A 68,420-nucleotide genomic window follows, 5' to 3' on the forward strand; every position below is an offset into this window, starting at 1 on the left:
GTTATTTGCTGACTTGCTTTGCTTTATACTTCACTGCCCCTAGCATGTTGTCTCTCTCTCTCTGAAACACTCTCTTTAAAAACTTGTTTTCTTTGCTTCTTCTTAGTCCTTTACATTTTCACTAAAATACTCTTTTACCCCAGAACACTTCCCTTTGAACCATCTCCATATTTTGCACCAGTCTTTTTTTCTTCATCTAAATCCAACTTTTTGAGAGTCTGAGTTGGGATTGAACACATTTCCTGAGTCACCTCCCTAGAAGTACACTTTCCCTTTGAGTTCTTGGAATGCCTTCTGCTCCTCTCATGGTATTTAACACATTTCCCCTTAAAGTTGTGTGTGAGCCTTTTTGTGCCTGTTGGAAAAGTAACTCATAATCCTGTTAGTTCTTGGTCTGATAGATATCTTGAGGTGCGAAGGGACTCAGCTATCTAATTCACTTGAGAATCTGTCATATTTGGGAGAATATTAGTTTAAGATAGCAGCGTGTAATGAGATAAAAAGGCAAAGTGACAGCGATCTGTAAAAGAAGATCTGGGGAGAGCGGAGGTATGTAGGTCATTTCTAAGAATTATTTAGTTCAAGTTTTAGGCAGATCCATCACTATCCCTTTTTAACTTTCTGGAGTTCATTGTTAATATTAATTCAACAGGGTATGTATCTGAACCCTGGCATAGCACTCTGATCCTCCAGTTACAGGTGCACAATATGTATCATTTGGAATGGGAAATTGTAAGTGCTAAATTGGTCTGAGAAATTTTGCAGTGAGTTTCCCAAGAGTTGATACAGATGATGTCAGTGCACACCTGCCCGCCCTGCCCCCTGGCAGCTGAGTCCTTGGCGAGGCTGCTCACATCTGTGTGTTCTTCCCTAGGCCTGTTACTTGCCCTGGGTCATCCTCGGGTTCAACTATATCATCGGAGGCTCGTGAGTAGTATTTATCTTACTGAATTGAAAACTTGCCCTTGGAAAATGTCTATTACTCTCTGTTCTTTCTCCAGCCTTTATGAACTTAAAAGCTTCTCAGCATTGAGGCATTGGAACCTCATGCTTAGGAAATGATGTCACGTTGACAGGAGTGATTGCAATACAGGGCTTTGAGCACACTTAGCAGCGTGTGGTGCTTACTCTGTTAGTTGACTGCTGGACATGGTGTCCTTCCATAGAGGTATTTTTAAATTATTGTTTATGAATCTGGGTCCAGATGAAGCAAACGTAGGCCTAATTCTTGCTTGTGCTGACTCCCAATAACTCTACCTAAAATATATTACTGTAGTATATACCTTATCCATGTATCAAGAAAACGAATATTCTCACCACTGGGCCAGTTGGCAGCGTCATGATAGATGGTGAAGAGACTGAGATTGTTAACAGCTTTAGTTTGCTTGGTTCCACAGTCAACACTCGTGGTACCAGCAGCCAGGAAATTAAAAGATGAATTGTGGTGGGAAAAGCTGCTTCAGAGACCCCTCCAAAGTACTGAAGATCAACAGTGTCAGTCTGGAGACTAAGGTGGACCTGATTCAGTGACTAGGGTAATAGGGATAGGTGTGTCGGAGACAGTGAGATTGTTATATAATAGAGCAGGGTTTAGGGCTGTTGTACATAGGGCCACTATGAGTCGTAGGTGACTCGATGGCACATAACTACAACAACAACATATGCCTTATTATTCAAACATTTTTACAACGCCTGATAAACTATTCACCAGTCACAGAATTGTGGTATGACAGGTTATATGATGGTATAAAACTGTTTTGGCCCAGAATTCGGAAATCTTTTAATGCATCCAGTCAGAATTTTAAGAATGCAGAGATGCAACTGTTTGAGGAGCTCCTTTTCTTTTTCTAAAGTGTTTTGAACAGAACGGACGGTTAACATGTTTGATTTTGCTCTGGATGGTCCTGACTGCTGCTGTGTTTCAGTGGGGAGAAGTAAATGAATTGTACACACGGGCTGTTTGGAGTGAGTCAGGCCCTGAGCTTGGTAAAACTGCTCTCCTGCCCAAAAGGTCAGAGTCTAGGACGGGTTGTAGATGCTGACTCATCCCTAACAAGACTCACACTGTAGCTTAAGACAAAGAAGAATGCATAGTAATGACAGTGGGTGTCTAAGGCCTTAAAGTGGTGGGTTTGTTAGCCATGGGGACTCAAAGCCAGTCTGTATTTACCTTAGGATTACAGGTGGTGTATGTCAGCTCTTTGAAGAGGCCAGGGAATAAGAGGCAGGATTTGTGTCTCCAGGGCCAGGAGATGTGGTGTTTCTTGCCCTGCTTCCTAAGTTCCTTTCTGTGAAACCTATACTTGAACCAGGAGGCAGTTGTCAGAACAGAACAAGGAAACACTGCGTGGTTAAAAATTGGGAAGGGTGTATGCCAGGGATGTGTCCTGTCTTCATACCTTTTCAGTCTATATGCAGAACAGATTATCTGGGAGTCTGGGCTATATGAGGAGAAATGTGGCATCAGGATTGGAAGATTCATCAACAATCTGTTATGCAGATAACACACCTTGCTTGCTGAAACTTAGGAGAACCTGAAGCACTTGCTGCAGAAGGTCAAGGACTGTAGCCTTTAATATGGATTGAAGCTCAACATTAAGAAAACAGAATATTCTCACCACAGGGACGATTGGCAATATCATGATAGATGTGCTTAGCTCCACAATCAACACTCTTGACACCAGCAGCCAGGAAATTACAAGATGTATTGCTATGGGCTAGTCCTCTCTTAGAGACCTCTCCAAAGTACTGAAGAGCAATGATGTCACCCTGGAGACTAAGATGCACCTGATACAGGCCATAGTCTTTGCAGTCATTTGCTATGCGTCAGAGAGCTGGACAGTGGCTAGGGAGGCTAGAAAGAGAATTGATGCCTTTGAGCTGTGGTGCTGGAGAAGAGTATTGAATATACCATGGACTATTAAGAAAAGAAACAGGTTTGACCTAGAGAGGGTTAAACCAGGCTGCTTCTTGGAGGCAAGGATTCTGAAGCTTCGTCTGACATACTTTGGACATGTTGCAAGGAGGGACCAGTCCTTGGAGAGGGATGTCATGCTTGGGAGGGTGGAAGGACAGGGTAGGAGAGGAAAGCCTTCTATAAGGTGGATTGATTAGTGGCTGGGGTTATGGGGGTAGGTGTGTCAGAGGCAGTGAGATTGGCACAGGACAGAGCAGGGTTTAGGGCTGTTGTACATAGATAGGGTCATTATGAGTCTCAGGCGACTTGATGGCACATAAGAACAACAACAACCTGCTTCTCATATTTGCTTTATTTTCTAAATCGGTAATGGTTACTGAGCATTCATGAGCCAGATTTCCTCAACTCTTGAGGCAGGAAATGGAAAAAAAAATTTGGTCACAAGCCTGAAAGATGCTGAGGAAACTGGTTTCCTGCTCACTGTCACACCCCACAGGGCTCCTAGTGCAGCAGCCCCAGAATCCCAGCCTGTCCTTGGCCACAGTGGGGGTCGGGGTCAGGGGTGTCTTCACTGTGAGAACTTGTTGTGTCTCAAGGTATCACATGAATGTCATTAACTGATGAGGCTTTCTGTTTGCAGGGTAATCAATGAGCTGATCGGAAATCTAGTTGGACATCTTTATTTCTTCTTGATGTTCAGATACCCAATGGATTTGGGAGGAAGGAATTTTCTCTCCACACCTCAGTTTTTGTAAGCATTTATTTTTTCTTTCATTTAAAGAGAAGTTTACCATTGCATGTGTTCTGATGTGTGTTCATAGGAGCTCCAGTAATCCAGGGGTAACATTTATGCATTTTCTCACTTTTTACAAGTTCAACTTCACACTGCTTCCTTTTAGCAAGAAACCTCACATTAGTAGCTGTGTTTGGTGGTTGGATGAAATCCAGAGAGAACTTTTGTTTTCATGAGAAAAGGTGGAGCGCTAGCCCATCGTCCAGTGTTTGCTTTGCAGCAGGCCATGAAAGAAGCAGTCCTTCCGGCCACAGCTTCGAAAGGGACGTGTCTGGGACCTGTCCACAGAGCCACACCCTGCTTCCCTGTGTCAGCCTGCCACAGCTCTGAGACATGTCTGTGAGCACAGTGATAGAGCTGGTGTGACTTCATAGGTTATTTTTATCTCTTAAGGTGCTCGAAAAATTTTTCCATAGAAATGAATGGTGATTACTTTTGTACATTTCAGCGTGTGAAAGGATCTCTAGAAATGCTTTACTTTTGGCTCGTGGGGGAACCTGTATCTCCTCATCTAATGGAGAAGTGAGGGCTGGAAAAGAACTTGCTCTGATCCCACAGTCACAGAAGCAGAATCCGAAGTTCAAGTCTTCCTTCTGGAGCTCTGTGAACTCTTTGTGGGTGTCAGACCCCTGCCCACTCGGCTCCCTGCACACAGAGTGGCTGGGAACCGGGATCCATCGTCCTGGAGCTGATGCTAACTGGGAAGTGTGGGTTAGCGAATTGGCTGACAGTCTTAAACACTTATTTTAAATGTTCTAGAACATTATATAGGAATATTTAAAGTCATAATGAGACTGGAGGTTCGTCTAGGCTGGACCCCTGGTAGTATGCGCTCACTCTTGCTGTGGGGACTCCTGAAGGGGGAAGCTGAGGGCACAGTTTTGACTTTGAAACATACTTGAACCAGCATCCTGTTTCTCCCATTTGTTTTGATATTGAGAAAGTGGATTAATGACATCCCTGCACCGTAACTTGTGAATCAGGGGCGTAGGGACACCTGGCTGACGGGGCAGCGTGAGGTTCATAAACTGTTTGGGGAAACAGATGTTACAGCCATGTTCCTGCATGGGACTGGAGTGGCATTGTGACAGGCATACCCACCGGCTCATCCCATCAGCATTGAGAGCCTGCTGCAGGGTCCACTGACAACGCCATCTGGGTGTTTTAGGCTATGGCCATTCCTACCGTTTCCTGTCACCACACCATCACAGCTTGTATTCAGACACTTGAGACACAAAACAGTTCACGTCTTGCTCTCTTGGTCCTCCTCCAAAGGCCTCTTTGGGGCCAGTGAAACCCAGCTGACTCCCTGGCTTCCTTCCCCTTCTTACAAGTTAGGGGGCTTCTGAGAGACTTCTACCATCACAGAAATAACAACACCTAAACAGAGCAGAATTGCACATTTATTTCTTTAAGTGTCAGCAAGAAACTTGTTTCTCTTCTGAGCCTGGGGTTGCCTTCAGGCTAGAAAAACAAATGGCCACTCTGCTTTCTAATTATCAGAGGATACAGTAACAGCAGGTTTGGAATTCTGATCAAGGTTTATCAGGTCCAATGGCCGATGCATCAATTAAAAAAAAAAAGCATAGTGCTTTGGGGAGCAGCCAGCAGTCTCTTTATTTTCAGTGGCTGGGTTCTGACTAATGGCTTGGAGACTTCTCGATTGGGTACAAGGGTCTCGTGGCAGAATCAGCACCCTGCAGCCTCTCTTCAGTTGAGCTTCCCCTGGCGCTGGAAGCCCTTCTGTTAAATTTTGCATAAAGATCAGCTGACAAAATGTAGCTCCTCGCAAAAGCAGGAACGGCTTTGAAATTACCATAAATTTTTGTTGATTATGTGTAATTGGGTGCCTTCTTCTTCTAATTGCTTGCATTTAATTTCATGATCTGCTGAAGAAACGGAGATGGTTTCCATATTGTCTTATAGTAAATAGCAAAGCAAGGCAGCCTGGGTGCTGCCTTTTGAGGACGTTCCGTTTCATTCTGTATTTTGTTAGAACCAGCCATGGTCAAGGCTTACCAGTGCCTTGTGAATGAATGACCCGTGCAGTCATTTAAAAGGGAGATGTGAGGTGTAGAATTCTAAGGTGTGTCAGTATTCCACGGTCCACCTAGAGAGGTAGAGAAAGATCCGTGGTCTTTTTCTTCTGCGCACAGTTATTTTTGTTTAGAGGAGGTTCACTGTATGTTTTTCAGAAGGTACGGAGACTAGGGTAAGTGAATGAGGATTCTGGGCAGTGACTGTGTGCAGGGCTCCACTCAGTGTACACAGGGCCTACATGGCACGGTGGACGCTGGAGATTTACCAGCTTTCCGCACACTCAGCCTGGGCTTCACTGACTCTGCTACCTTAGAACTGCTCTGTGGGCCTGTCCTGGCTGTAATCATCATAGAAACAGATTGCCGGGCTTGCCTTCCACAGGACCCCTGGGTAAGTTTTGAGAATAGCCATTGGGCAGTTCAGAATACAGATCTGAGGTTAAGTTCTTTCTTAGCACGTCGGTGCCTCTTAAGCGGCTGCTTTGTAAGGTGACAAACCATTTCTCATCATCCACGTGCAGAAAGAATGCAGCTTGAGGGCAGATCGTGAATACACCTGTGAAACGTGCTGTCCACTCTGAGATCCAGAGCCTTTTCCTCTGTCTCCTCGGTGACCGCTCGAACTGGGCAGGGAGCGTCCAGGGACACCGTGTGCAAGGTGTACATGGACAGGCTGTGACCTTGTCCCCTGAAAGGGAGGTTGTTCCTTTGATCCAGTTTGATCCATATTTAAGTAAACCACGTTGCTGTAAGTGGTTCATTGAGCTGTAGGACTTGTTAGTGTAGTATTTTGGTTTTTATCCTTTTCTGCATGAGTTTTGTAGTCAAAAAAAATGTCTCACTGTGAATTAGTTGGAAGTGTAATGAATTTAAGACATGTGGACAGCAAGACCCTTGTGTGGTCATGGCATTGTGCTTAGTGCCAGAGAGGCCGAGTTAAGTGAGCCGTGGTTGAGTGTCCCTGGTCCGGCTGGTCACAGACTGATGTAATTGGTGTGACATATGCCATGGGAACCCCAGGGAAGGGACACATGCTCTGTGGGGGGATGACGTGAGGATGGCTCTGCTCTCTCTTGATTTGTCTCCTCCTCTGTCTCCCCAGGTACCGCTGGCTGCCCAGCAGGAGAGGAGGGGTCTCGGGATTTGGCGTGCCCCCTGCCAGCATGAGACGAGCGGCTGATCAGAACGGCGGTGGTGGAAGACACAACTGGGGCCAGGGCTTCCGACTCGGAGACCAGTGAAGAGCGGCTTGGCCACCCGCTGCCCTGACCTGGCTGCTGCGTCCTCCATGCTGGGTGTGCGTAACCACCGAGCCCTGGCTGATGCCCTTGGACCTGACCCACACTGAATGTAGTCTTTCGGTACAAGACAAAGTTTTCTAAGTCCTGAAGAAAAATATATGTATTTCTCCAGTTCCGTGATTCTCAGTCAAGTCTTTACTGCTATGAAGAGCAAATATCAACTGGGCAGATTTCCAAACTGACTCTGTATTGGCGTCGTCTCTTCTCCCCTTCCAGTCTGAATAGTAGCTTGGAGCAGCCCCTCATCTGTGGCCCCAAGCCGGGCATATGAGATTGATAACCAAAACCGTGGCAGAGGGACTCACCTCTTCCCTGCACACATCTCCCTCTTCTTTTTCTCAGCACCCAGATTTGCAGCCAGCAGGGGTTTCCTGTGAAATGGCCCTGCCTTTGACACGCTCTCGTGTTGGTCGCAGAGAACCTGCTGCCCCCACAGTGTTTCTCCCCCATTGGTGGTAGACTGTGTTGATGGGGGAGAAGCCTGGAGTAGTGGACGAAGAACTCTCTCAGCTTTTGGAATTGTGGCCTGACATCAGATGCAACCATTTGCCACATCTGCAGATATTTTTTCTTAAAAAAAAAAAAACACAAACAAAAACCAAACAAATGCAGCACTAATGGGTCAGTGAGGGACACAGACTTGCATTGAAGAGATCTGGGGTCTGTTGCTAGGCCTTTTCCCCTCCTAAGTTATGTGATCAGAACTATTGTGGCTTCTACCACAAAGGTAGTTTTAAAATTGTGGTGGCCAGATACAGGCGTGGGGCATGCTGGCTTGCTGTGTCCCCCCAGTAGTCATGTTGTGCTGTGTCGTGTTGTGTCGTGAGGCTCTAAATCACATTTGCTACAAGGTCTTGTTCTCTAAGGGGAACCTGGGCGTTGATTCCGTTTCATCATCCTGGACACTGTGCAGGCGGAGAGGAGACACTCTCCTGTCCTATTTGCCTTTTTTCCTCCCCTTTTTCAAGTGCATCATTTGATTGTGATGATGGCGCAGCTTCTTTATAAGTAGATGGTTTTGAAATGAACAGAATCACAGCTAAGTGAATTTCGAGTAGTGTTGAATTGTAATGGTTTTGGAATCATTGAGAGTCTTTGTTGTTCTGAATGGTGAATGTACACACCCCAGGCACCAGACCAGGTTAAAAACTCACCACACTCCCTTTTTTTCTCCAAGGTGGCTTCTCCCATCAGAGCCAGGCTCTGCACCAGGTAAGCTTTGTGAAGGCTGCAGTATTTTTGCACAGGGTTTTTGCTTTAAAGACTTCCTTTGTAAGCGGGCTGCTCGGGCTAGGGTAGAGCAGTTGCCATACTTTTAAGAGTCATTTGAAAGCGTTGACTACTTTGATCAGTTGCTTTACAGGAAACAGTGTGCTTTAACAGTGTGACTTCCTTTTCCCATTCTCAAATGGTTTGTGTTGTGCTAGGAAGTAGGGCTTTGAAAACAGCCCTTTATTTTTTTAGTAAAGTTTGTGAGTACTTCCCCTCTGGATTGAATTAATACTGTCTAGTAGGTGGGGAGATTCTGAGAGCTGTCATATGCTCTGCCGTTGACTTGTGGCCACAATAAAGCCGACTGGTAAATTTTTAGAAGCCATTCTTCCTGTCTTGTTGTTGGTTCCCTCGGACTGTGTGGGAAGGGCAGGAGCTGGCATCTCTGGGGAGTGAGCCTCTTGGTCCCCCTGAGCAGAGAGCCGTTGTTGAACGGTTTGACGAGAGTTCATAGGCAAAGTGGTCACTGAACTCTTCCCCCACATCCTGTCTAGGGAGCGAACTGTTTGATTGACCTCGTCTCTGTTTCTCTCCTTTTGCTTTTGGAATCATGTAGCTCAGCAAAGCTTGAGCTTTGACTTGGCAAGACAAGACCTGACAGTGGAGTCTCTGTGAATTAAAAGGAAGAACAAAATCCTTATTTTGTATAGCGAACCTTCGTTTTTGTAATTAAACCTTTTTATTGGTGAAAATTGTAAATTAAAATGTACAGCTTGAAAGTTGCCTGTCTGCCGTTTCCGTGTCCTTGTCCTGTGGCCTCTCTGCCATTTCTTGAGCTTCCGCGGCCTTGTTAGCAGTTGTCATACTGTGCGCGATTCTGTGATCTTCTGGAACCGCCTTCTGGAGAGTTGGGGGGATTTAGGACGTTTTCAGTATCTTTTACAGTCAGAGTAACAGGAACAGCAACTCTTTCTGTACATATTTTCGTTCATATGCTGGAGAAATTTGTCTCAATCCCGGATTAGACTTTTCAGAACAAAGAGGCATCAGAACTTTGGGTTAACAGAGGAGGCACATCTGGTTTAGAACAGGTTCTGTGGGCTGTCTGTAGCTCTGGGCTCACTCTTCCTAGAGTTAGTTTAATATGTGGAATCCCGAGGGACATGAGAGCAGATGCTGCGACGTTCCCGAGCTGGCTTTTTGCCTGTAGTGGGGTGAGCGTCTGAGCACTCTGGCCTTGGGCAGGTCCTTTTCTGAGTCATCACAGGGAGTGGAGACCCAGCTCACATCCCTCTTCTGTTTTGGGAGGGGAGAGGGGGAAGCATGGACACAATAGAGAGGAACACGCTTGCTTTGAAGGACAGCGTGTGGCCTGAGCATTGTGTCCTGAGGTCCCTTTCGTGCATCACTGAGCTAATAATAGGAGAGGTGGCAGCTGCCAGCTGCTTCATTCATTGCCCCCTCTGTTTTGGTGACATCTCTTCCCCTTTAGAATTTGGAGTGTTAACTTGGTGCCGTTAATATCAAATCTCAGCCTTTTCAAGTAGCCGTTGCTCCCTGGGTAGGCTTCTCAGGGAGGCTGGGAGGACTGGGCCAAGGAGACAGGCATTTATGGCAGGTGACTTGTTGGCTTCCCTGAGTCACTCTGGTGATGGACTGTGTGTGCTGCCGTGCTATCCCTCGTGTGTGTAATTAAACCTGGGTGGCTTCTTCACATGCCCCACTTAGCATCACACCCACAGCTCTTGTCAGAGAGGAATCTCATCTGCAGGGTTAGGTCAGACCCTTCATGAATACTTAAGCCTCCAAGCTATGATTTCCTCTTCTGGCTAGAAAGAAGCTTCATTTGGGGTGTTTTTTTTTTTTAAATGTTTATTTCCTGCATTGTTCTTACTCTGTGTTCTTGTGCTCATAACAGACACATACGTTGTTTTGCTTTGGTAAAAGTTTATAAAACAAATTAGTTTCCCATTTGGTAGCTTGCATGTCATGTGTTCCCTGACATTGGCTGCCTTCCCTGCGCGAGTCAGCACTTTCCCCATACACGCCCTGGGCTCCCTGTTTGCTTCTCTCTGAATTGTCTTGGAATTTCAGTCTTATCTCTGTTGTCAGATAAAAGCCCTTTTGGTTTGTATACTTATTCCGAGGAACATGCTCTTAAGTAGTAGTATTTGGTATTATTTGTGTTTATTGTCTGCCATTTGACTGAAAGGTGGCATTTGGAATGGCTTCTGGGATGGCCTGAAGGATGCCTTTAGGGCAATAGTTTCGAGCTAAGTCTGGTCTTTTTTTGTGAGTTTTCTGCATGTTTTCTTCTTTGGAAGGGAATCCTAGACCGTAGACCAGGGTGTTAGGAAAGGCTGGAGATATGGGTAAGAACGGAGTTGGAATCAAATATTTCTCCAGAATCAGCACTTAGGTCTAGAAGAATCTGCTGATGAGGGTGACTACTTGGGCTGCGTTCAGTAAAAGGAACGGGGCTGAGCTCCAGGCAGGCGGAAATGCCTGCAAGATGAGTTCAAGGGGTAAATGTCACTTTCTGCAGGGAGTCCCCGTGACCTTGTGCAGAACAAAACCCGCAGCCATCAAATCCATCCACTGTAATCAACCCTCTAGGACGGAGAACTGTCCCCGAGGCTCCCAAGGTGCCTTTGCAGAAGTGCACTGCCACGTCTTGCCCTTGGAGCTGTAGTGGGTGTTCAAACTGCTGACCATTTGAATAGCTGCCACGTGCTGTAAGCACTCTGCTACTAGAACACCTGGAAAGAAGGGGAAGCCTCTGTCGTGTTTCTGGGCCCGGGGAGACCTTGGACTGTGGGCCACGGGTACAAGTGTGGAGGAAGCATTTAGCATCCTCACAGCGCCACGTGGCACTCAGAACCTGGTCCTGACCCAGGTGAACCTGGCCCCCTCGCTCGCCTCTGCAGCGTGTCTTTTCCTGAGGGCCAGCACTGATGCAGCCAGTGTCTTTGTGAGAGAAGAGCTGTCACGCTTGGCTTAAGGAGGACTTTGGACTTTGTTCCTAACTGTCATAGATTGTACAGTAGGGAACCTGGCTCTGAGTGGTAGCATGTATCCCTATGCCACACTCTCACCCCAGAGACCTCCCAGACCCCGTCTTGGAGAAGGGCCTGGGATCTCATGAGCACACACATCAGTTAGGACTCTATAGCAGAGACCCCAAAAGACTAACAACTACAGAGAGAATTCTTGGAAGAGTCTTCGATAGCTCAGAAGGAGCTCTGGTGGCTTAATGGTAAGGAATTGCACTACCAGCACAAAGGTATGCCGTTCGAGTCCACCAGCTGCTCTGCAATGGGTGTTCTCCTGTGCAGTTTACTGCCTCTGAGCACTCGCTGGAGGGTCTAGACTTGAGGGTACACCACCACCACCACACAATAGCTCAGATATCCTTCTGAGAAGGGGGACGAAGGGCGGTGTGCTAAGGGGAGGGATCGGAACAGCCACAGGCAGTGAGGCAGCAGGGACCACCCTCCAACCTGTGGGTAGACCCGCTCACTTTTCATCCCATGCTTATGTTTCTCCCTTTTGGATTCATCGTCTAGATCCCGAAGGTCTGGCTTGGACCTGCCTTTCCTGTGGTTACCAGGACGCAGGGGGAAAAGCCAAACCAGATATCTGACTGGCAGCTCCTTTGTCCTTGTGATGAGCTAAAGCTTAACGTAAATTGATTTTCATTCAACTATTTCTAGACATTTTGTTTTATGGCATCATTAAAGTACCCACCGTGTAACCACACTGCCCACTTCCTCCCTGTGATTCCTGTTTCCATTACTCCCCCTGTCCGACCCTTTCCTGCCTTCTGAGCTCTGTCCTCAGGCAGATGCTGTCCTATTGACCTTAGTGGTTGGTCACTGTAAGGAGTGGACGCCTCCCGTGTTAAGGGTTACCTTAGATGGGTATGGACTGAATTGTAATAAGAACTACAGTTGAGGTGAGGAGGGAGCCAGTTTCCAAAAAGAAATGGAGGGATGGGGCACTGCTAACCCTGAGGCCTGCAGTTTGAATCCACCCGCTGCTCTGTGCGAGAAGGGTGGGCTGTCTTCTTCCCTTGTGATTTACTGCCTCTGAAGAGCCACTGGAGGGTCAGTAGGGGTTGGTTCTGACTTGATGAACTTGCCAAAGAGAGGAAAAAGTGGGTATTGGATGCCTGGGATACCCCACTCACCGGACAGGAGCAAGCAACCTGCCCCTGCCCGGCCGCCTGGGAGAGACCTTGGGTTTGTTCTTCCTACATCCTTGGAGCAAGACCTTACTTCCTCCTGTCTCTGCTGTTAGGCTCATCTACAGCACATTCGCAAGCAGTGCCGATGTTGCTGATGACTTTAGGGGGGAGGGTGCAGAGGACTGACGGTGTACATCCAGGGGAGAGTGTCACCCGAGAGCAAGGACCATGTCTGTCTGATTCACCATCACGTCTCCAAGGCCTAGTGCAGAGCCAGGCCTCAGGGAACAGGTACATGCTGCAGGAATCATGTGTACGTCTTCTTATGTGCTGTTGAGTCGCCTGCTACTCATAGTGACCCTGTGTACAACAGCTCTGAATCCTGCCCTGTCCTGAGCCAGTCTCCCTGACTCATCCCCCCCCCTCCCATTTCCCCAGTAATGGTGTCAGTCCATCTCATCTGGCTGGGGTCTTCCTCTCCTGTGCTGTCCCTCCACTCTTCCAAGCTTGATGTCCTCCTCCGAGGACTGCCCCCTCCTGGCCACATGCCTGAGTATGTTAGGTGGCGCTTCAAAATCCTTGCCTCCAAGGAAAAACTGGGGCTTCACCCTCGCCAGGAGAGACCTATTTGTTCTCCGATATGTTCAAGACTTCTCCAGCACCATAACTCAAAGGCATTGATTTCTTCTGTCATCTTAGTCACTGTCCAGCTCTGTGATACTTAATAAGTAATTGCGAAGTCATGGCCTGGATCAGCCACATCTTGGTCTCTAGACTGACATCATTGCTCTTTACTACTTTGGAGAGGTGCCTGACAGCAGAGTTCCCCAGTGCAATTTGTCTTTTGATTTCCTGACTGTTGATTGTGGAGCTGAACAAGCTGAAATTGTTAACAACCTTAATCTCTTCTCCCATCTGTCATGCTGCTGCCAGTTGGCCCAGTGGTGAGAATCTTTGTCATCTTAATGTTGAGTTTCAATCCATATTGAAGACTATAGCTCTTGACCTTCTCGTAACTAAAGTCGGCCTCACTCTTCAAATGACTCCTCCCCACCTGGGCTGAACTCTTCCCTCATGCGGCCTTTCTAAGCCCTCGCTCACGCTTATTCAATTGAACTCTCGTTCTCAATCCTCTCTGCTCAGCAGAACCAAAGCCCTGCAGTCTGGTGGACCTGCTGCCTTGTCCCGTGTGATAGGGTAGAATTGTCCCTCTGGCTTTGCTTGGCCGTTATAATAGCAGCTTGCTGTGCCTTTTCTTTTGCAGGGTGACTGGATGGGTTTGAAGCACGAACTTCTGGTTAGTATTGGAGCATTTAATTATATCATTAGGGTACCTTAGGCCAACCAGTTATTCACGAGCTACAAAGCCAGACTTAGGGGAGCAGGGGAATTTCATGACAGTTACCTAGTGCTGCTGTAATAAAGACCACACGGGTGGATGATTTTGACAAACATTTATCTCTAGGAGGCTAATTAACAATTTCTTGCCATCTAATTGAAACTTAGACCCTCCAGTGAGTTTTCATAGCTGTAAATTGCATGGGAGGAGATGCCCATTTTTCTCCCCTAGGACAACTTGTGATCTTGAACCTTACACTTTTGGGCTGACAGAGCAACTCCTACCCAGTAGGCCACTAGAGCTCCCTTTAGGAGGCTCAGAGTCCAAATTCAGGGTGCTGGCTCTAGGGGAAGGCTTTCTCTGTTGGTTCTGGATGGTCCTCTCACCTGATGTTCCATGGAGAGCTCTGGGGCCTGGCCTTCAGTGCTGTCAGGGAGTCCAAGTGCAGGGAACTGAGTCTGAAAGATTGAACTCAGCTCCTGGAGGTTCCTTCTTGGTGGTGTGGGGAGCCTCCCTGTCTGCTTGCTTTTTTCCGCTTGATCTCTTCTGTGATAAAAGGTTTTTCAGGCCACACCCTGGGGAAACACCCCTTGCCTTCTACCTGTAATCCTGTTCAGTTTATCAGCTGGTTGAGATCATTACATAGCTTCTACATTGAAGTACTGTTGTTGTTAGGTGCCATCCTTAAGCATCACTCGCAGCAACCCTAAGAAGAACAGCTCTGACCCCTGTGCTATCCTGTACCGTCCTCATCATCTCTAGCACACTTGATTTCATTGCTGCAGTCACTATGTCAGTCCACCTGGTTGAGGGTCTTCCTCTCTTTCACTGACCCTCTGCCTGTCCAAGCACGATGTCCCTCTTCAAGGAATAGCCTCTCCTAGCAACATGCCTGAAGTGTGTGAGACGAAGCTTTATCATCTTTGCCTCCAAAGAGCATGCTGGGTGCACTTCATGGTTGTGTTGTTACATGCATTTTTGGAGGACTAGGCTCAATCTATGACTAGGAGATCTGCTGCTGCTGTTAGGGTTCACCAGCCAGGGGCAGTGGTTAAAAGGTCAAGTCCTAACTGAGAAGTTGGTGGTTTGAACCCACTCGCCACTGTTAAGTCAGCTTCTATAAAGACCGTCGGCTTGAGAACCCTATGGTGCAGCCCCGCTGCCTTGCAGGATGTCCGAGCTGGAGTTGACTGGGTAGCAGTGGATTGTCTTTGCTTTTATTTTGTGCGGATGCCCCAAGTTTCTGATGTTGTCCTCTGAGTGGGTTAATGGTGGCTCCCCACAAGACACATCTGCGTCCTTCATTCCAGAATCTGTGCATGTGACCTTATTTGGGAAAACAATGTTCTCCGCGGATGTAACTAAGTACCGAATCTTGAGATGAATACATCATGTGGGATTGTGAGAGTGTCCCTCAGTCCAGTGGTAGTTGCCCTTAAAAGAGACACACAGGGGAGATGTGAGAGGATGAAGAGGGAAAGACAGGCAGGAAGAGGCAGTGATGTGGAAATGGGGGCAGAGGCAGGGATGGAGCACTCACAGTTTGCTGAAAAGAGACTGGGAGCCAGAGGCGGCAGATGCTTCTGGTGGGTTTTGGTTATTTCACATTGTGTCTGAGAGCCAGCCTTGGTGATGCGTGAAATCATGCTTCCATTCCTGTTCCCGTGTAGGGTTCGTTTGTTTCTTTCTGTATAGTGTTCGTTGAGGCGTGAATGTCTGTCTCCATCATCAGCTGTGGTTGGACATTCGGGTAGTTTCAGTAAGTAATAAATAGTCCTGCTATGAGCATGCGAGGCCATGTCTTCTGGTGAACTTAGGGGTGTGTATCTGTTGGGTAGCCACCAGATGGTTGTACCATTTCACTCCTTTGATGTACTGGTGGCACGCTGGCTGAAGAGCTTGGTGACCAGCGGAAACGTCCCAAGTTCAAACCTGCTCCTCTGTGTGTGAAACACAAGGCCGTCGTGTCCATGAAGATGACAGCCCTTAACTATGTGTGGGGCAGTCTGTAGTGAGCTGTAGTGTTGACCCAGATGTAGTGCTTTTGCTGGTTTGAATCCACCCGTCGCTCAGTGGGAGAAAGATGGGCAGTCTCTTGTACGGTTTACAGAAATCCCGGTGGAGGGTCAGCTGTGAGTTGGTTCAGACATTGGGAGTGAGCGTAGGATTGTTGTGACTCACATTCCACTCACTAGTCGTGGGCTTAGTGGTTGATGAGGGTGTCAGCGCTTGGTGACCCCTGCCTCACCTCTGGGCCTCACAGTGTTCCTTAGAGCGCTTGCTGTTGTCTCACTTCTGCCTCATGGCCACCCCACGTGTGTCAGAGTCGAGCTGGGCCCACAGGATTCTCTGGTTGGTTTTTGGGGAATGGCTTGTCAGGCCTTTCATCCAAGGTGCCTCCAGGTGGACTCTACCTGCCAGCCTTTCAGCTAGAGAGAACACGTTTGCCACCCGGGATTCTGTTCCCTGAAGGGATTCTTAAACCGGGAGCGGAGTCCGGTGGTCAGGATGATCAGGGACGTGTGGGGCTCATCATCCTCACCAGCATGCTGGGCATGCCACTGCCCCTGGTTCTTGACCACCGCGTGGCCCTCAGCGATCCCAAGACACAGGAATGAGAGAGGCGCTTTCCCCACCCTGGGTTCCAGGTCATAGTCTGAGGCAAGAGGGAGGGCGTGAGGGGCCTTTACACCTCACTTCATCACAACATACAAAGAAATACACCTGGATTTTTCCACACTTTGATTTCCTCCAAGTCTTCCTTAACCCTATGGAACAAGAAGCTGTCACTGAAAAGGGCCCAGTATAGAGGCTAATTTCTACTCCCGCATTATAAAACTCCATTGTTGTTGTTGTTGTGTATTGTAGACTTGGAACCGACCCACAGCTCACTCTCCAGTGGGTTTTCAGAGGCAGTAAATGACATGGGAGGAGATTGTCCAGCCTTCCGCAGAACAGCTAGCTGATGGATTCGAACCATGTGCCTTTGGGATTGCAGCACAACTTTTCACACGGAAGGAGATTGCCCATCCTTCTCCTGAGGAGTGGCTGGTGGCCTCGAACCATGTGCCAAAAGGGGTTTGCAGTGCAGCTGCTTGCCATTAGGACATATAGATGTATTATTTTTTTTTTTTAAAGAACACAAACCCTTGTATTGTGCTTTGATCCATTTTCCTTCCTCACCCCTGAGGCTTGGACCCTGTGACCTCCACTTTCATTCTCTCGCTCTTTTTCTTTGGTTTTTGGTTAGTTGACTTTTGTGACCGCTCACTTCCAAGAAACTCTTTCCCGAGCCCAAGCTTTTGAATCTCTTCAGTTCCTCACCCCCCCTCCCCTTGTTTGCTTCCTCACCTCTACTTTGGTTGCTTTCAGCTGTTTCCCAACCTACATTCTCCAAATTGAGGACCTCGCTTGACCAGCAGACAGCTCTCCTCCGGAGGAAGTGGAGGCCAGGGGGAGAGTGGATAGTAATTTCCTTTAGAGGGCTGAGCACAAAGCCAGTTCTTACATTGGTGGTTGTTGTGTGCCGTTGAGGCAAAACCGACTCATAGCTGACCCTCCAGTGGTTTTTCAGAGGCAGTAAATGATGTGAGAGGAGATTGTCCAGCCTTCCGCAGAACAGCTGGTGGATTCGAACCATGTGCCTTTGGGATTGCAGCGCAGCTTTTCACAGCTATTGGTCAGTTATGGATTGGTTCCCATTTGATGGCAATAACGAAAGTAGTTTTTAGTTCCTGTGAGGTGAAGGTTAAAGATGTCCCAAATGTCCAAGTTTTCAACCTTACTCATCTTCTCTAAAAGTAACACTTCTTTTCCCCACGGTACTCTGTACTCTCTCCCTGGTCTCTGGGCTCTAATCCATGGCAGTGTCTCACAGAACTCGTGAGATGAGATTGTGGAGGCTGGCAAGTCCCAAGGCCATGCATCAGATGTCTGTCAGGAGGCGTCTCCTGACTCAAGCTGTTGCCAGTCTAGTGAGGCAGTAAGTCAGTATGTTGTTGTTAGGTACCGTCGAGTTGTGAACAACACATTTGAACCCTGTCCTATCCAGTGCCATCTTCACACTTCCTGACACACTAGAGACCAGTGCAACAGTCATCCTGTCAATCCACCTGGTTGAGGGTCTTCCTTTCCTTACCAGTCCTCACCCTTCCCAGCACCATGTCTGTCTCTAAGGAACAGCCCCTCCTAGCCACATGCCCAAGTATGTGAGGTGAAGCCTCACTATCCTTGCCTCCAAAGAGCACTCTGGCTGCACCCTCTTGAAGACATATTTATTTTTCTTTTGGCCGTTCATGACACTTCATAAATGTTCACCTTCATCTTACCGCTTCAGCATAATGGACAGCTCTCTCCTGCATGGTAATCATAGCCACATGCATAAGGTGAGAATTTATAACACTTCCCACAATGGAGGATAATTACATCAGGTCACAAATGACAATTACATCATTACGTACCTGCCAAATGATGTCATTTCTCAACTGCCAAGCCACTGAAAGTCATGGCCCACCCAAGTTGACACGTAACCATCACTGGTTCCATATCTTATTTGCATTAGCAGTAAGCTGTCCAGTCCCCTTCGTGGACTATAACATACTTCATTTGTACAACACCAGCCAGTCTTTGTGAGGGCTCACAAAGACCACGGTGATTAGAAAGTCTGTATTAAGTCATTCACTGTGCTGTAAGCTCGGTGGGGAAATCTAACTTGCAAAGATAAAATTCCGTTTAGCAGGGGTGGTGGGGAGGAAGCTGGGAACATGTATTAATAATGTTTATATCTGTCAGAGAAAGGAAAGAAAAATCCTTAAAATCGTTCAATGAGATGCTGGAGGAGTAAGGGTCTTATTAATAATCAGATCTTCATGGTGGGTGCTCAGAGGAGAGAGAGTTGGGGGCTGAAGTGAGGAATCAGGCACCTTGCTCTCCCCATTGCTGGCCCCTCATGGAGGAGAGGCACGGGGCAGCAGGGTCTGTTAAGGCTGGTGCTGAGTTAAGGCAGCTTGGAACGAGAGCTGGCCCCTGTGCTCCAGGCCCTGTGCTCTGGCCAGAGGGGAATGATGGTGGCCTTGATTAATGTGCACCCTGGGAGGCTAGTGAGGGCGAGGTCGAGCCTTCCCAACTCAACCCTCTTGAGAAATGCATAATTACTAATCAGCGTTACTGCACCCCACTCAGACTAAGTGGCCTCTTGTGATTAGGGAATGGGCCCTTGAAAAGGGTCTTTTAGCATTTCAAGTGCATGCATTTGACAATGGCTTTCTTGGAGGCGGTGGGGGGTCAGGAGGGGAGGGTACTCTGTGGGCCCTTGATGTGGCTTGGGGGGTGCAGGCCAGAGGAACAAAGACATGGCTGGCAGGCCTGGGCTGGTTATGCAGCAGGCCAGTTGCATCGTCCAGGCTCTAGGGTGTCCCTCTGTGGGCAGGACCTGGAGCCTCCCGGAGTGAGAGGACATCTGGAAACTGGATTCCTTCTGAGTTATATGTTCAAGACACAGCCCAAATACCAGTATTATTAGGAAATCGATTGGCCGTCCTTGACTGGGAAGGAGAGCCTCCCCCACCACAGGGCAGGTATGAGGGTCCGACCAGCCTCCAGGGATGCTGAGTTGATTCCAGGTCTGGCAACTTCATATGCTGTCAAGTACAACTACTTTCAGTCAGGTGTGTTCAGTGGCTGTGACCTTTAGGAAAGAGCCTTGATGGTGCAGTGGTTACATGCTTGGCTGCTAGCCCAAAGGTCAGTGGTTCAGACCCACCAGTCAGTCACTTCTTGGAGAAACCAGAACAGTGCACTTCCAGAAAACATAACATTCTGTTTATCTGCTCGTTTGCTGATGGACATCATAGCATCATCAATGGCCGATTGGTTTGGAAGTAGATCACCAGACCTTTCTGAGGTGCCACTCAGTGGACTCAAACCTTCAGCCTCCTGGTGAGCAGATGAGTGAGGGTGCTGTTAGTCCCAGCCAAGGGACTCCTCCTTGCAATAGAAGGAAGCAGAAGGGATATTCTGAGCCCCTAAAAAAGTGCCCTTCTCCTGTGGACCAGCGTTGGCCTTCTCCGCCTCCTGGTTGGAGGCAGTCACTCTTGGGCTCCTATGAGATGCCAGCATTCTGTAATTCATTTAGGTGCCTGTGACAGCTAATGTGCTGGGGACTTTCTTGTTAGGTACCATCAAGACAATCTCAAGCTACAGTGACACGATGTGTAACAGAATGAAGCACGGCCCGGCCCTGCACCAGCCTCATAGCACAGACAGATACGCCGGGCCTCCTGGTGCAGCCCCTGCATCCAGCTCATGGTTCTGCCTTTGCTTTACTGTCTAACGGGGGACTGACCCCACCCGATAGCACGTCTAAGGTAAGCGAGGCTTCATCCTCACTTCTGAGTTCTGTCCGAACTTCCGAGGCAGGTGCATTCATGATTCAGGCAGGCCGTTGTATATTCTGTACTCAGCACCAACATCACAATTCAAAGAAATCAGTTCTTCAGTCTTTCTTTTTCACTGAACGGCTTTTGCATGCATATGAGGTTGAAAATGTTATGTGTTGGGTCAGGCTTAAGTGATATCTTTGCTTTATAAGGGGATTTGTTGTCGAGTTGAGCATAACTTACAGTGATGCTGTGAACAGCAGATCTGAGTCCTGTGCTATCCTGTGCCAACCTCACAGTCCCTGATGCACTTGACCTCCTGGCTGCAGCCACTATGTGAATCCACCGGGCTGAGGGTCTTCCTATCCTTCACTGTCCCTCCCCCTTTCTAAGTATGATGTCCCTCTCCAAGGAAGAGCCTCTCTTCTCCTAGCAACGTGTTTAAAGTTAGCTAGATGAAGCTTCGCCGTCCTTGCTTCCAAGGAGCGCTCTGGCTGCACCTTCTGTTTATTTTTTGGCAGTTGGTGGGATATTCGGTACTCTTTTCCAACACAGCAGCTCAAAAGCATAAATTTCTTCTGTCATCCTTAATCATTGTCCAGCTCCTGGATGCATAGCAAGTGATTGAAAAGACCATGGTCTGAATGAGGTGCACCTTAGTCACCAAACTAACATCATTGCTCCTCAGTAATTTGGAGAGGTTCCTGACTGTAGACGTTCCCAGAAAGAGAAAAGGATCTATCTCTATCTATCATCTATCTATCTATCTATCTATCATCTATCTATCTATCTATCTATCTATCTATCTATCTATCTATCTATCTCTATCCATCTATCTATCATCTCTCTCTCCCCCTCCTCCCTCTCTCTTTCTCCTCTTCTATCATCTCTATCTATATCTATCTATCGATCGATATCTATCTATCTCTCCCCCTCCTCCCTCTCTCTTTCTCCTTTCTCTGTCTTCTATCATCTGTATCTATCTGTCTATCTACCTACCTACCTACCTACCTATATCATCTATCTAAATGGCATTGCTGCTACCCTCAGGGAGCTCTAGTGGGACACCTGATAGCCCAGTGGGACACCCTGATAGCCCAGTGGGGTCTGTGTCCTGATAGAGAAGTGTGAGATGCAGTGAGAATTCACAGGAGAGGCAGCTTCACTGGACTTGGAGGTTGAATCATGGAATCTTCTAGAAGTCCGTTTCTAAGCTGAGACCTGAAGAGAAGTCGCTACCAACTGATAAAGGAATAGGGCTGGGCTGTGTCCCAGGTAGAGGAACAGGAGCAGGGGAGCCCTGGGGTGACTGGAGGTGAGGGCACGGTGGGGAGTTGGGAGGAGGGTGTAGACCGAGGTCAAGTGGGCTCAGCAGAAGTTTTGCATTTGTGCCAGGCAGTGCAAGGGCACATTCCCTGCCCTGGCTGAGGCACCGCTGGCTGAGAGCCCAGCTCTAGGCTGATTTACAGGCTCCCAGTGCCAGGGGTGGCAGTGTCACCTGTTCTGAAATCAGAGGCACATTAAGGGTCTGGGCAAGTGTGCCCTTCTTTCTACCCTCTTCTGACCTCTGGGTCCAGTTGACGTCTGATGCCCTCTCCCCTATGTGCCAAACCTGAGGGAATGCCTACTGGGTTTTCCTACCTGCCCTCCAGGCATAAGGAAGCCAGAACAGGCCTCTCATTGATGTGTTGAGGCCTTGGGGACTGGTACCATTGAAGAGGGAGAAGCAGATAGTTGTAAAGTAGAAGAGAAAGGGAGAAGGTGCTAACCGCATCAGCTCTCTTCTGTCAAATCCTGACCCACTTCTTGTCATTTCCCCCTGCCTCCGATTGTCTCAAAAGCTGGCTTAGATACCACTTCCTCCAGGAAGCTCCCCATGTCCCCTCCTTGTGCAGTTGGTGTCCCTCCTCTGTTCCTTCTGGGTCCCTGAATGTGCCCAGTTGTAGTTGTGGATTGACTTGTGTCTCCATTAGATTAAGTTGCAGTGAGAGTTCTGCATCACCCCATGTATGACGCTGTGTGAGGTCCTGGGTGTGCAAGGGTGACCTGGCCCAGGTCCTGGAGGACTCAGACTAGAGGGGTCTGTTGAGTGCTGCTACTTGTTAATTGTCATCCTCTCAATTTCAACTCGTGATGTCCCCACGTGTACAGGGTAGAACTCTGTAGTGTGTGGAAGGCAGGGACTTTCAAGCACATTGCTACATGTTTCTCCTCAGGCAGCTCCAGGTGACTTTGAACCACCAGCCTTCAGGCCAGAAGTCAAGTACATTCACATGCTTGTGCTGTCCACAAGCTACTTCTGTAGTGGTCTGTAATTGTTATGTGCTGTCAAGTAAGAACCAACTCATAACTGACCCTCCAGTGGGTTTTCAAAGGCTGTAAATCACATGGGAGGAAATTGCCCATCAGGATCCTGCGTTTATTCAGTTTTATTTCCCCACAACTACAATGTTTGACACAAAGCCACTCAGAAAGTGGATGCTGAATGAATGGTTCTGGGATACTCATCATTGCTATGGAAAGAAATGCAAGAGCATTTGGGAAGGCGGCTTAGAGGTGAAGGCTTCCTGAACCACCCTCTCCTCTCCTGTGTGCCCCTGCCCAGGATTCTCATGCTTGCCTTCCCTGCACTGGGCCCAGGTTCTGGGATGTAGGCCACTGGCACAGAGCTTCGAGCTGAAAGCTGAAAGCTGAGCAAGCAGCTTGCTGTGTTCTCAGGAGCTGGGAATGCTGAGAGCAGAGGATTGGGGTCTAAAATTGCAAGACTTCATGGGGGAAACTATATTCCTATCATTGTCATCACATTATCATTACCGTCATCGTAGTCACTGTCACTTTTTGTGACAAAGTGTTCACATATCGATTAGTAATTATAACCTTTTCGTGGTTCCTTGATTACCCAGTTGCAGGGCTGTTTTGGACTGGACAGAGCTCAGGCCACAGAGGTTAAAGGTTTGTTTATATTACTAAAAAGCACCAAGTGGTAGAATCCAGGTAGAATCAAAGTTTGTTGTTATTTTAGTATACTAAGCAAGTTATTATTATGATCTCTTACTATAGTAAGATTATATTTTATTATAGTGTGTATTATGGCACTTATCTTCAGGGAGCTCTGGTGGCCTAGTGCTAAGGAGCTGTGCTGCCAACCTGAAGGAATGCGGTTCAAATCCACCAGCTGCGAGAGAAAGATGGGCAGTCTTCTCCCATGCAGTTAGTGTCTCTCTAAATGCACTGGAGGGTCAGCTTTGAGTGGTCTGTGACTCCATGGGTACATGACAACAACAGTCTTCAGAAGTAGACACGATTATCCTAAAGTCAAAAGTAACAGGCATATTTTAAAGTCATCTACCCACCTATTTCTCTGCCAACTTCTCATCCATCGACCTACCTATCCAGGCATCTGTTCATCCATCCGTTTATCCATCTGTCTATCTGCCCATCTATCTATGTACTCATTCATTCAATAGCCATCCACCTAATTGTCCACACAGTACCCATCCGTACAAATAATCTGTTCATTTGTTCATCCATTCACTGTTCATTAACCAAGAAAACAACCATAAAGTACCTGTTATATGCCAGGCATTAGAAAAGTAGGAGGATCAGCAAAAGCGAGGAAGACCCTCAATGAGATGAATCAATACAGTGTCTATAGCAATGGACTCAGGCATGGGGGAGACAGTGAGGCTGGCACATTTTGGACAATGTCCTGACCTCTTGTTTATAACATTGCTGTGAGTCAGTCGCCCAGACAGGTCCTAACGACATGCTAGACTTTGTGTTAGGAGTCTTGCCCTTGACAGATGGAGACATGGTGCAGACTACAGCGTCTGCATTTAGGACTGTGGGGGGTCAGAGGAAGGTGTGAGCGTTTCCTGGCCATGCCCAGATGAAGCGCCTCAGCTCATTTCTGCAGGTAAGTGGTCTGAAAACACGAGCTTGTGATGTGGAAACACATCACTGGCTGCACTGAGACTAGAGAATGCTTGTTACTGAAGTAAATATGTGAGCTCTCATGGTGTGTGTGTGTGTGTGTGTGTGTGTGTTTGTGACTTACCCGAGATGACAAGGCTTGAGCCGTCTCATTCCTAGTTTGGTCTTCCCAGCCGTGTACGGGTCCTTTGTGAGGACTCTGGCCTGCACCCTTCCATCTCTACCACAGAGGCGTCCACTTTTCACATTTTTCGTTTACGGCATCTTGGGACAGGAAGGGTTAGTCTATCTTGGTTCTAGCTGGGCTGCCTAGAAAGCATCAGCGTGCTTACCTGGGGGTTGGCAGTAATGAGTGCAGGCCATTAGTTTAAACCTAGTTTGCACACAAAGGCGGATCTGCAGAAAATAGCACTTAGGGCAGTTGGCTTTAAATTGTTTGAATGACCTTTCACAGCTGGCGATGGGACCTGATAGCGAGTAGAGAGATTGGTCGTTGGCGCTTCCCTCAAGTGTGCCCAGTGCACATGTGGTGCTGCGATGCCCTACATCTGCCTCTCATTCAGGTGCAGGGCTGCAGCCTCCAAGGAGCCGCCCTGAGTTCCTGCTGCAGACCGAGGTGCTGGGAAGGGAGCACAGACATCCCCCACCATCTACACTGCAGGCTGAGATCAGGCAGCCTAATCCTTCAGGTCCAGCTTTGATCTTGCATCTTTCTCCCATTTATCCTAAGGAAATGACCAGATAAATGAGGAGTAGGAATAAAGATTGTCATAGCAAAACAGCTGGAATCAGCCTGGAATCAATCCTCTAAGGGATTGGATAAATACATACATCACAGCCTCTTCGTGGTGAAGTGGTTAAAGCATTTGACTACTCACCATGAGGTTGGGAGATCAAGCTCACCAGTCACTCCATGGAAGGAAGATGAGCCAGTCTGCTTCAGCCGAGACTTACGGCCTTGGAAACCCTGCAAGACAGGCCTTGTTGCTCCATCCACTGGCATGCTGTGTGTAGTTGGAATGGACTCGGTGGCAATGGTTTTTGCTGGTGAAAATGACTCATGGAGGAACCTGTGATTGTTCAGCTGCATTTGTTGAAATGGAAAAATGTCCATAAAAACGGTCCGGTTGTCTGGCGTCATGCTGACTCCTCACGACGCAGCTGTGTCAGAGCAGAGCTGTGCTCAGTAGGACTTCCTGTGCTCTCTCCAGATGTAGATTGCCAGGCATTGCTTTTGTGGTACCTCTAGGTGGATTTGAACCTCCAGCCTTTCAGTCACAGCCAGTCAGTCATTTGGTCCATTAGTATATGTAACATTAAACATTTATTTTTGCTTTCTTGTAATTTGAGTGAAAGTTTACAAAGCATCTTGTTTTTTCTCATCATTCATTCACATTTTGTTTCATGACATAAGTTATAATACACACAGGCTCTGTCCATTTGTTCCACATTGTCTTCCCTTCACCTAATAAGTGTGCACTGTTTATCCACTTGTTTTATGATGCCTACCTCCATTAAGGACTGCTAGGAAAACAAATAGATTTGTCCTGGAGAGGGTTAAACCGGGTGGCTCCTTGGAGGCAAGGATTCTGAGGCTCCGTCTAACTTACTTTGGACATGTAGTGAGGAGAGACCGGTCCTTGGAGAGGGACATCATGCTTGGGAGGGTGGAGGGATGGCGCAGGAGAGGAAGGCCCTTTATGAGGTGGATTGATTCAGTGACTGGGATAATTGGGATGGGAGTGTCAGAGACAGTGCGACTGGCACAGGACAGAGCGGAGTTTAGGGCTGTTGTACATAGGGTCACTATGAGTCGCAGGCGACTCGATGGCACATAACAACAACAACAACAACCTCCATTAACCATATTGGATGAATTCTCTCTCTATATAAGACTTCTCTAACTTTTTATAACTGGTATTCTACAGTTATTTGTCCTTTTTTAGCAGAATTATCTAATTCAACATTCTATGTTAATCCCCTTGATTCATCATTTTACATAGGGTTTCATGGATACATTTTTCAGGGTTGCATAGTACTCCATTGTGTAAATATAAGAGTTCCTTTACCCAGTAGTTTGTTGATGGGTTGTTTCCATTACAATAATTTCTTATGGTCGTCTAATATCCTTTCATATTCAAATATTCACTTTTGCCTCCAGAAGTCTCTACACTTGGTCTGTTCACACTGGGCACCTGTCATGGCCATGCATTGCACTAAGTTGGTATATCAGACAAATTTAGCGTTTCACTCTAAGTGGCTAGTTGATCATGGATGATATGATTGTTTACTTTCTCTTTGGGCCTTGGAGTCATGTAGGTTACATGTCAGGCTGCTAACCAAGAGGTTAGCAGTTCAAATCCACCAACTCTTCTGGGGAGAAAGGCGAGGCAGTCTGTTCCAGTCAAGATTTGAAGTCTTAGACCCTTGGAGGGTCACCACTGGGAGGTGTTAGGAGCTCTGGTGGCATCGCTTCTCCACGGGAAAGAGATGGACAGTGTCCTTCCATAAAGATACACAGCCTTGGAAGCCTGATGGAAGGCCACTCTGCATCAGAAGGGACTCCATGGCAGTGGTTTAGTTTTGCTACGATGTGTTTAGTGTTGAAGAGATAAGGTGTAAAAGGAGCAGACAGAATGTGGGGGAGGTGTAAAAGGAACAGATGGAATATGAGGGAGGCCAACTCAGACTTCTTCCTGCTTCATGAAGGGGAGCAGTCCCCATCAATAATGTCCACAGCACCATACAAATAGCTATATAGTCAGACCTCCTCCCCATGCTCCTGCCCTATTTTTACCAATCATTAGGTCCAATGATCATTGCAAGACTTAAAAGAATTTATTCACAGTTGTGGAGTTTATTAGGGAAATAGGTTAGAAAGTGAGGGCTGGGGGTGTGGGGGAACACACAGAATGTCTCACAATACAAGTCCAAGTTTAGTCCAGAAGTCCTAAGACAGATGAACAAGGCACAATTCCTCAATTCGTGAAAGTCCAGGTTCAGTTCAACAGCACAAATAGAAGAAGCTTCTGGTTTCCTCAATCTTCCAATACATTTTATCTCAGAGAAGTTACAAGTCAGCTTTTCCTTCAGTGATCCAGCAAGCAAAATCTTTAACTGTGGCCTTTATCTCCAGGATTCCTCTGGTTATATCTTGCTACAGTCTCCTCGCAACAGTGCTGTAATCTCCTCACACTTTCTGCACCACAATCTCTCAAGTGCTTTCACAGTCTCTCCAGACTGTCCCTCACATTGTGGAAAGCATTCTCTTACATTGGTCCCACAGCTGTTGATGATTTGCAAGACCATGTGTCCACAAGTTAAGGTAGCTGGAAATTGTGTTCCATGGGGACTAACGCAATAGCTAGAAAAGTCAATTATCAAGGGTTCTGACACCTCACAAGGTCAATAAGATTAGCTTAATGTGTGAAGAGCAGTTATATGAATAACAAAAACTCCAATGCTGTTGAGTCCTGGGCACCCTCCTTCAGGTGTCCAAGGCTATAAATCTTTACAAGAGGAGGCTGCCTACCCTCAGAGTGGCTGGTGGATTCAAACTGACCTTTTAATTGGCAGCCTGTCTGCCACCAGGGCTTCTTAGTCATGTGACCAGATGATGAAGATGGCGGACCACTGAGAGCCACACTGAGAGATGTTGGATCCCTCTTCTTTACAGCTTCCCTCAAATGGTGAGAGCACAAGTGTGAAAAGAGAAATCAACACAAAGAGCCGACTTTTACAGGTCATGATGTGGATTTCATGTTCTTTAGTCTCCTGGCCCTTTATTTTGAGTAAAGAGGAATAGATGGTCAAAGTCAACACCTCAACTGTTTGAAATCCATGTTTATTTCTCTTCACAGCTCCTTACAAAGGCTGCACCCAAAGCTCTTCCCCATTCCCAGTCAGCCTTCCGTGCCCACAAACATAGAAGCTGGGTCCCCATAGTGGGGGGCTGTCCCTACTACCCTTCCCCAGGCCTGGGAGCAGATGGAAGAATGCTCAGGGTTCTGGACGGTCAGCCCATTTTGACCGTAGAGTGTGAACCTTCTCCAGTGCTGAAATTGACTCAGCCCTGATCTTCCCTTGTGGAAGGGCTGTAACATTGTGGTTAAAGCATTGGCTTTGGTGTCTGAGAACCCTGGGTTCAAGTCCAGTCTCTGATGATTACTAGTTGTGTGGTCTTGGGCTGATTCCTGGGTCTGGCCCCAAAATAATAGTGCTGCAGTCCAAACTTTATTCTGATGTGGAAAATGATGCAATTTCCCCATGTAGAGGATCAAGATTTTAATTTTCCATGGATGACCTTCATTCTTGGGCTCTTGCTATTCTTTCATAACATGCTGTCTGAAGCCCTCCTCAGGAAGGCTTTAAAAATTTTTTTTGTGGGTCTTTTTCCCCTTCACATTGTTTCTTATAATCATTCCCATATATTGTGTCTTATAAAATTAATCACCATTGGTCTGTGCCCACTATTACTCTGTCTTTTCAGATCCCCACTGGGTCTTTCCTAATTCCTTCACCCCCTCCCTCCACCACCAAACTCTGAGAGTCCCCGATTTCTCCCCCTCCTCACCTTCAGAACCCCTGCCCACTCCGCTTCCCTCTTTGGATATTTGTACACATCTTCCTGCTTATCCTTCTGTTTTTACAATAATGGTCTTATGCAGTATTTGTCTTTATGAGCCTGAGTGAATTCACTCAACATAATGCTTTTCAGCCTCTCCCATGTTATAGAGTATTTTTCAAAATCATTGCTCCTAAGTGCTGCATAGTATTCCATTATGTGAATGTACCACAATTTTTTTTTAAAATTTTATTATTTTGTGTGCGTGTACCATCAAATCAGATCTGACTGGTACAGGAGGAGATTGTTCCTCCTTCCCCTGGCAGAGCATCTGGTGGATTTGAACCGTGCGCCTCTGGGATTGTAGTTGCAGCTCCTTTCCACTAGGCCACCAGAGCTCCCTGTACCACAATTTCTTAATCCAGTCATCTGCTGATGGACATTTGGGCTGTTTCCATGTTCTTGCTATTGTGAATAACAACACTACTATGGACATTGATGTACAAATCTCTGTTTATGTCTCAATTCTGTTTTCCTTGGGGTATATTCCTAGCAGTGGAATAGCTAGGTCGTACGGAATCTCTGTGTTCAGCTTTTTGAGGAAATGTCACACTACTTTCCTGAGAGGTTGTATCAGGAATAACTTCAGTTGTTGCCTGTAAGCAGCTACCAGCTCACTGACTCCACACCCAGCACAGCAAATGCTCTAGCCTTGTACCAGCCCATGATTGTGCTGGGATTGAACTGCTGTCACTCCCAGGGCCCTCAACTGGCTGGTTTTTTTGACGGAGACTTTCCTAGTCTGTTTTGGCCTGGAATTGCCACTGAAACATGATCAGTACCACAGCAATATTCAGCTGCTGCTTTCTGATGATGATGATGGCTGTACAGGAGGCGCCTGGGTGGGACTTGAACCCGTGTCATCTCTGTGGGAGTGAGAATTCCACCACTGAACCACTGATGCAACAAAATATCTTGAGTAATTCAAGGAGCGCTGGTGGTATAGTGGGTAAGTGCTTGGCCGCTAATTATAAGGTTGGGAGTTAAGCCCTCCAGCTGCTCCACAGGAGAAAGATCTGATGATGTACTTCTGTAAAGATTACAGCCAAGAAACCCCATGAAGTGCTGCATCTATTGGGCCACTATGAGTTGAAAGATTTGTTGCTCTGGGAAAATCTGCTGTCAGCTCCAAAGAGCAACGATATCAGTTTAAGGACTAAGGTACACCTGCTCCAAGTCATGGTATTTTCGGGTTCTTCCTATGCATCTGAAAGTTGGGCAGTGAGTAAGGGAGACCAGGGGAGAATCAATGAATGCCTTTGAATTGTGGTTTTGGCAAAGAGAACTGCATAGCCTATGGGCTGTCAAAAGAACAGAAAGTCTGTCTTGGAGGAAGGGCAACCAGGGTGTTCCTTAGAGGCATGGATGGTGAACCTTTGTCTCACTTACTTTGGGCTTGTTGTCAGGAGGGGCCAGGCCTTGGAAAAGGACATTGTTGTTGTTGTTATGGGCCGTCGAGTCGCTTGCAACTCATAACGACCCTATGTACAACAGCCCTAAACCCTGCTCTATCCTGTGCTAATCGCACTGCCCTTGACACTCCCATCCCGATTACCCCAGTCACTGAATCAATCCACCTCATAGAGGGCCTTCCCCTCCTGCGCCGTCCCTATACCCTCCCAAGCATGATGTCCCTCTCCAAGGACCTGTCCCTCCTTATAACATGTCCAAAGTATGTCAGACAAAGCCCCAGAATCCTTGCTTCCAAGGAGCAGCCTGGTTTAACCCTTTCAAGGATGAACCTGTTTGTTTTCTTAGCAGTCCATGGTAACCTCAATATTCTTTTCCAGCACCACAGCTCAAAGGCATCAATTCTCCTTCTATCCTCCCTCGTCATTGTCCAACGCTCTGATGCATTATGTTGGGAAAAGCAGCCGTCAGTGAAAGGATGGCTGTCAAGGGGATGGACTGATACAGTGGCTGTAACTGGGCTCGGTCACGGCAGAGGTGGTGTGGACCACGCAGAACAGGGCAAGTTCAAATCTGTTGCAGTTGCTCATCAGGTCACTGTGAGCTGCGATTGCCAAGAAGTCACCTAGCAACAGTAACATTGAACTTGAATGGCACCTAAAAACAACATGATGAGATCCATCCTGCCATGTCGGAGCAGAGCTCAGCCCCTAAAGAGGCCGGTTCCTGGGAGGCGTATGCACCTCTGAGCGGTGGAGACAGGGTCTAGGAGACTGTGTCCCAGCTCAGGGTGAGGGCCTTGCAGCTGGTTAAATGGCCTCACACAAAGGCTCTCTGTTCCTTTAACAAATGCCATTGTGACTGCAGCTTGGCTGGGCGGAGGCAGAGCCCGTGTTCTGAGTTGGGAGAGGTATTCCTGAACAGGCTTCTGCTTTGCAGTTTCTAACCCGCTGTTAGCTGCTCCTTCATTAAGCCCTGCTTATGGGCTCATAGGCTTTTTCAACGTTCCCCAGACTATGGAACTTTCCTTGGCTCCCTGCTGTCCTATAGGGACACACATGTATCTCCTACCCCCAAGCCCGAGGTTGCAAGGGGCTGCGGATGGAGCCTGGAACAGTCTATAATCATAGAAGCTCGGAATGGAAATGAACAGTAGTGGTCCTGAGGAAATTGAGGCTCAAAGAGGTGACCACGTAACACATTAGTGGTAACGTTGGGCCAGAATCCAGGACCCCTGAATCCCTGGATGGCCTCACAGGCTTTGACCATGAGGTAGGGGAAAGTTATGTGTCCTCTGCTGCCTTCACAGTGTCCTGTCCATCCCAGGCTCGGATGATTCCTTCCAGGTGGGGAGCAGTTTGAGCAAATGTGGAGATGAGTCTGGTCCATGGAAATGGGTAGTAAGACTTGTCCTGTTTCCAGAAGTCCCTGGGTAGTCCAAATGGTCATGACACGCAGCTATGTAGTGACTGAAAGATTGAAACTGTCAACAACTTCATCTTACAGTTAACACCCTCGATCTACAGTTAACACCCTCGGTACCAGGAGTCAGGAAATCGGAAGACATACTGTACTGGGGACCTCTCCAAATCATTCAAGAGTAATGATGCCAGTTTGAGGACTATGGTGTGTCTGATTCAGGCCACAGTCTTTCTGATCACTTGCTATGCATCTGAGAGCTGGACAATGAATAAAGATGACAGAAGAAGAGTTGATGCCTTTGAGCTGTGGTGTTGGACAAGAGCACTGAACATCCCATGGACTTCCAAAAGAACAAACAAATACGTCTTGGAGAGTCAAGGGAGCTCTTCACAGCCAGGGAGCTCTTTGAGGGCAAAGATGATAAAGCTTTGCCTCACATATTTTGAACATGTTGCTAGGAGGGCTTCTTCCCATGGAGAGGGACAGAATGCTTGGAAAGGAGGAAGGTTGGCAAAGGAGAGGAAGACCTTTGACCAGGTGGATTGACATGGTGACTGCTACAAGGGGCTCTGCGAGCAAGGAGGTGTCAACATGGCACAAGATTCAGATCTGTTTGTTGTTCATAGGGTCACTGTGGGTCATACTTGACTCTACAAGCACACAACAACACTCAGCTATTAACCCAGGTCTAAGTCTTCCCAGAAGCACCTTGGAAGAAAGGCCTGGTGACCTATATTGGAAAAAATAACCCTATGGAACACTGTTCTGCTCTGACACACACAAGGCCACCTTGAGTTGAAACTGACCCAGAAGCAAGTGTGTTTTTGGTGGGTTTTTTAAAATGAAAAAAAAAAAATATTCTAATAACAGGACATGTTTTCAGTTTCATTTCACATTGGCTGAAATAACTTGCTCATATAAACCTTAGTTTTTGTGACTGGTTAGAATATATGTAATGGAACATACATTGATTTAATAGTTTTACATGACATCTCAGGTAACCTTACTGAAGCCGTAGTCTACACGGTCCAGTTCTGCCTAGAATCAGAAAATGCAGTAGCATCCAAATAAGCAAAAAAGTGCTTAAAAGAGGATTTGATTTTCTCCTCGTTTCTGAAAGGAGGTTAAGCAGGCTTCCACGTACGTTGATGGCATTGCTGTTACTGTTAGGTGCTGGCCAGTCAGCTGTCTCATAGTGACCCTGTGTACAGCTGCACGCCGCCTCGCCTGGTCCTGTGCCAGCCTCACCATCTCTGTTGGTATTGACCATTGTGTGTTGACCTTAAATGCACTCTTGTCTCTTGCCCAATTTTCCTGTATTTCAGCTCTGTGGAAGCTATTCCCTGGCCAAAACTTGAAGGCATTTGCTCCTCCTCCACCAACCCCAGAGGCTTTTATTTCCTCCCTTTTCTTCCTTTGTTATGTAGCTTGATCTGACCTCAGGTTCTTCTACTCCTGCCATCTGTGGACTTGACTCACTTGTGGACTCTGTATCACAGAAGTCTAGGGACAGGCCAGGAAGGCACTCACTGCTTAGAACAATCATCCACAGCAGATCTAAAGGGCAACATCTGCTCAGCAGTACATTTCAGGAGGCAGGCAAGGGTAGGTTAGAAAGGTTAATGGAAACACGAATCACAGGGGTGAAGTGGGCAGAGTGCTGTTACATCATGGGAACTTTCATTAGTGTTATGAAAAGAAAATGTATGAATGGCCCAATGGAAAGGCAATTTGTTTTGAAACTTTGACTCCCATCACTCCTAAACCTTCATTCTAAGGGCCCTTTGATTTTCTCCATCATGATGAGTCCTGCCACCTCCCCTCCTTCCTGTGTCTGTCATGAGACTGTTAGAATCAAGAGCTTCTGGCTAAGAAACAAGCGGAATTACCCATTCCCCAATGGATTAAAAGAAAAACTGGGACTACAGTCAGATGGGACTCTTAAGAGGTGACACTGGAGATGATCCAAGCCAGGTCTTTAAGGACACGCATGCTGAATGACACATCTACTCGCCAGCCTCACTGGCGTCCCTCAGAATCACATTTAAAATGTTATCACAGGGAAGCTCTGGTGGCCTAGTGGTAAGGAGCTGCAACTACAATCCCAGAGGTGCACGGTTCGAATCCACCAGATGCTCTGCCGGGGAAGGAGGGACAATCTCCTCCTGTACCAGTCAGATCTGATTTGACGGTACACTCACACAAAAGTAATAAAATAAAAAAAAAATGTTATCACGAGCAGATCGATTGAACATGTCCTGGGAAACTTCTGACTTCTTTGTTTTCATACTTCTACATTAACTAATAACTATGTGAAACTTTGGGATAAAAAGCCCCCAAACCCAACAAAACTCCTCCGAGGAGTTTGACTACTATATTTCGCCCCTTTCTCTTCTCTTTGTACTTTGAACATGTAACTACGTAGGGAATCTTAGCAAATTGCCAGTTCAGACTCACCAGGACCAGGAGGTGGGGTGGTGGAGAGTCCGTCTTTCACGCTCCAGGGACTTTGGGGAGCACCTTTGAACAGCCAGGTCTTGGAGTTATGCCATCACACCCGGTACGCATCAGGCACATTTTCCCTTTCATTTTTATTTCATCATCTCATCCGCCATCAGCACTTGAGCTTCTGGGGTCAGACCTCTAACATGAAGGAGGTTTAGTTTAAGCCCCAAGGAGGAATGTACTAGTGTTGATGGAGATGGAGAAGTAGAGAACTGGCCTTGGCAGTGGCCAGGTCCAGGGTCCCCAAGGATGTCACCATCGCTGTTAACACCCCTGCACCCATCACCACCACGACCATCACCATCACTATGTTTCTCATCTCGCTCCCTTTTCCTGCTTTTCCCCTTTTCAGCCTCTTGGCCTTCAGAGCAGCCTCTCCTCCCAGGCAGGGACCACCCTCACCAGCAGAGTGCAAGAGGAAGCTCTTCCCCCCAAGTCTGGTGGGTCTGCCCGGGTTGCCTGCTAACCTCACCGGTTCTGTAGGGGGTGGGGTTGGTGGGCCTTGTCCCACCCGAGGGGAGGGAGGGTGTGATCGCCATTCATACTAGGCAGCCCCATAGTCAGCTGTTTGGAGGAGAGGGGTATGCATCCCAGGAGTATGTCCACTCCCGGGTACCCTGTCACCCCTCTCCTTCTGGAGTGTCTTTCATCAGCCCAGCAGAAGAGGCTCCCCACCCACGTCTGGTCTGCTGAGTGCCTTTGGGGCACAGCCCTCGCCCCTTGTGTCTGCATCCCCACACAGTCTCAGGTCTTGTGTTAGTACAGAAATGAAAATCAAGACAACTGTCCTGGCTTTCCCCTTGGGCTTCTTCCGATATTTGGTCTCACACAGTTTTGCTGGAGGAATTGATCTCAAGCATGGCAAGTGTTAGGGAGCTCTGGTGGCCTAGTGACAAGAAGCTGCACCGCAGTCAACCCCAGAGGCATGCGGTTCGAATCCACCAGATGTTCTGCTGGAGAAGGACAATCTCCTCCTGCACCAGTCAGATCAGATTGGATGGTACACACACACACACACACACACACACACACACACACACACACACACATTAATAATATAATAATAATAATAATGAAATAATAATAAAGAATGGCAAGTGTTAATCATGGAGTTGTACAATTTGATGGGTAGAGTGGGGTGGGGTAAGGAAGAATCTGGTGTGAAAAACAATGTATTTGAACTTTGTAAATTATAATAATAATAGAAGAAGAATGGTAAGTGTGACGCCAGGGGGCCAGGCAGGCGGGTGGTGGGGGCAGGAGGGAGATGTGCTGCAGGCGGGTGGGGGCTGCTGTTCCCTTAGGGGCTGGAGGCCAGGACACTGGGGGGTGTTGAGGTCTGGGGGTGCCGAGAGGGCCAGCAGGGAAAGGCAGCGTGCCAGAGCCGGAGAACGAGTCAGGCGCAGCATTTTCTTCTTTTTTAAAACAAGGAAAGCAGTTTGGATTTTGGAATTTTTTGGTTAGGGGAGAAACTGGAAGTAGAAGGGTGACGGGAGGGGCTGGTTACACACGGTGAACCTCTAAGACCAGAAGCCCGGGGGTCTGGACTGGCTCAGAGGGCTAGAATTCTCCCCTGTGCAGGAGACCCGGGCTGGCCTCTCGGTCAGCGTCCTGAGGCCCAGCCACCCCCTTCACCAGCAGAGGCCTGAGTGTTGCCCCATGCTCAGCACTTTTCGGTGGGGCTTCCGCGGTGAGCAGGTCAGGAACAAAGGCCTGGCGGTCTACTATGACCCAGTCTTTGAAAAGGGTGGATCACATCCGTCCGTTCCTGGGGGTGGTCATGAGCTGGGGTCTCCTTGACACACGGTAACTGAGAACAGACCTGGTTCCTCTCACGAGCAAGCCCCTGGGCATGCAAAGACTTGGCCTTCACAGTGCCTGAGTCAACACCACGCCCTCAGCGAGGCGCGAGAGAAGCTGTTTAATGTAGCACCTACTGTGTGCTGGGCTCTCAGCATTTGGGGCCTCATTACTCGCCACCCACCTACGACCTGGGAATGATCGTCCCCAGTGCTCACCTGAGGAATGGGGGCTCTGCAGAAAGTCAGACTCCACATGCCCAGCAGTCAGTGGGAAAGCTGGGACTCTCCAACAAGCAGAGTGTCTACCCACCACCCAGCTAAGGAGGCCAGGCGCTGTAGCCAGTTTTCTAGTGGGCTACTAACTATAGGGTTGGTGGTTCCAGGCCACCAGCCACACTCACATACGGGCATGTGCGCACAACTCCCCTGGCACTCGGGGTTCTCGTTTGCAGAAGGGGACACCTGGTCTCACAAGTGTGGAGGTAAACTAAGCAAGCTCCCAGAAAGCCCTCAGTTATGGTCCTGCTGTGTGTGGTGGTGGTGCTGTGCTCAGCTGCATTTATTATTGAAAGTTTCTCCATCCTGCCGTGCTAACAGCAGAGTTACGGCGAGCTTGAGAAGACTGCCCTGTAGTGGATCGATGGTCCCCGGTCCCAGTTTGAAGGAATGGACAGAGCTGACTAAACATATCCTTGAGCTGTGTGTCAGGGGAGCCCAGAGAAGAGGCAGGGATTCTGAGGAACGGACTTCAGAAACTCTCTAGAGAAGCCAGCCAGCTTGGCCTAAATATTTGATGTTTCAAAGTGCTTCCAATACCCTGAAAAGTGAGGAGATACAGGAAAAGTTGGAAGAATACATGTGTCCTTAGTTCAGTTAATCCTGCAATGCTCTTGTGGGGGGTTTTGTTGTTAAAACCCCCACACCACCCTAAAACATCCAACCTGTTGTCACCGATCCTGATTCACGCTGATGCTGTGTGTTACACATTAGAACTGCACTCGAAAGGATTCTCCTTACGGTAATCCTTGCGAAAACAAATCGCCAGGCCTTTCTTCCATGGTACTGCTGGCTGGATTCAAACTTCCAACCTTTGTGTTGGTAACTGAACAAACTGTTGCTTTGCAAAATGCGGTGCCTGCATCAGCCTCACTTGGGAAACTCGTGAGAAATGAACATTCCTGGGTTCGCCCTGGCTCTCCAGTCCCAAAGCTTCATGGCCCTCCATGTGCTGGTCTAGAACTATGGCACCAGAGGCCCACTGCAGCGGGAAGAGTCTGCGAACTCACCTGGACAGACGCTGGAGTGTCGCTGTCCTGTAGGTCACTTGTGTTGTGTACCGTAGAGTCAGAACCGACCCACAGCCGACCCTTCGGTGGGTTCTCAGGGGAAGTTATCACAAAGGAGGAGACTGCCATCCTTCTCCAGTGGAGCAGCTGGAGGATTCAAACCATGTACCCTTGGGATTGCACACGGGTTCTTACCACGAGGCCACCAGAGCTCCCACTCTAAGTGGGAATCAGGTTGAAGGCTGTGGGGTGGTTTGTCTTTCTTTCCTAAGGAGTTCTGGTGGCACTGCAGGGAGCTATGGGGTCTAATCTTCAGGGAGTTGTGCTGTAAATCCAAACACTGTGTCTCTGGTGGTTCGAATCCACCAGCTGCTCCTGGGGAGAGAGTTTCCTCCGGTGTGATTTACCGCCTCAGAAACCTTCTGGAGCGTCCGCTGAGTTGATTACTACTCAAAGGTGATGAAGAGGAGGACAAGGTGTAGTGCATTACATGCCGTGCTGTGAACCTAGAGGTCAGTGGTTCAACTCCACCAGCTGCACTGAGGGAGGATGATGGGCAGTTTCCCCCGTAAAGATTTATAACCTCTGACACCTGATGGAGGAGGTTCACCAAGGGGCAGAAGTGACTCGATGGTTTGGTTACAAACCCAGCCTTTGCCGTTGGGGGTTGGGAGCATTACAAGTAAGTGTACAGATGTGTTTTCCTCCATAAACTAAACCCACTGTATGTGCTCTGGGTAGAGGAGAGCTCTACAGGGTTTCCCAGGCTGTGAATCTTTACAAAATAGTGTGATATTTGAAGAAAAGTTTACATAACAAATGGATTTGTGAAGCTCTGGTATATTCACACAATGGAATACTACACTGCATTGAAAAACAAGAAACTCATGCAATATTATTCAAACTGGGTGATCCTGGACGACATTATCCTGAGTGAAATATCTCAGTCACAAAAGGACAAATATTACATAGGGCCACTGCTGTAAAACGGGACTGACATCGAGGTTAGGGGGGAGACTGAGAAAGAGGGGATAAATAATGTATAGGGTTTTGAAACAGATGAGGGAGAGAACTGTTTAAAAGGGATATGTGTTTAGGTATTACTGTCATGACAGGAGTCCAGAATGAAGGCCACACAATGGAGTGGACTTGGAGGGAGGGACTGAATAACAATGAAAGAATTTTACTTTTCAAAGAGAAGAATGAATTGTGGGGGAGGGGTAAACAGGGAAGAAAGTACAACAATGAATGAATGGAAATTCAAGTCTCTATAAACTTTCATTAAAATGAATTTTTAAAAAAGGTGATAATTCTTCACCTTTGAAAGCAAAAAAACCCAAAACCCCCAAATGGATTTTTCACTCAGCCATTTGTACACATTTTGGCTTTTAACATTATTAACAATAGGCCATGGCTGTTTTTGGTGGGCCTAGGGGCGTGAAGTCACTTTCCTGAAGGTCTTCTGAGGTCTATTTGTGAAGGCCCGAGAAGGGTGCCTACGCCCCACTCCTATGTCAAAGGTGAAGATGGCTCAGTTTGCATCCAACATATGTTGCTTCTGAGCTTTTTTTTCCTTTTAAATTTTGGAATTAAAACCCCCAAAATAGCACTCATTGTGTTCAAAGTCACCAAGGTGGAAACCAAGACATGTGCCAACAACAGACTTGGTCAGGGAGGTGGCTGGGCCGGGAACCTGAGCAGCCCTGGAAGCCGACAGCAATCAAGACGGAGGAGCAGCGGGGAAGGTTATAAAAACGTTTAGTCTTTGCTTTATTGAGTTACAACAAGTGAGCAACAAGTTAGAAAAACTGGTTTTATTCAAACTCCCTAGCAGATGATTTTGTGCAGTGCACTGAGGGCTGGGGCCGCAGACACGAGCCATATCGCAACAGTGACACGAGACAGGTTTCCTGGCTCTTCCTTGTTCAAAGTTAGGACTAACTGGGGGGGAAAGAAAAGTGCACTCGGGAACCTAAAATTGGCCCAAAACAAATACACACACACAAACAAACGGGAAGGGGGGGAAAAACCCAACTCAATTCATGATGAGGCTTCAAGCTGAAATCGTGTTGACTACCACTCCAGAAGACTGTTAAGAACAGAAACGGAAGGCCGGGCTGTTCATCAGTGTCCCATCTAGATACGAAGATCTTTTTGTTTGTTTTAATTTCATAAAAGTAGTAATAATAACTCTAACAAAGACAGGAGCCCTTTCTGCTGGTATTTAAGAAAGTGCTTAAAAAGGCCAGTCTCCCACCCAGCCGAGGTTGACCCCTGGTGACCCAAGGGTGTGGAGTAGAATTGCCCCTGGGGTTTTCAAGGTGGAGCCTTTTGGGAGGCAAATCACCAGACTTGTCTGCGGAGGAATTTCAGGGTGGGTGCGAACCTCCAAACTTGACGTTATTAGTGAAATGCTTAACCATCCACGCCACCCAGCGACTCCTCCTGCGAGATCAAGTGTGTGAGAAATCAGACCTGCCTTTTGGCAGGTCCCCAGAGCCAACTGAGGGCAGACTGGAAAAGGAATTTTCTGGAAGATCTGCTGTCCACCAACCTTCTCTAGGTTGAAACGGAGGCTCGCCCTCCCCACCAAAAAATCTCCCAAATTCCAAACCACTTTAAAAAATGGATTCTCCTCCCTCAGATCCAGAAGGTATAATGGCACTAATGCTAACCGCCAAAAACTTTAATAATAATAATAAAATAAAAATAAGGGAAAAAAGAGAAGATTGAGAAGCGTTTGTGATGAGCCCACCCTCTCTGGGAGAAATCCCCACATGGGCAGCACAAGGATAGTGGCCTGGGCTAGAAAAGGTAACAAAATCCCCTCATTGTACAGACAGGTCCCAGCAGAGCAGAAGGCGGGCGGGCTGGGGAGCCAAGTATGTACAGGGACCCCTGGAGATGCAGTAGTAGGACTTTGGCACTGTGGATGGTCCCCCACCACTGTCCGGGAGGGGCATGGGCAGCGGCCAGGCTCCCGCACCCGCCAGGCACACGGCGAAGTAGTTCCACTGGGGTCACTGGTGAAGGCGCCCTTCGGTGGGCAGCACAGGGACCTTCCCGACTTCCTTCCAGGACAGAGCGCCCATCGCCAGCACAGCAGTTCTGACGGCTGTCCCTGGAAGGAGAACACAAGAGCAGAGAGGGTCAGGGGCGACTGTCATTCCGCAGGGTGGAAGGTGTCCTTCAGTGGACACAGGTGTCCTTATGGACACAGGTATCCTTTAATGGACAGAGGTATCCTTTAATGGACACAGGTGTCCTTCAGTGGACACAGGTGTCCTTCACAGGTGTCCTTCAGTGGAGACAGGGTCCTTCAAGCCCTGGGCCCGAGTACAGTCGGATGTTCTGGGAGCTGCGTGCAGAAGCAGCTATTGAGGGACACAGCTCTGGGGTTTTGGTTCATCCCCATCATTACGAGGCCTCATCTTCGTCCCTGGAGGGGCAGCAGGTCACAGTGACTACTAACAGGCTCAAGGCTGGACGTGGGCCTTGGTTTCCCATTTTCTACCATCATCCATTTGTCAGTTTGTCACGCTGAGGTCACTTACATGTTGCCAGGATGCTTGCAGCTATGCCACCGATATTTCAAATACCAGCCGGGTCACTCTTGGGGGGTCAGGTACCAACAGAGCTGAAGCCAAACTAGGAAGAAAAGCCTGGCAATCTGCTTTTGAAAACCAGCCACTGGAAATGCTATGGATCCCAAAAGATGAGTCCCCAGTAACCCCAACAATGGACTCAAGCGTGTGGACAACAGCGGAAATGGTCCAGGACTGGGCAAGGCTTCATTCTGCTGGCCGTGGGGTGACCATGCCAATCAGTGGCAACTAACAACAAAAAGCTGTTACAAAGGGCAGTATCCCTTCAAGACAAGCTGTCCAAAGGGAATTCTTCTAGTGGGATTCTTACAGAATTCTTAGAAAATTCCAGAATAGGGTAAACAATAATAAGAGATCCTGTGGAAGCTCCCTGACAAACCATCACCTGGGAAGTACCTGCTGATAAACACTGAGCAGGCCTTTCCCTTCAGCTGTGCTCATACATGGAGACCTGACTGTGCCCGACCCTCTCCCCTGCCTGCCTTCATCTAATGGGGCTAAAGAGTGATGGGGGAAAAGGGCCTGAAACACCAGCCTTCAGAGGATGAAAACCAACTCCCTGGATAAGTCACAGGTTGGTTCAAGAAATAGTTCTTGAGATTCTATTCTGAAACAGGCACTAGGATTCAGAGATTAAAGGTGAGGTATGACCTCTGCCTGGTAGAAAACAGAAAAATAGATTTAATTATAATGCCTTTAGTCAGTCACTTACCCATCCCCCCACCATCCATCCATCCATCCCCCCACCCTCATCCAACTATTCCTCCATATATCTATATCCAGATAGCACATCTGAGCAGACCATAGGAATATTCTCCGAATCCTAAATGATAGCCAGGCTGCACCACTTAGTGGCCTTGAATATTTTAAGCAAGCTGAACTAGGGAGAACATTTTTCTGGCATTTCACAAATTATCCCTCTTCCTCACAGCCACCCCTCATCACTAGGTATTGGGAACTGTAGTCAAGAGTTGAGGAGTACACTCACACAGTGGAATAGTATGCAGCACGCAGGAGCAATAAATTTGTAAATTATTACCTAGCTTGGGAAGGACTGGAGAGCACTATGCTGAGTGAACTAACTCAGTCCCATAAGGACAAATATTGTATAAAACTGTTATTATAGAATGAGTATAAGGATCCAGGAGGGGTGGGAGAGGTTGGAAGCAGAGGGATGTGGATGTGCAGGGGGAAGGGGGAATTAATAATGGATTGTACAATTTGATGGGGGGGTGAGGAAAATTGAAAGAATTTGTTCAAGTTTGTATTCGAATTTTGTAAATAAACAAGTAGAAACAAAAAAGAATTGAGAAGTGACTGGAGCATGGGGGTAAATTCAGAAGTTGGTTGAGTGCGTGCTGGCAGGTCCTTGAGGCCTCCTGGGCCCCAGTTTTCACCATTTAACGTGAGTGGGGCCACTTGCCTGTACATGTGGGTTTTCACGGAGCCAGTGGACAGGAAAGCCACACCTCTGTCCCTGAGCTCTAGCGGCATTCGTGAGCACGGCTGGTGTCCGCACACCTTGTCCTTACCACGTGGAGTAAAGGCAGGGGTTGTGTAGGTCATGTGACTAGTCCATGCAGGCTGGCACAGTGCCCGGGACAGAGGGCATGCGAGCCCATCCGCGCCAACTGACTGAGAAAGCCATGTGCTCCTGTCCACTCTCAAGGAGAATTAGGAAATGACCGAGGCCTTCCCATGGCCTGGGCCACAGTGGAAGTGTCACCACTGGGGGAGGCTGGAGACTACAGGAAGCAAGTCATTTATTATCTCTAAACCTAGCTGGACCCCGCTGTAAAATGGGCCAAAGCCGTTTCTACCTCGTAAGGGCGGCTTGATGCCTCACTGATGGCCCAAGGTATGTATCAACAGGTGGGAGGTCTTCTCGTATCAGCAATGAGGTCACCCCTCAAGGTGCATGTCTGATAGACATCATAGTATCTTGCTCAAGTACAGAGAGTCATTCTTAAGATAACTCTCAACAACACACTGCTGTCGAGATGGAGCAAACTCATAGCTGACCTTCTAGTGGCTTTTCAGATGCTGTACATTGCTATCTATCCATCCATCCATCCATCCATCCATCCATCCATCCATCCATCCATCCATCCATCCATCTCTCTCTCTCTTTATCATCTATGCAGCTGGAGGATTTGAACTGCCTTTCTTTGGGTGGGAGCACAACTCCTTAACCACTAGGCTATCTGAGGAGGACTTCTTTATCAGTTTCTTACTGGGAAGTGTCTCTCAATGTACTCTGATTATAATTCAAGTCCAGAGGTGTAATCAAGACAATAAAACCCAAAGGCCTACACAGATTACTGGTCTTGGCGTGTAACCTCAGCAGAGGTGCCCCTGCCAGAAGTCAAGGCTTCTCCAGAGCTTTGAAAGCTTGAAGCATAGAGGTGGGCTCTACTCAGGGCTGCTTCCTTTTCCCCAGAACCAGTCCTGGAAGCAGCCCTCAGCTGTCATGTTCTTCATGCCCTCACCATGTAACAACTTTCGTGAAGTCAAAACCATGAATTATTTTTGCGATTATTATATGTGCAATGAATGAACTCAACTGGCAGGCTTCTAAATAAATATATGTTTAAACAAGGACATCACTGACTATTTATGAATTTCAAGGACTCGTGTGTTTGGTTCCTTCCTGAAAGCTGCATTTAGAGAGAGCTTTTCCTTTTAAGTTGAAATGTTCATGAAAGGCTTGGAGAACCTTGGATGTGACCACCAGGAAGGTTTTCAACAGAAGATCATCTTGCCCCTCTCTCAGTCCAGTTATTGTTGTGTGCTGTTGAGGGAATTCTGACTCGCAAAGACTCCACAGGTAAGGGAGAGCTTGCCCCAGGGGGGCTCATAGGCCACCTTTTTTTTTTTTTAATGAAGCAGTTTGCTAGGTCTTTTCTTCTACTCAGCAGTGGGCTCAGAAGTATCATTGAGGTACAGGACACTTAGCATCCTAACACTCAAATCCAGCACACAGCTGGCTCAGAAGTGTTTTGCTGCTGTGAGAAATCTTCATGTTTTCTTTGAATTTGCCTTTTATCATTTGTTGGACCCTAGACTGTCCTTTCTGCCTACATCAAGCCTCTTTGGATTCCTCGGCTGCCCGGTTCCTTCTGCTGTCACTGGACTTCCACCTGAGCTCTTCCTTCCGACTGAACCTCTCTCATCCTTACCTCCACATTCCGCCCCATCAGAGGTCTTGAGGCAAACGCTGGTTCCTCCAGGGAGCCTCCTTCGATTCCCCAGAATTAGCTGAGTGTCCTTTTGAGGTGCTTTTGAACTTGGCTGTGGCATTTCCATCACACTCATATCAGGCTGGTTAGTAAAAGAGAGTGCAAGAGTGCACTTTCTCACCTTTGGCTGTGACTTCCATGTGAAGCGGGATCTAGTTCATCACATTGTCTCTAGCACCTAGCAGCTCAACTGCCCTATAACGCCAGTCACTGTCGAGTTAACACCAACTCAAGGAGACCTGAAAAATGAGGATCTACTTAGGAACCCCAGTGACACAGTGCTTAAAGCACTAGGATGTGAACCCAAAGACCTGCAGTTTGAACACTGAAGCCATTCCACAGGAGAAGGACAGGGCAGTTTGCTTCTGTAAAGTTACCGCCGTGGACACTACGGGACAGTCCTCTTCTATCCTTTTGGGTCCTACAGGGTCCCCACAAGTCAGAAGCGACTTGATGGCAGTGGATGTGGGGATTATTTGGGTTTCTGTTGTTCACTTTGGGGAGTTCTGGGGATAGAGTTCATGGGGAGATGTGCTGTGGCCCGAAATGGGGCTCCTCTCTGGAGGTAGGCAATCTCCTGTGCCATTTACAACCTCAGAAGACCCATGGGAGGGAGAGAGGGTCAGCTGTGAGCTAGCTGGCTCTGACTTGGCACCAGTGAGTTAAGTTTGTCTCAACTCTGGTGGCAGAGAGGGTTAAATGTTGGACTGCTCTTTGAAAGGTGGGAAGATCAAGCCTTCCAACCACCCACTGGGAGAAAGAAAAGGCCGAGCTGTCATGTCCTGCCCCTTATGGAGATTTCCAGTCTTGGAATCAAGGGTGGCAGGTTTTGGTACTGCTTACTCTGAGCTGGGAGTAAAAGACCCAGCCATTCAGATTTAGATCCTCAATCAAAAACCACCAGAGTAGAAGAAAGGACAGTCTAGAGGTTTTTGATAACAGATCTGAGAAGCAAATGAGTTCCTCATTTTGACATGGGAGATGTGACTAGATTAGAGGCAGCTGGGAGAGTGGTCAGAGGCAGGAAATGACCGAGGTGGCCACGGAGGTGGGCAGCTGGTGCCTTTGGTGACGTGGGGCCACTCTGAGACCCCCTCAGGCTCCACATGTTCCTGGGCAGTGTCTTGACTACATCCTGGGAAAGTGAAAGGAGAAGAAGCCAGGATGGCACCGAAAGGCCCATGACACTTCTTCCAACAGGGTTCTGGAGGTTTCTCTCCTCCTATGTGCCGTGCTGTATCACTAAGGGAATGAGCGAATAAATGAATGAATGAATGAATGAATGAGCAGCCTGGCAGCCAAGGTGGCCTGTGTTCACTCAGAGGTCGGACACTTCCCTGGGCTGCTTTGGGACCTTCTGAATCATTCTTGCGATTTTAACCTTTCTCCTATTATTCTGAAAGAGGATGTGGGAGACCGAGTAAGCGACCCCTGGAGAAATCAACCCAGGCAAATGCAGATCTTTTCCTCCTGCCTCCTTCCAGGATCCTGCACCCCCTCCTAGAGTCACCCCCAAACAAGCTGCTGTGTTTGGGTCCTGACTTTGGATTTGCAAGCCCTCTCCTGAAGCACAGACACAGACTTCAGTGGCAGGTCCCATTATGGGGATGACATGGCCATTAGTAACCATGGCAACCTCCTTTCCTGTGGCTTCCCTGGCTCCACAGGCCTAATTCACACCAGTCTCTTCTAGAGCAAGAGGGTTCTGCGTAGCCACCCCAGCGGCCTGCTGGCAAAGCTACTTAATGAGGCACAGCGCACCTTCCCTTAGCCGCGTCAGGGGACAGACCAAGGACTCCGAAAGTCCTTCCAGTTAGAAGCAGCAGCTCCAGATTTCTAACCATCAGCCTGGTTGCTTACTCTTAAAAAAAGGTCCAAAAGAAAATAAAGGAGGATGCACCGTTTCCATGTTTGCGTCTAAAGGGAGCCGCCACAAAACGGGGGTAGCATGGGCTTGTTCCTGTAACTGCACCTCGATTCTGGACAGAACAGGCCTGTAAGCCTGTGTGCCCCAGGCTGCAGGGGGCTCGGCTTCCAGCCCCTCAGTGTCTTCCTTTTGACAACGTCGCTATGATTGTTATCTGAGTTGACTACAATACGCAGCAACCTGATGAACAATAGATCTGAACCTTGCTCTGTCCTGTGCCATCCTCACCATCTCCCACGAGCTCAAACGCACTGGCACAGTCACTGTGTCAATCTACCCCACTGAGAGTCTTCCTCACCCTCCACTTGCCCAAGCACAATGTCTGTTTTCAAGGACCAGCCCCTGTTATGGACCCTGGAACAAATGTTACAACCTCAAGCAGGTATAAACTGCTGAATAGAAAACCAATTTGCTCTGTAAACTATCATCCAAACTACAGTTAAAGAAAACAAACTAAAAAAGTCCAGCGCTCTTTGCTAATCTGAAGGTTGTGGTGGTGGTTATGTTTTTTTAAATTTATTATTAATTTCAATGCAAATTTACAGAGACTTTGGATTTCCATTCATTCATTGTTGCACTTTTCTCCCCTCCCAACCCTCCCCCCTAGTACACTACCCTCTTGGAAAAGTAAAAGAAAAATTCTTTCATCATTTTATAATCCCTCCCCCCAGGTCCACTCCACTATACAGCCTTCGCACTGGACTCCTGTCATGACAAGGTTGATTTTTTTTTAAAAAAAGAATAAATGTATGTCATCATCAAAGTCAACATCATACCTCTGTACAATCCACACCTACTTTGAGAATGAAGAGAAATAAAACCATGATTTCCGAGGTGGTGTAAACAGTTAGGTGTTCAACTATTATGCAAAAGGTTGTTGGTTCAAACCCACTCAGGGTCTCCTCAGAAGACAAGCCTGGCAGTCTGTACCCAAAAGCCTGCATTCTGTCTGCATTGAAGAGGGTCTTCTGTTATGAGCTGGGACTGACTAAGGGGGAAGGAATGTTGCTGGTGTTGCTACGAGCTGCTGAGTTAGAACTGACCCTCAGCAGACCCTCGGGCTTATCTAGCTCCCAGGGATCACCTGGGGGACTCCACCTGTGTTCCTTCATGTGATCTGACAGCAACAACAAAGAGTGAGATTAGCACACACACTATAAGAAGAGAAGCCAGCCTCCTCCCCACGTGGGGTGGCAGTCAGTTACCTGGCTAGGCCCGGGCGGCCTCGGCGGGCACACTGTCAGAGTCCGAGTCGGCCAGCTCTGCTGGGCCCTCGGGGGCGGCCTGACTCCAGCCATCCGAGCGCTCCGAGCCGGCGTCCTCCTCGCCGACCGTCACCTCCACCCAGTCCACGACGCCCGCCTCCTCGTGCTCGTCACTGCCCTGGCCATCCCGGCTGCTGCCCTCCGACTTGTCCGAGGCGGCCTCTGGGGCCTTGGCGGCAAGACAGTCTTTGGCTTGCTCGCCACCCATCTTCACCTTGGACCCCAGCTTCTCTAAGTCCTCGTCGCAGAGCTTTTTGTGGTCCTGGTGCTGCTGCGTGGCCTCGCTGCCACTCCTGGGGCTCTCGGCCATGGTGGGCTTGCTGGCTTTCTGGGGGACGGCCTCATAGCCGTGGTCGTCCACCGCCTGCTGGGGCTGCGGCTGCTCCATCCACTTGGGGGTGCCGGTTTTGAGCAGACATCTGTTCTCCTTGAACCAGCGCACGATCTCAGTCCGGACCAGGCCGGTCTTGGCCGCGAGCTGGTCGTACTCCTGCGGGGTGGGCCACTGGGTCCTGACAAAGGTGCCCCGCAGGAGACGCACCTGCTCCTGGCTTCTGGTGATGGCCGGGACAGGGCTCGGCACGGCGGCGGGCAGCAGGGTGCCAGCTGGCTGCTCGAGCCGGGGCAGGGTCCCGTTGGGGGCCGCTGCGTCCGGGCCCTTCCTGCCAGGCCCCATGGCATCCAGGACTGCCTGCTCCATGCTGTCGCGGAGCTTGCGCCTCTCGGAGAACCAGGCCTCAAGCTCCCTCCTGCTCAGCTTCGTCTCCACCCGCAGCCGCTCCAGTTCCGCCTGGCTTGGGAAGGAGCTTTGCAAAAAGCTGTCCTCCAGGGCTTTCACCTGGCCCTGTGTCTTCTCTTTGAACTTCTGTGGGGCAAAGTCTGGGTACGCGTGGTACGTGCGACCGTGCCGGGTGGCTGCCAGGGCCATCTGGTCTTTGGCAATGGACTCGCTGGTGATGTGCACGATGCCCCTTTGGCACCGGTACCGGTGGTCGCTGAACCACTTCTTGATCTCGCTCCGGGCCAGGCCGGTCACCTCGATGAGCCTGTAGACCTCCACGTCGTCGGGGAACTGGCTCTGGAGGAAGCTGGCCTTGAGGTGGGCGATCTGCTCCTTGGTCTTCTTGCGGTCGCTGGCCGGGGGCAGGGGCGGCTGGGCCACCTTGGGTGGGGGTGGCTCTGGCACCTGTGTGAGGTGGGGACGCTTGGGCTCGGTGGCAGCCTGGGGCGTCACCAGGGGTCTCTTCTGGCCATGGTTGGTCACCCCGGCCACAGCGAGGGCTATGGGGGAGCAGGAGACGGTGGTGGAGCCGCTGGTGACCTGCGTCAGCACCAGGCTGGTCTGGCCGAGGATCTGGCAGGGCAGCGCCGTCTGCAGGATGGGCTGGGGCATCTTGGTGGGTGCCAGCTGGGCGGGCAGCACCGTGATGGTGGGGGGCACCGGCTGGATGGTGCCATTGAACATCTTCTTGCGGGCCTCCTCCACCTCCTCGGGGGACCAGCTGATGCCGTGCTTGAGGCGCTGGGTGGCGAACCAGATGCGGATGTGCTCCTCCGGGTGCTTGGAGGCGGCCGTGAGCCAGGACAGCTCAGCCTGCGTCGGGTAGGGGAACTTGTTGAAGGAGCTGATCATGGTGGCGTTGGTGTCCAGGGCCGCGTTGTATTTGGTGGTGTTGAGCGGGACGGGGACCTTGGGGACGAGGTTGATGTTTGGGGGGAGCTGCACGGAGGGCATGACGTGGCCCAGCGAGTCCTGCAGCAGCTCCACGCCGCCCAGACGGGACAGGAGCTCGGCCGCATCGGCCGCCAGGCGTGCAGGCCCATCGGCATGGTTCTCAGCCGCGGCCTCCTCGGGCTTGCGGGGCCCCTTCTTGGCCTCGGCCTTGGCCTTGGCGGCCTTCATGATGGGGGTCTTGCTGACGGCGATGGCGGGGTCGCTGTCGGCGCAGGGGGCCCCCGAGTGGCCCACGGTGACCCCGTGGGGGGCTGCCTCGATGGACTGCTCCAGCACCGTCTGGCTGTTGTGTTTGATCAGCTTCAGCTTGAAGTTGGTCTCCCCTGGGTGGAACTTGGTGTTGTGGCTTGACAGAGAGTCGTACTTTTTGGTGGTGAAATTGCACTCGGCGCACACGTACAGGGGGTTCAGGATGACGTTGGGGTGCTGCAGGTCCACGTGCTCCGTGAACTCATTCAGGTTCTGCGTGGAGAAGGGGCAGTACTTGCACTCGTACCCGCCCTGGAGCTTCCTGCACGCAGGCTCGCCCGTGGCCTTGACCTCAAGCACGTCGCTTTCTTTGGAAGAGCTCTCGGGCTCCACCGGCCAGCTGTCCCTGGCCACTTCGGGCTGCGGCGCACCCACGGCTTTGTCTTGGGTGGCGCGGTCTCCCTCCCCAGCCACGTCCTGCTCCACGACTTGGGACGTCCGGACCATGCAGGGCGTCGTAGATTTCCGCTTGCTGGCCATTCCGTCCTCCGGGGTACAGTGGCTTGTTGGATTTTCTTTGGGGGGTGGGGCAGGTGTGAATTGGGATGGGGCTGTGAACTTCTCAGAATAAAATAAAGGCTTTTGGCTTTGTTCTTCCACAAATGGCTTTGGTTTCCTTGAGTGCTGCTGTCCAGCGCTTAAGTTTGCACAAAGGATTCAGCACAGAAAACTGTGACCTCTCCAATCACTGACATGCTGGGCAGCATCGTATCTGTGGGGCACAAAGAGAGACAGTTGGTGGGCTTCATACAGAAAAAGAAACTTGACTGATTTCTTTTTTTAAAACATTGTGATTTGAGTGTACAATTACAGAGCAAATGCATTTTCCATCCCAACATTCATACAGATTTTGTTTTATGACATCAGTTACAATACTCACCGTGGAAACTTAGTTTCCCCACCTCCTCCCCATGATTCTCATTCCCGTTCATCCTTCCACCCTTCCTCTACCTGCCTCCTGAGCTTTAACCCTGGGTAACTACTGCTGTTTTGCTCTTGAGTGCTTGTTTATTCTCAGAATTGAGTGCCTCCCTGGTGCAATGGTTCACTCAATTACTGTTGTTGTGGCTGTGTTCTGTCGAGGAGGAACTGGCCCACAGCTGACCCTCCTGTGGGTTTTCAGAAGCTGTAAATCACACAGGAGGAAAGTGCCCATCTTTCTCCCATGGACCAGCTGGTGGATTTGAACCACATACTTCTGGGCTGGCAGCATGATTCCTTACCTCTAAGACACTAGAGCTCAGTGTTCACCTGACAGGCCTGTCTATTACAAAGCGAAACTTCTGGGGCTGCTCCCATGACCCATCCCAATGGGCACTACAAATGGTATGAGTGAGGGTGCAGGTGAAAATACAAGACTTCCACCTCTCTCAGGAGAGTGGAAATGAGCCCAGAACAATTAGAGGGGGAAACAGCGATCATTTCCCATTCAGCCACCAAGGGATGTGGAAAAAGAACAGAGAAACCATGGTCTTGGGGTGGGTTGGGGGTGGAGGCATGACAGACAGTGTGCCTGGGCTATAGAGAGCTGTTTTAATTTGGGGTGAACATCAGAAGCCAGAAGTTTACCTGATGCCAGTCAGTGAATCATCAGAAAATGCATATGAAAGTTTTGTTTTTTTATTATAAAAGAAAACCACTATAGACAATTCAGGAAGCGCTGAGAATCCTGAGCCCCCACCATGGAGTCAGTTCCACCTCCGACTGACCCCAGAGGATGGAGCACAACTGCCCTGGAGGCTCTGGGGCCAATGAGCTTTAAGGAAGCTGACAGCTATGTCTTTCTCCCATGAAGTCGCTGGTAGATTTGAACTGCAGACCCCCCAGTTACCAGCTGTACTTTAACCCACTGCATTACCAGGGCTCTCTAGAATAAAGTATGAAGGATAAAGAAGAAGATCCTAAATATCTTATGCATTCCATTTCAGACTGTGTCCTTTTGTCTGTGTGAGTACAGACACACACATAACATCCCCATACCACCCCCATCACCTTCCTTATGGTAGCGTTGTTCACTTCACTTGGACTGTTACCTATTCCTTAGGTACTGAGCAAACAATAATTTAGAAAACAGATGTCTAAATAGGACATTGTGGGGATATACCAGAAATCTCTGCATGGGCATATGGTTAAGTGGTTGGCTATGAGCAGAAAAGTTGATGGTTCAAAACTGTCCAGAGGTAGTAGTGTCATATGTGGTTGCAGAGCATATTGTTTGACATGGTCAGAGTGGGCAACACCAAAAAGACCGCCTACAAAAAATCTGTGCAATGTTACAGCAGGATTTTTTTTTTAAATAAAATTATCCCTGTAGTTATAGAAGTGGTGGCATAGTGGTTAAGTGGTCAGTGATTAACTGAAAGGTTGACAGTTTAAACTCACTAGCTGCTCTGTGGGGGAAATAGCTGGCCATCTCCTGAACAAATTACAGCCTTACGAACTCTATGGGGCAGTTCTGTGCTGCCCTATCACATGGCTTTGAGTCAGAATCAACTCAACAGGAATGAACAGTTGGTTACAACAATAAAAACGTTCTCCATAAGCCCAGCTGACACTCTATGCTAACTTAGTGAACCCTCTAGTGCTCCCTTGTGAGAGTGTTACCCAAGTGCATCGCCGCTTCAGATCATGTGGTTTCCTCTCAGACGCCCCAAGCCGGCACTGTTGTTTTCGCTGCTGCCAGTGTTTTTATAGATGTTGATTTTGCCAAATTTTCTGGTGTGTCAGTTATAAGATTGTGGTAATTAGTAGTTGCAAACTCCTATCAATAACTTCAGAACTGAAGTAGTAGTTAAAAGGAGAGAGAGGGAAAAAAAGACTTTCACTTGGTTACTAATTGTAACTAATAATATTGCAATTCAATGTATAAAAATCCTAGAGTGTTTTGGTTAGTCTTTATATAACACAAGACATATTACATTTAAACAACTTACAGCTGTATTCATTCATCACTTACTGTTCTATGGTTACAACAGACAATAAACATTCCTAAGGTTTTGCTATGGACCAGTATTGGGGGTGGAAGGTGATGTTAACCCTAGTGACATCATTGCCCACAGTTGTCTCGAAAGACTGGCCTGGTGACCTGCTTCTGAAAGAGCCACAGACTTCAAAACCCTGTAGAACAGCAGTGCTACTGTGCACAGAGGGGCTTGTCATGACTAGATGGCAACGAATAGCAATGGATTTGCCATAAAGCATTTAAAAGAGTTGACTTTTGTTAGTCATTTATTTCCAATTTTTATTATTTTTTGTGTGTACCGTCAAACTGGATCTGACTGGTACAGGAGATTGCTCCTCCTTCTCCAGCAAAGCATCTGGTGGTTGCGAACCGCATACCTCTGGGATTGCAGTGCACATTCTTGCCACTAGGCCACCAGAGCTCCCTTATTTCTAATTTTTATCACTTATCAACCAGTCTGCTGTGAAGACCCTTAGTTCTTACTGCTGATGGCTGCCTGAAATGGATCCCCCAGAAGTGGAAGCAAAGAGTATTAACCAGACTTTTTCCTCTCTTGCCTTTTCAGTTTGTTAGTCTCCTCATCAGAGGATTGGTTAGTTTTGCCATTCCACCAGGTTTAAATTGAACGGGCTCAGCAGGCATACATTTGGGAATGTCGTCACCAGCAGAAAGCAGCAGAGAATGCAGTGGGCGTCCTACAGGCCGAGAGATTACTGCACCAGTGAGACCTACAGGAGAACAGCCGCCGCAGAGAATCAGAGACCTGACAAGAGTGAGACAGAGCTGACCTCAGGACTGCTGCCCACGGAGATGAAGCCAAGGGCCTTCACCTAAGCTTGCAGCAGGACTACAGCCGGGGGATACTAAGAGGGTTTTGTAACACTGACCTAAAACATGCAAGACTAAAGGCTGAAATGCTTGTGGGAAATGTGTCAGAAGCTGTCCTGACTGAGAAACTGTATCCTGTTGCCAATCTGAATTGCAACCTGTTAACTTTCATTACTATGGTTCTGTGTGGTCTGTGTAGCTTGTGCAATGGACTTTGGACCCAGTAGGGCAGTAGGATTGGTTGTTGTTTTTATGTGCCGTTGAGTCGCCTGTGACTCATAGCGACCCTATGTGCAACAGCCATAAACTCTGCTTGCTCTGTCCTGTGCCAATCGCACTGTCTCCAACACACCTACCCCCATTATCCCAGTCACTGACTCAATTCACGTCATAGAGGGTCTTCCTCTTCTGTGCTGTCCCTCCATCCTTCCAAGCATGATGTCCTTCTCCAAGGACTGGTCCCTACTTGCTGGAATTAAAAATAGGCATGGGAATGTGGGGGTCATATATGACCTTGTGGGCATTGGGTTTGCATTGTGGATGCTGTTGATGGGACAGTCTCCTGTGGAGTTGGCAGAAGTCAGCTATGGCTGGTGTTTTGTTGTTTTCACAGATGCTGACATTCTGATTGGTTGGTCCAATCCCAATCCACTGTTGTTCAGTCATTTCAACTCATAGTGACCACACAGGACTCAGCAGAAGTGCCCCTGAGGGTTTCAGAGGTTTTACAGACACAAAGTGGGTGGTGAATTTGTCCTTTCAGTGAGTAGCTCAACACCTAACTCACTTTGTCACAGCACTTCTCAGACCATCAGGACAAGGGAAATGTCTTGGCTATTGACCTCCCTAATGAGGCATACGGGGAGATGGAGAGTAGACTCCAGGGGCCTGGTGCCTGCCGGGATCGGGTGACATCAGTACTCCCACCGGGCAGGTACATGTCTCGTCTCTAGGAATCACACTTTGGGTCCTGCGCAGGGTCCCCACTTGGCATTGTGGAGCGTTCACTGGCCTATCAGAGGAAATAACAGGGCCATCTCTGAGCTTTCAGAGGACACATCCTGTCAGACATCAAAGCCTCAAAGGATGCTTTTAGCTTTGTGGGGTCTTCTGACAGAGCTGTTAGCAGATTTCTCCAAAGTTCACCAGGGGTAGATTTTTGTGGGAGGTGTACAGAGGGGAGAGATATTTCCTTTGTGTTTTGAAAAGATAACATGGCACCATTGAGAATAAAGAAATGTGATGGGGAGGCCAGACAGATGGGGGTGGTGGGAGAGGAGAAGGCTGGGTTCTTGGATTTTGTTCCAAGCTCCCAACTACCCAGTTCTCATGTAATCGATTTCTGTTCTGCTGTCTATTTCTTCCACCTGTTAATCAGGAATTAATTTAGACAACATCAGTGGTGATTATGAGCTAATTCCCGAGTTTTCTGATTTCTCCCCTGCCTTGAGTCCAAGTTTTAATTACAGGGTGTATATAATGTGGCTCCCAAATCATGAAACATCAACACATGTGCATTGCTAAGATACTGACTACTGAGCCCCAGCCCAGACCAATTAAACTCAAGTACCCAGGAATCTTGGAGAAAGGATGAAAGTTATAACAGTGTCCAGGACTTCTGTTCATAGGGTCTCTATGAGTTGCCTACGACTTGACGGCACTTAACAACAGCACCAACAACAACAGCATAGAGAAAGAGAGATCAGTTGGCCTAGCAGACAGAAAGTGATGCTACCAAGCCAAAGGTGGGTGACCCTACTCTGTGGCCCTCAGGCCTGCCTTTAATTGTTTTTGGTGAAACATTCTTCTAGGTCGTGTAACCCTGGTATGTCCACTTGCTGTACAGAGGTATCTTGTGGTTGCTGTGAAGCCGAACACTGTGACACTGATGAGTCAAATGAGAGAATGGTTACCCATGGAGGACAGTGTTTGGTGGAGCTCCCTGATTAAAACAAGCTTGAAAGCAGTAGTGGCATCCACTTCCACAATAGCTTGCCTCTCCCTATGAACCTGGAGAAAGGATGAAAGTTATACAGGTGTCCAGGACTTTCATTCATAATGTCGCTATGAGTCGCCTACGACTTGACAGCACTTAACAACAACCACCACCACCACCACCGCCACCCAGGAATCTGTATTTTCAAAATGGAAGAGGAAAAAAATTGTTGTTGCTGAAAATATAATCAGAAAAATGTACACAAATTCTACCATTTTAATATGTACAATTCAGTAACACTGGCTAAATTTTGTGAGCTGTGAAACCATTTCCACTTTTTTTTGAGAGGTTCTCCTTCATTAACTCAATGTTCCCTTAGACTACTATACTATCTAATTTTTCAAGGTGCTGTTACTAATTTGATCCCTTACAGAAAGTTCTTAAAAGAGTATACTGCTTAAGGGAGACTTTTTATTATTTAACTCGTTAAGCTAAGCTATTGTTTGGTTTTAGGATGATACTCAGGAAATAGTGTTAGTTTAAGGTTTAAAAATTGTCTCAGGGTATTGTTTCAAGGGTTCGATGGCTCCAAAAAGTGTAGGTACAGTCCATGAGAATTTGAAATCCTGTTCTGCATTTCCCCCTCTTTTGATTCTTCTATGGAAGAATTAAAGTGTTCAGAAACAGTGGCTGGGCACCATCTAGTTCTTTTGATCTCAGGGGAAAGAAGGGATTTTTCTACTGAGGAAATTCAGCAACACATTCTAAACCTTCTTTTATTCCTGTTGCTCCTTACCTCACTCCTGTTCTGTGGTCTAGAACCAGTGGTGCCTCACAAGCTTTTAAGACACAAACACTAAAACTCGAACTTAGAGGTAGAACAGAAGCACTAAACATTTCATCAAGCTATGGTCCTAAACCTTCTTATGAAGAAACAAAATCCCATCAAGTTTTTGGGGTGTTTATCTCATGTGAAAGCATTTAGGTTGCTTTCACCTTTTGGCTGTTGGGAAGAGTGCTGTAACACACACACACACACACACACACACACATGCTCATTGGTCTGCTTGAGCCTCTGCTTTCAAGTCTTTTGGGGTGTCTATCTACAGGTGGAATCTCTGAGTCCATTTTTACCAATTTCTCCCTGCCGACCAAGGGCCACACCAGTTCTACAGGACACATCACCTTTGCTTGGGAAACAGTACCACTAAACTTAAGAGACACTGATCACAGCATAAGAAATTGTCAGCAGGTGATGTGTTTGGAATCACAGAAGCCCAGAAAGCTTCAGGTATAAGCTATCAGATCAAAGACTGGACAATGGGAGATAGGTGTTGAAGGAGTGGGTGGGTATCCTAGTGGATGGTGGAGTAGGGAAATAAGTGGGTCAAGACACTTGTGCCAAGGGCAGGGACAACACTGAAACTAATGGTTAACTCCAGAATTAGGGATATACCTTTCACTTTTTTTCTGTAAAATGCTTGTCTGTCAGATACTTCTCTAAATCTGAGAATTCAGATTCAGATTCTAGGAAGAAGGATTGGCCATCCACTTCTGAAATAGCAGGCCTCTGAAAACCCTATGTACAAACTCTCTATGAGGTAGATTGATTCAGTGACTGGAGTAACCGGGGTGAGTGTGTCGGAGACAGTGAGATTGGCACAGGACAGAGCAGAGTTTAGGGTTGTTGTACATAGGATCGCTATGAGTCACAAGCAACTCGACGGCACACAACAACAACAACAATGTACTTCCACATTGTTTTCTACAATGGCTGTACCATTTCACATTCTCATCAGCAACTGATAAAATTCTCCAACACCTCACATTCTCATCAACATTTGCCATTTTCTGCTCTCCCTCCCCCTTTTTATCTTAGCTACAGCACAGGAGAGGAAAACCCCGGATGAGATGGATGGATATAATAACTGGGACCAAGGGGGTAGGTGTGCTGGAGTCAGTGAGACTGGCTTAGGACAGGGCAGGCTTCAGAGCTGCTGCACACAGGGTCACCATGAGTGGCGGGCGACTTGAGGGCACATAACAACAACAACAGTCATGACGTCTTGTTGTTGTTATGTGCCATCAAGTCGGAAGTGGCTCACGGCTGACCCTCCAACAGGTTTTCAAAGGCAGTTAATCACACAGGGCGAGAGTGCCCATCCTTTTCTCACAAAACAGCTGGTGGATTTGAACAGTGTGCTTTTGGGATGGGTGTGCAGATTGTTACCACCAGGCCACCAGAAGGCCCCACCCTAGAGGGAGTGAAATGATGTCTCACTGTGGTTTTGACTGGCATCTCTCTGATGGCTAATGAGCATCTTTTCATGTGTTTGGTGAAAGGCCTTTTCAAGTTCTCTGCTTGCTTGATTATTGCACTGTTTGCTTTTCTGGTGTTTACACTTTTTAATACTGTAAATATATATATATATATAATACATCATTTGCTTTTCCCAGTATTCTTCAGGTGTACAACCTGATGACATTAATTCCATTCACGTTATTCACTGCTGCTCGTTTATAGATTTCTGCCATCCTTCGCAGCAGCTCAGTGTCCCCTTAGCAAAGAATCCCCCTTTCCCGTCCATCCTGTCTACTCTTGGTCAGCACCCATCAACTCTGGTCTCTAAACACTTTCCCATCTTGGATATTTCAAATACATAGAACCATGCACTATTCATCCTTTAGCAACTTATTTCATTCAGGAGAACGTCTCCAAGGTTCATTCATACAGCATATATCAGCACTTCCTTTCATTTTGTACCTGTTGAATAATACCCCACCATTCGCCTGGGTCACATTATCCAATCATCTGAGGGATCTGCATTTTTTTAAAAACATTTTTTTAATGATTATTAATTTTAATGAAAATTTGAGATTTTGGATTTCCATTCACTCATTGTTGCACTTTTCTCCCTGCCCACGGGATCTGCCTTTTTAAGTGGCAGTCTGTGTGACTCCATAGTGCTCAATCAAGTTTGGAAGCCTCTGAAATAAGACATCATTCCACATCCTCTTTTAAAGCACAGCTGCTGGGACCCAGGCCACCTGTATCCCAGGCAGACTTGTCCTCACTTGGGTGTCACACAGTGAGAGGCTGCATTCTCCGCCCCCCGCCCCCGGCCCCATTTACACATTAGCATCAGGCCATATAGGAGAGACTGCATTCTTAGAACAGTGACAGCTTGGGGATAATAGAGGAACTTCACCAAATGACAGCCATGGAAAAGAACGGAACCAGCAGCCAGGTACGGGGTAAGCACAGTACAAACACTTCTTCAGAAACAACACAGAACTTCTTCAGGAGCCACAGTAACGACAGCAGAATTTGTGGTTTGGGGGAGTTGAACTTCAAGAAACTATTTCCTGTTGTCTGAGTCCTTGTTTAACTTTTATTGCTCAGATGCTTTAAAAGGAAAGGAAGGAGTCTGATCATCTATTTATGCAAAGGCAGGCAGGCTAGCGTAGTGATGTCTGGTGTCATGTGCACACACACCCTTTACGGCTCCGACAGCATCAATAGATGTTATGATCTCTATTTTACACACAAGAAAGCTGAGGCTCTGGGACACTGAGTGACTTGCTCAATGTCAAACAGTCTGGAGGATGAAGACTGAATTTCCTTACCTTCAGGTGACAGTCCCTGCTCAGTCCCTGAAACCACACAGTCGTTAACTGTGGACACTCCCGACGCAGGACCTAAGTGGGAATTTCTCAAACTCTGAATGGCCTTCTGCTGCTGCTCCAGGTCTGCAGACACTGACTGCTGTGCTTCGGACAGTCACTTGGAAGGTTTAAAGATCTGCTACGAATCTTGCTGACAAGATCAAGGTCACTTTCTTCCTCATCTCAAGCTCCTTTCTTCTCTCTCCTGTTGAAAGGAGGCAATGCCCCTACTCCCTTTATAAGGCTTATCCTTCCACTGCCCTCCTGATGCCCAGTGGCACCAGCCTGGCCCCTACTATGATCTGTCAAATTGCCCCTTACCATTGGGACCCTTTTCCTTTCACTGGCTTCTTTTTCTCTAAGAAAAAGTAAACAAAGCAAAGCCAACCAAACAAAAACCAACCAAAAAAAAAAAAAAAAGCAAATCCAAATATTCTCAAAGTGCTTGAGTTGGCCATCATCCTCTATTATTTTATTATTATCATACCAGCCTTTACGCGACACTTAAAGTAATATATTATCCATATGCCCACAAGGAGGATCAGTCAATACAACTATAATTAAAATTTATGAACTAACCACCAATGCCCAAATGAAGAGATTGAACATTTTACCAACCTCTGAAGTCTAAAATTGATCAAACATGCAATCAAGAAAGTATTGTTGGTGGCTGGAATGTGAAAATTGGAAACAAAGAGGGGCTAGTAATTGGAAAATAAGCTTTGGTAAGAGATGATGTCAGAGAGCACGTGATAAAATCTGTAAGGTCAGCAGCCCATTTATCTGAAACACCCTTCCGCCCAATAACACAAAGGGCAACTCCATACATGCACCTTGCATATGAATGACACAGAAATCAAACAGGCTGCATCTGTGGAAAGAATTGGTGGAGCAGCTCAGTATCCTCATTCTGAACAAGGTCGGACACTATAGAAGAGACCATTAGTTGTCCATATGCAAGTTCAAGTTCAGCTTAAGAACATGAAAACAAGCCATCAGAAAACAAAATCAAAACAACTAACCAACCACAAACCACAACCTTGACTATATCCCACCAGAATTTAGAGAGCATTTCAGGAAAAGATTTGCAGCACGGAAAGCTAACGAATGAAGCCTAGATGAGTTTTAAGATGACATCAGGGACATCATACATGAAGGCAGCAAAAGATCAAACAGAATGTTAGAAAAGACAGGCTTTGGGGTATAGAATAAATGGACTGAATGAAGAAGAAATGAAGCATGAGCTGAACAGATGATTTCAAAAGGAGGCTCTGGAAGACAAAGCGTCATGATGAAACTGGAAAGGCCTGGCCATGCCTTCTGTTACTTCACTGTTCCTCTTTCACCTCCATGTATTTTCTTTTAAAGGACAACTGCCAATGATATGCCTGCCCGGGGCGTGCTTCTGTTTCTGCCACTGTTCCTTCCTCATCTTTCTCTCTCTCTGTGTCCTCTTTTATTTTTCAGTCTCATTAGGTGCATCTCTTGACTCTTCCTCTCCACTCTCTCAGAGCTCTGGACTCTTCCTGGTGGATGGCCTGTCAAATGGACTTGTGTGGTCACAGTTCCTACCAGAGCCCTAGATCTTGCCTGCCAGCTGCCAGCTAGAAGCCAGGATGCTGGACTAGATGGACCTGTAACCTTACAGAAGCTGGAGTGGTCACTTCTCACTGGAACATATTTCACTTTAAAAAATATTTTATTGTATTTTTGGTAAAGGGTTACAGAGCAATTCTGGGTCCTGGTCAATAATCTCTGTACAAGGTGTACACCGGCTTACATTTTTCACACTGCATGAACATTTTCATAATTTGTAATCTAGTTGTTCCATTTCCATTAATCAAGTTTCCCTGCCACTTATTCTTATAGTTGTTGTTGTTGAGTACCATTGCATTGGAACCTACCCATAGCTGACCCTCTGGTTTTCAGAAGCAGATAATCGCATGGTAGGAGATTTCCCATCTTTCTCCCGCAAAGCAGGTGGAGGATTCAAACTGTGTGCACTTGGGATTGTAGTGCGGGTTCTTGCCACTAGACCACCTCCCTTACTCTTACTGGGAAATGACTGTTTTTTTTTAAATGGTCCATGAAAACGAAGGAAAATAATCCATGGATGAAAAAAAGAACAGTCAGCTCCCACTCAGCTGGAAACCAGACTCTGCTGTCTTATCCCCACCTGGGAGGTGCTCTTCCGGGGGAAATCCATTAGGGGTCGGGCTGGGTCACCTCAGCATCTCTTCCAGGTGTGCACTCTGCATAATCATCACCTGAGGATTCAGGGCTCCTCTAATTTAACATATAGAACTGAGCTTACCACCTGTCTGCAGACCTGATCTTTTTTTTTTAAATAAAATTTTCATTTTATACTGGTCTACTTACAAAGTTTGTGCACACTGTTTTCCACAATGGACCTTCAAATAAGAGCACCAGGATCCATTTAGTCATCCAGGGAGGAAACCCAAGTCCCTTCTACTTCTCCCCCATAGTTTCTCACCAGACCGTCCCATCTCTGCTTCCATAATTCATCCCAATATTCCTCATGGCTACTTTCAACACTGTATTAACTCCCGAACTCTTGGCCTGACCTCTGGGGCTTCACCTGCCTGTCCAGCAACCATTCCTTCCCCCTCTGACAGGGACAGAGTGTGGTAAGGCGGCTCTCTCTGTATCACGACATTCATTCCTCCAGCTGTGGGTATGTGATTCAGTCCTGACCAATCAGACCCATGTGTCCCTCCCCATCAGCTGGCAATGAAGGGTGGACCCATGAGCAGTCAGACCCACCGAAGTTCCTTTCTGGGGCCTCTGCTGGGACCACTGGGAACAACAACTCTTCATGCAGAACACCTGGGCAGACTGCATGGGATCCTGGAGGTGCCCATGGCTATCCTGCTGCCAGGATTGTCATTCCTACACCTAAGGGCTGAACTGGAAGCTGAGATGAGAGGCGTAGAGAGGGACTCCTTATACTGTCCCATTTGACTCTGCCCTGACGTGTCCAGTACACACACAGACTTTTCCATGATGTCAGCCCGTCTGATGCACTTTCTGTCACTTGTATTGAAAACCTCCTGGGACACTGCTTCGGGCCACCCCCGGTGCCACATTGTTCTCTACAGTAGGAATTCTCAGCCTTCTGCTGACGTGACAGACGTGCTTGGTGACACATTCAGTGGCCTCGCTCTCAGGTTACTGCCTGTCCGGGTATGTGAAAAGATCCATGCCATTCCCTCTCCCTGAAGCTCGGGACATGAGTGGGGGGAACATTCTTTTAGGGATCACACTGACTCCTCTCTAACCAGGAAAAGAATCCAAGTAATTCACAAATTTCCATACTTTATTTTTAGCAACGGATTTCTTGTCACATACCTCACCACTAGAGCCATGACTGAACACGGTGCTTCTAACACTAATCCGATTCGTGGTGGTGAGTCCATAAGTGGTAAAAGTGGTAAAAGCAAGACCATCCTGGAAGTTCAAATCCACTACTGGCTCCAAGGCAGAAAGATGGGCAATCTCTCACGCCATGCCCAGCCTCTGAAAGCCTGCAGGAAGGCCAGCGATGAGTCATTCATTACTTGAGGGCAATAGATAAGAGCAGTAGATTTCTTCTAGAGAAAAACAAAACAAAACAAAACAACCAAAACCACACAAACAAACACTGACCACAGAGAGGGGAACATATTTGAGACATTCATTCACTCATTCATCACCAGGTTCCTACAGCTGCTAATGAAAAGAGTGCCATTTTCAGTCCATCTAGATAGACGTGCCTCAGAAGAAAGATACGGTGACTTCTGAGAAACCAAGTCACTGACGTCTTGGGGAGCCCCACTGTGCAGGCAAACCTCAGAGAAACTAGACCCCCACCATAAAGGGGCTATCACATGCATTGTTTTGTTTCTGAGTGCATGTGTAAGGTCTGCCTACACCGTAATGTCGTCTATTAAGGAGCCCGAGGTGGCAGGGTACATGACATACTGGGCTGCTAACCAAAAGGTCATTGGTTCAAATTCACGAGGGGCTCTACAGGAAATAACATGAGATAGTCTCCTTCTGTAAAGATTCACATATTTGATACTGAAGGATTTAGGAAACCCCATACAACGTGGGTGACCTGAGATGAGGATATAGCTCAGATAAGATTTAAGTGTGAAGAGAGAGCATTATTGAGAGGCTCATGACTGTCAATAAGGTAGAAGAGGTGATTCGCAGAGTAGGTGTGAAAATCTACGGCTGCTGCAAAATAATTTTTAAATTATTCTGTTATTCTCGTTTAAAAAGTATCTATCTAATGAGAGGTTTTTTTTTTGGGGGGGGAATCCTTCAGTGAGAAGCACCAATCTTTCCCTCCCCAATATGAAAGTGAAACTCTTGACTTAGAGTGGGGGGAAAAATGCTTCTTTTTCTTTTCAGCCCAATTCAGGAATAGCTGAATTCCAGTGACAGAACTGTGAGCTTGAAACGGGTCTAAGTTACTGTTGTTGTTGGTGGTTCTGCCAAGTCGACTGCAATGCCTGGCAACCCTGTGAACAAGAGACGGGAACCTTGCTCTGTCCTGTGCTACTGTCACCACCTCTGCCACGCTCGAGCCCCCGGCTGCACTGGGACCAAAATCAGAAGTTTTATCCCCAGGAATAATATTTAAGATGTGGATAAACAATAAAAATACAGCATATAGTGTATTGTAGTGTACTGCACTTTTATGAAAATAATGCACTCCTTACATGTTTTTGCAAACCTTTTCATTCCCCTTGCACATGAATTTCCCATGCGTGCTATGCGTGGGCACAATTAGATACAACAAACACAATAGACAAAATGAAGCGCTTCTTTGACAAAGCTTGTAAATACCGTCTTGGCAGCCAAATGCCTCCTTCCGTCTTTAATGGGAAAAGCCAACAAAGACAAAGCAGAATCAACAAGGCCCACGGAGCACGGGAGTGAAGGCTCTTGGGAGTAAGATGGAAGCATTGACAGTTTCAGTCCTTTCTCTTCACTGTTGGCCCTTAAATGAGATGGACTGACAGAGTGACTGCAGCAATGGGCTCAAGCAGCAGAGATGATGAAGATGGCACAGGATCGGACTGAGTTCAGGATATTGTTCACAGGGTCGTTATGAGTGACACTCAACCTGACAACACCCAACAACAGTAGTGATAATGACAACTACAAATTGCTGTTAACAGTCAGGCACAAATTGAGGACTCAAATGCCCCATAAATGGTAGAAATGTTGAAGATGAAGTGTCAGCAGCGAAGGCATCCTAAAGCAGAAGCAGACACTACTGCTGTCCCATCGATTCGGAACTGAGTCACAGCTGACCCTCCAGCAGGTTGTCAGAGGCAGTTAATCACAAGGGAGGAGATGGTCCATCCTTCTTCCACAGAGCAGCTGGTGGATTGAAACTGTGCACCACTGAGACTGCAGCACAGTTTCTTACCACTAGGCCACCAAAGTTCCTTAGAAGCAGACATTAGTGTGTCAGAGGGGTATGCCAAAGGCACAGTTAACTGGATCCCACAAAAGGATGCAGGTAGATCATGAATGCTAAACTCAAGCCAGAAAGACCTGGCAGTGGAGTTTGTGTGTGTTGGCCTGGCTTTTAATCCCTCAACTCATCAGATCCTAATATCTTTACTTTCCCTATTTCTTTGAGGAATAATCTTGCAAAATAAAAGCAAACGTGATGAGGTAAATGCCTATTTTGAAGCGGCATGGCTTCAGTATTTTGCAGTTAATTTCCAGTGCTCCATCTTCTCTGAGGCAGAGTAGTCTTTTTTTTTTTTTCACAAGAAGGATCCTGACAGCCACCTCCATGTATGCACACCTCCCACGACCCCACAGACATGGGGAACACTGGCCCAGAGAAGAAGGACGTATTTCTGCACGCAGAGGGGGGAAAAACCCCCAAAACCAAACCTTGCTGAGACAGAAAAGAAAAGGAATCAATTCTGTCACATACATAAATAAATAAGGCACTATCAAATGTTTAAGATGGGCCTACTCTGATTTACAACCCATCAAATTCGGCTATCAAAACATTTAGAGAGGCTGTGAGACTAAAGAGATTTATGAGATCGACATTCGCCGGTGTAACCTTTCCATTCCCTCCTTGGGTGATTCTGCACGCTCTATCTTCCAGGAGCTGGGAGAGGCACTTAACGCTTACTTGATTTCTGTTCTGCAGACACCAGCCCAGCGTGATGATGCTTTTCAGCAGTCACTAAGGTTCCCTCTGGAAATCCCCCTTCCCCATCCCGCCTCCCCCAGCCCATTCTCTCCAAAGCTTTCTCTGGAATCCCTTTCATCTCCACCTTGAAGAGAGTGCCCTTCATCTCAATGCCTGGGAGTAAGGAGAGAATGTCTCACTGAGTCAGCCAGAAATGGTGAGGATTTCAACCGCATCCAGGGCTGTGTCCTGCATCCTCCTGCCCAGGTCTTTGGACACGGCTGGCCCACAGTGGTTCCCTAAAAGGAGCCAGATCCTAAAGCTGGGTACCTGGAATGTGACTTTATCTGGAAAAAGGTACTTTAGAGATTTGACTAAATGAAGGATTTTGAGATGTTGAGATGATCCTGGATTATGACAATGGTCCTGAGATACTCACAAGAGTTCTTAGAAGAGGGTGACAGACCGTGGCCACAGAGTCAGCTCTGACCCCTGGTGACCTCCACAGAGAGGCACTCGCACTCAACTCACTTCCTGCCATCAAGCCGGCTTGGACTCACAGAAACCCACTGGGCTTCCAAGGAAAAGAGTAACAGAGGGACACCACACCAGCTGCCTTCCTCTCACAGTCCCTGGTGGATCTGAACCACTGGAGATGCCCTGTCTTGGGCTGGCAGCACACCTTGCTTTGGACTACACCACCAGGACTCTCTATCCCTGGGACACGGGAGGGTCAGAATCAGCAGCAAGAGATGTGATGATAGAAATATGTGGTTGGAAGTGTGAGGAAGAGGCCAAGAGCCAAGGAGCGCAGGCAGCCTCCAAAGCTGGAAGAGGTAAATACACATCCTCCTCTAGAGCCTTCTGGAAGGAGCTCCATCCTGGAGGTCTTGGGAACTTGATGTGTATCAGCATAGAAAGGTGCTTCATTAGGTTTGCAATGGCTGGAGATCACCAGGCCTTTCTTCCAAGGTGCCCCTGGGTGCATGACTGACCATGAGATTCCCAATCTTAGTATATGTCTTAGAATTTACATTTAATTAAAAAGAATTTATATTTAGTTCATATTTATTATATATTTTATTATTTGTTATAATTTATATTATTATTTATATTTAGCTATGTGTATTGTTATTTAAATGAAAGTTTATAATGCAAATTGATTTTTCATTCAATCATCCATACCCATTTTACTTTATAACATTAATTACAATACCCACAATGTCATTGAACCCTCCCCACTTTCTCTAAGTTTCTTTTCTGTTAATGGTTCTAGCCAACCCCTTCCTGCCTTTTGGACTTTATCCTGGGTAAATGCTGCCTTTTGACTCAAGTTATTCTGATGAGTGAGTGCCTCCCTGGTCTGAATGGTCATCTGACAGGCCTGTCCACGGTTTAGCCAAAAGTGGGCCATGAGGGTGAGCTTAGTTCCAGGTTTGGAGGGTGACTAGGGACCAGAGTCTTGGGAATTCCAGCAGCCTCTGCTGAACCAGTAAGTGTGGCCTTTTCTAGGTTTTAGAGTTTTGCTCCACACTTCCCCTGCACCCTGTTCAGGATCTTTTATGGTGATCCCTTTAGGGGACTCCTGACTTTAGCCTGGTGAGACCCATTTCAGACTCCTTACTGTAAAAGAAAGCATTTGGGTTGTTTTGAGCTACTACATGTTAGCTTAGCCTGTGGGTGCTACCAACTCAAAAGCTATGCCTCTCTGGTAGTTCAAATCAACCAGTAGTTCTGCCAGAGAAAGACAGGCAATCTCTTCCCAGTGCAGGGTCAGCTATGGGTCTACTCCAACTCGATGTAATGAGTTAGAGAACGTGTATGGGAATTTGTTACAGCAGCAAGTGGAAACTAATACTAGTAGAAAAAAAAAAAGAAAAGAAAAAGGCCTGGTGGCCTTGAATGTCAGGCTGCTAACTAGAAGGTGAGTGGTTCAAATCCACCAGTAGCTTCTCTGGAGTAGGATGAGAAGTCTCTTCCTACAAAGACTTACAGCCTCCAGGAACAAGGATTTTGGAAAATATTATATAACTTGGGAGAGACTAGAGAGCATTTTGCTGAGTGAACTAACTCAGTCTCATAAGGACAAATACTGCATAAGACCATTATTATAAAAATAGAAGGATAACTAGTAAAACAAGCATGGGAGCTCAAGGAACAGACGGGAGCAGAGAGGTAAAGATGAGTAGTGGTAAAATCACAGGGCTGCATAATTTGGTGGGTGGAGGGAAGGGGTGAAGGAAATGGGAAAGATCTGGTGGGGACCTGAAAAGACAGATGGGCAAGGTCCAATGATGATTAAGTTTAGAAAACATAATGCATAGCCTGAGAACACTTGTAAGAAACACAATGTGAATGAAGAATAGTGTGAAATACAAAGCATACAAATTTTGCAAGAAAAACAATATGAAGTAAAAAAAAAAATTACCACCTCAGAGGTCACTAAGAGTTGGAATCTACTCAGTGACAGTGCAGTTTTTTCTTTTCTTTTTCTAGGCGGGATGGATGTCCTATGACAAGTCACTAATTCTTGGCAGGCTCCTCTCTTGGCCTGAGCTAATGGAGAGAAACACAGGGTCAAATGCACAAAATTCCGCCCTGTCCACATGGCTAGCAGGGCGGGGTTCTTGTAGAAACAGCGCTGGCTCCCAAGAATTCAGCCTCAGGGCCTCCTGTACCACCACATTCTTGTAAAACTCAACAGTTTCTTCTGCCTGGGCTAAAGCCAGTAGTTCTGGAGAATTTCGGACCACACACTGCATCCTCGCCTGGTCTTGTCCATTTCACAAGCAAGGATACTGAGGCCTACAGAGGTGGAGAAGCCTATGGAAAGGCCTGGAATTTGGTCTGGAAGTCGCTGGCAAGGCTTGTCATGCTCAGATTGATAACTACCCTCAGACTGAGGAGGGTCCCCCACTAACACCCAACACCCACCCTGGACTCTTCAAGACGCTCTGGAAGAGTGAAGTCCTGGTTGACCTTGCAGGAGCGATGCCTTGGGGAACGCGCCAAGGACGGGGTGTGCAGGCCAGCTGGCCACCCACGCCCAGCATGCGAGCCTGGCAGGGTTCCCGGACCCCCATCTTTTAATCTGGAGCTTTTACATTCCTACAGAACATGGTGATTAGTTTAAAAATTCCTACAGAACACGGCTATTATTATTATTTTTAAATCTGCACTCTTCGATGCTGTCAATCTTGGCTCACAGCAACACCATGTGACACAGGGATTTCTTGGCTGAAATCTTTTGGAAGCAGTTAATCAGGTCTTTGTGCCATGGAGCTGCTGGGTGGGTTTGGACCATGAACATTTCAGTTAGCAAGTGAGTATTTCACCATGTGCCACCAAGGGGTCCTTCAAAGGCTCCCAGAAATCTATTTGAATTGAGGATGGAGTTGTAGGAATGGGAAGTCCTTTTTGCAGCCCCCTGCACCAGAGGGAGGAAGCCCTGGTGGCACAGTGGTTAAGTGCTCAATTGTTACCTGAAAGACCAGCAGTTTGAACACCCTCTGACTCTGCAAGAGAAAGGCCTGGTGCCCTGCTTCTGTAAAGACATACCGCCTTGACAAATAGAATCCAACGATACATAAAAAAAAAATAATCCACCATGACCAAGTGGGATTCATAACAGGTATGCAAGGATGGTTCAACATAAGGAAAACAATCAATGTAATTCATCACATCAACAAG

General features: G+C 47.7%; 2 protein-coding genes across 3 annotated transcripts in view; one reads left to right on the top strand and one right to left on the bottom strand.

Moving 5' to 3' along the window:
* DERL1 (derlin 1) overlaps positions 1-7,232 on the top strand; it is a 32,479-nt gene extending 25,247 nt beyond the window's left edge. Inside the window, exons 6-8 of one of the 2 annotated variants that reach the window (XM_006879314.1) lie at positions 875-927; positions 3,558-3,668; positions 6,852-7,232. In XM_006879314.1, the coding sequence (XP_006879376.1) occupies positions 875-927; positions 3,558-3,668; positions 6,852-6,990 (303 nt within the window). In that variant the 3' untranslated portion in view covers positions 6,991-7,232. The remainder of the gene's footprint in view (positions 1-874; positions 928-3,557; positions 3,669-6,851) is intronic. The other variant, XM_006879315.1, reaches the window with a different exon arrangement.
* A 39,894-nt stretch (positions 7,233-47,126) lies between these two features.
* ZHX2 (zinc fingers and homeoboxes 2) lies at positions 47,127-49,646 on the bottom strand. Its single transcript, XM_006879316.1, has one exon. The coding sequence runs from the start codon at positions 49,644-49,646 to the stop codon at positions 47,127-47,129; it is 2,520 nt and encodes an 839-aa protein (XP_006879378.1).
* Positions 49,647-68,420: the final 18,774 nt, after the last annotated feature.

The sequence above is a fragment of the Elephantulus edwardii genome, unplaced genomic scaffold (assembly GCF_000299155.1).
Source record: "Elephantulus edwardii isolate Elephantulus edwardi_28Jun2011 unplaced genomic scaffold, EleEdw1.0 scaffold00003, whole genome shotgun sequence".
NCBI classification, from domain to species: Eukaryota; Metazoa; Chordata; class Mammalia; order Macroscelidea; family Macroscelididae; genus Elephantulus; species Elephantulus edwardii.

Coding starts and splice junctions, on each gene's coding strand:
- ZHX2 (XM_006879316.1), bottom strand. CDS start 49,646: ATGGCCAGCAAGCGGAAATCTACGACGCCCTGCATGGTCCGGACGTCC.